Here is a 72089-nt window from a genome sequence, read left to right on the forward strand (position 1 = left end):
ATGCATTTAACTAATTGTAAGAGTTCGGGATGAATTTGGAGTGTTTAGACAACAATTATACCCATTTTGTCCCGAAACAGGTTAAACCCGAGAAAACATTGATTTAAAGCAGTAAACAGCTTTGTTACTGTTCCTAGGGTCAAAATATGTAGTAATCTAATGCATTTGACTAATTGTAAGAGCTCAGGATGAATTTGGAGTGTTTAGACAACACTTATACCCATTTTGTCCCAAAACAGGCTAAACCTTAGAAAACATTGATTTAAAGTAGTAAACAGCTATGTTACTGTTTCTAGGGTAAAAACATGCAACAATCTAATGCGTTTGATTAATTATAAGAGTTCGAGTTTAATTGGAGTGTTTAGACAACACTTATACCTATTTTGTTCCAAAACAGGCTTAAAACGAGAAAACAGGCTAAAACCGCGAAAATATTGATTAAAAGCAGGAAACAGCTTTGTTTGTGTTTCTGGGGTCAACATGTGTGACAATCGAATGCATTTGACTAATTGTAAGAGTTTGGGATGAATTTGGAGTGTTTAGACAACAATTATAACTATTTTGTCCCGAAACAGGCTAAACCCGAGAAAACATTGATTTAAAGCATTAAACAGCTATGTTATTCTTTCTAGGGTGAAAATATGGAAAAATCTAATGCGTTTGATTAATTATAAGAGTTCGGGTTTAATTTGGAGTGTTTAGACAACACTTATACCTATTTTGTTCCAAAACAGACTTAAAACGAGAAAACAGGCTAAAACCGCGAAAACATTGATTTAAAGCAGTAAACAGCTTTGTTACTGTTCCTAGGGTCAAAATATGTAGTAATCTAATGCATTTGACTAATTGTAAGAGCTCAGGATGAATTTGGAGTGTTTAGACAACACTTATACCCATTTTGTCCCAAAACAGGCTAAACCTTAGAAAACATTGATTTAAAGTAGTAAACAGCTATGTTACTGTTTCTAGGGTAAAAACATGCAACAATCTAATGCGTTTGATTAATTATAAGAGTTCGAGTTTAATTGGAGTGTTTAGACAACACTTATACCTATTTTGTTCCAAAACAGGCTTAAAACGAGAAAACAGGCTAAAACCGCGAAAATATTGATTAAAAGCAGGAAACAGCTTTGTTTGTGTTTCTGGGGTCAACATGTGTGACAATCGAATGCATTTGAGTAATTGTAAGAGTTTGGGATGAATTTGGAGTGTTTAGACAACAATTATAACTATTTTGTCCCGAAACAGGCTAAACCCGAGAAAACATTGATTTAAAGCATTAAACAGCTATGTTATTCTTTCTAGGGTGAAAATATGGAAAAATCTAATGCGTTTGATTAATTATAAGAGTTCGGGTTTAATTTGGAGTGTTTAGACAACACTTATACCTATTTTGTTCCAAAACAGACTTAAAACGAGAAAACAGGCTAAAACCGCGAAAACATTGATTAAAAGCAGGAAACAGCTTTGTTTGTGTTTCTAGGGTCAACATGTGTGACAATCGAATGCATTTAACTAATTGTAAGAGTTTGGGATGAATTTGGAGTGTTTAGACGACAATTATAACTATTTTGTCCCAAAACAGGCTAAACCCGAGAAAACATTGATTTAAAGCAGTGAACAACTATGTTACTCTTTCTAGGGTGAAAATATGTAACAATCTAATGCGTTTGACTAATTATAAGAGTTTGGGTTTAATTTGTAGTGTTTAGACAACACTTATACCTATTTTGTTCCAAAACAGGCTTAAAACGAGAAAACAGGCTAAAACCGCGAAAACATTAATTCGAAGCAGAAAACTATGAGAACTCACACACACACACCATCCGTACCACACCGTCCGTACAAGCACTGTCCGTACGACCAATGCGAGATGGGTCGTCCATACCACCAATGCAAGATGGGTTGAATTTGGAGTGTTTAGACAACACTTATACCTATTTTGTTCCAAAACAGGCATAAAACGAGAAAACAGGCTAACACTGAGAAAACATTAATTCGAAGCAGTAAACAGCTTTGTTTGTGTTTTTAGTGTCAAAATGTGTGACAATCCAGTGCAGTTAACTAATTGTAAGAGTTCGAGAGGAATTTGGAGTGTTTAGACAACAATTATACCCATTTTGTCCCAAAACAGGCTAAACCTGAGAAAACATTGATTTAAAGTAGTAAACAGCTATGCTACTGTTTCTAGGGTGAAAATATGCAACAATCTAATGCGTTTGATTAATTATAAGAGTTCGGGTTTAATTTGGAGTGTTTAGACAACACTTATACCTATTTTGTTCCAAAACAGTCTTAAAACGAGAAAACATGCTAAAACCGCGAAAACATTGATTAAAAGCAGGAAACAGCTTTGTTTGTATTTCTGGGGTCAACATGTGTGACAATCGAATGCATTTGACTAATTGTAAGAGTTCGGGATGAATTTGGAGTGTTTAGACAACAATTATAACCATTTTGTCCCGAAACAGGCTAAACCCGAGAAAACATTGATTTAAAGCAGTAAACAGCTATGTTAAACTTTCTAGGGTGAAAATATGTAACAATCTAATGCGTTTGACTAATTATAAGAGTTTGGGTTTAATTTGGAGTGTTTAGACAACACTTATACCTATTTTGTTCCAAAATAGGCTTAAAACGAGAAAACAAGTTAAAACCGCGAAAACATTGATTAAAAGCAGTAAACAGCTTTGTTTGTGTTTCTGGGGTAAACATGTGTGACAATCGAATGCATTTGACTATTGTAAGAGTTCGGGATGAATTTGGAGTGTTTAGACAACAATTATACCCATTTTGTCCCGAAACAGGTTAAACCCGAGAAAACAATGATTTAAAGCTGTAAACAGCTTTGTTACTGTTCCTAGGGTCAAAATATGTAATAATCTAATGCATTTGACTAATGGTAAGAGCTCAGGATGAATTTGGAGTGTTTAGACAACACTTATACCCATTTTGTCCCAAAACAGGCTAAACCTTAGAAAACATTGATTTAAAGTAGTAAACAGCTATGTTACTGTTTCTAGGGTAAAAACATGCAACAATCTAATGCGTTTGATTAATTATAAGAGTTCGAGTTTAATTGGAGTGTTTAGACAACACTTATACCTATTTTGTTCCAAAACAGGCTTAAAACGAGAAAACAGGCTAAAACCGCGAAAATATTGATTAAAAGCAGGAAACAGCTTTGTTTGTGTTTCTGGGGTCAACATGTGTGACAATCGAATGCATTTGACTAATTGTAAGAGTTTGGGATGAATTTGGAGTGTTTAGACAACAATTATAACTATTTTGTCCCGAAACAGGCTAAACTCGAGAAAACATTGATTTAAAGCAGTAAACAGCTATGTTATTCTTTCTAGGGTGAAAATATGGAACAATCTAATGCGTTTGATTAATTATAAGAGTTCGGGTTTAATTTGGAGTGTTTAGACAACACTTATACCTATTTTGTTCCAAAACAGACTTAAAACGAGAAAACAGGCTAAAACCGCGAAAACATTGATTAAAAGCAGGAAACAGCTTTGTTTGTGTTTCTGGGGTCAACATGTGTGACAATCGAATGCATTTGACTAATTGTAAGAGTTTGGGATGAATTTGGAGTGTTTAGACGACAATTATAACTATTTTGTCCCGAAACAGGCTAAACCCGAGAAAACATTGATTTAAAGCAGTGAACAACTATGTTACTCTTTCTAGGGTGAAAATATGTAACAATCTAATGCGTTTGACTAATTATAAGAGTTTGGGTTTAATTTGGAGTGTTTAGACAACACTTATACCTATTTTGTTCCAAAATAGGCTTAAAACGAGAAAACAGGCTAAAACCGCGAAAACATTAATTCGAAGCAGAAAACTATGAGAACTCACACACACACACCATCCGTACCACACCGTCCATACAAGCACTGTCCGTACGACCAATGCGAGATGGGTCGTCCGTACAACCAATGCAAGATGGGTTGAATTTGGAGTGTTTAGACAACACTTATACCTATTTTGTTCCAAAACAGGCATAAAACGAGAAAACAGGCTAACACTGAGAAAACATTAATTCGAAGCAGTAAACAGCTTTGTTTGTGTTTTTAGTGTCAAAATGTGTGACAATCCAGTGCAGTTAACTAATTGTAAGAGTTCGAGAGGAATTTGGAGTGTTTAGACAACAATTATACCCATTTTGTCCCAAAACAGGCTAAACCTGAGAAAACATTGATTTAAAGTAGTAAACAGCTATGCTACTGTTTCTAGGGTGAAAATATGCAACAATCTAATGCGTTTGATTAATTATAAGAGTTCGGGTTTAATTTGGAGTGTTTAGACAACACTTATACCTATTTTGTTCCAAAACAGTCTTAAAACGAGAAAACATGCTAAAACCGCGAAAACATTGATTAAAAGCAGGAAACAGCTTTGTTTGTATTTCTGGGGTCAACATGTGTGACAATCGAATGCATTTGACTAATTGTAAGAGTTCGGGATGAATTTGGAGTGTTTAGACAACAATTATAACCATTTTGTCCCGAAACAGGCTAAACCCGAGAAAACATTGATTTAAAGCAGTAAACAGCTATGTTAAACTTTCTAGGGTGAAAATATGTAACACTCTAATGCGTTTGACTAATTATAAGAGTTTGGGTTTAATTTGGAGTGTTTAGACAACACTTATACCTATTTTGTTCCAAAATAGGCTTAAAACGAGAAAACAAGTTAAAACCGCGAAAACATTGATTAAAAGCAGTAAACAGCTTTGTTTGTGTTTCTGGGGTAAACATGTGTGACAATCGAATGCATTTGACTAATTGTAAGAGTTCGGGATGAATTTGGAGTGTTTAGACAACAATTATACCCATTTTGTCCCGAAACAGGTTAAACCCGAGAAAACATTGATTTAAAGCAGTAAACAGCTTTGTTACTGTTCCTAGGGTCAAAATATGTAATAATCTAATGCATTTGACTAATTGTAAGAGCTCAGGATGAATTTGGAGTGTTTAGACAACACTTATACCCATTTTGTCCCAAAACAGGCTAAACCTTAGAAAACATTGATTTAAAGTAGTAAACAGCTATGTTACTGTTTCTAGGGTAAAAACATGCAACAATCTAATGCGTTTGATTAATTATAAGAGTTCGAGTTTAATTGGAGTGTTTAGACAACACTTATACCTATTTTGTTCCAAAACAGGCTTAAAACGAGAAAACAGGCTAAAACCGCGAAAATATTGATTAAAAGCAGGAAACAGCTTTGTTTGTGTTTCTGGGGTCAACATGTGTGACAATCGAATGCATTTGACTAATTGTAAGAGTTTGGGATGAATTTGGAGTGTTTAGACAACAATTATAACTATTTTGTCCCGAAACAGGCTAAACTCGAGAAAACATTGATTTAAAGCAGTAAACAGCTATGTTATTCTTTCTAGGGTGAAAATATGGAACAATCTAATGCGTTTGATTAATTATAAGAGTTCGGGTTTAATTTGGAGTGTTTAGACAACACTTATACCTATTTTGTTCCAAAACAGACTTAAAACGAGAAAACAGGCTAAAACCGCGAAAACATTGATTAAAAGCAGGAAACAGCTTTGTTTGTGTTTCTGGGGTCAACATGTGTGACAATCGAATGCATTTGACTAATTGTAAGAGTTTGGGATGAATTTGGAGTGTTTAGACGACAATTATAACTATTTTGTCCCGAAACAGGCTAAACCCGAGAAAACATTGATTTAAAGCAGTGAACAACTATGTTACTCTTTCTAGGGTGAAAATATGTAACAATCTAATGCGTTTGACTAATTATAAGAGTTTGGGTTTAATTTGGAGTGTTTAGACAACACTTATACCTATTTTGTTCCAAAATAGGCTTAAAACGAGAAAACAGGCTAAAACCGCGAAAACATTAATTCGAAGCAGAAAACTATGAGAACTCACACACACACACCATCCGTACCACACCGTCCATACAAGCACTGTCCGTACGACCAATGCGAGATGGGTCGTCCGTACAACCAATGCAAGATGGGTTGAATTTGGAGTGTTTAGACAACACTTATACCTATTTTGTTCCAAAACAGGCATAAAACGAGAAAACAGGCTAACACTGAGAAAACCTTAATTCGAAGCAGTAAACAGCTTTGTTTGTGTTTTTAGTGTCAAAATGTGTGACAATCCAGTGCAGTTAACTAATTGTAAGAGTTCGAGAGGAATTTGGAGTGTTTAGACAACAATTATACCCATTTTGTCCCAAAACAGGCTAAACCTGAGAAAACATTGATTTAAAGTAGTAAACAGCTATGCTACTGTTTCTAGGGTGAAAATATGCAACAATCTAATGCGTTTGATTAATTATAAGAGTTCGGGTTTAATTTGGAGTGTTTAGACAACACTTATACCTATTTTGTTCCAAAACAGTCTTAAAATGAGAAAACATGCTAAAACCGCGAAAACATTGATTAAAAGCAGGAAACAGCTTTGTTTGTATTTCTGGGGTCAACATGTGTGACAATCGAATGCATTTGACTAATTGTAAGAGTTCGGGATGAATTTGGAGTGTTTAGACAACAATTATAACCATTTTGTCCCGAAACAGGCTAAACCCGAGAAAACATTGATTTAAAGCAGTAAACAGCTATGTTAAACTTTCTAGGGTGAAAATATGTAACAATCTAATGCGTTTGACTAATTATAAGAGTTTGGGTTTAATTTGGAGTGTTTAGACAACACTTATACCTATTTTGTTCCAAAATAGGCTTAAAACGAGAAAACAAGTTAAAACCGCGAAAACATTGATTAAAAGCAGTAAACAGCTTTGTTTGTGTTTCTGGGGTAAACATGTGTGACAATCGAATGCATTTGACTAATTGTAAGAGTTCGGGATGAATTTGGAGTGTTTAGACAACAATTATACCCATTTTGTCCCGAAACAGGTTAAACCCGAGAAAACATTGATTTAAAGCAGTAAACAGCTTTGTTACTGTTCCTAGGGTCAAAATATGTAATAATCTAATGCATTTGACTAATTGTAAGAGCTCAGGATGAATTTGGAGTGTTTAGACAACACTTATACCCATTTTGTCCCAAAACAGGCTAAACCTTAGAAAACATTGATTTAAAGTAGTAAACAGCTATGTTACTGTTTCTAGGGTAAAAACATGCAACAATCTAATGCGTTTGATTAATTATAAGAGTTCGAGTTTAATTGGAGTGTTTAGACAACACTTATACCTATTTTGTTCCAAAACAGGCTTAAAACGAGAAAACAGGCTAAAACCGCGAAAATATTGATTAAAAGCAGGAAACAGCTTTGTTTGTGTTTCTGGGGTCAACATGTGTGACAATCGAATGCATTTGACTAATTGTAAGAGTTTGGGATGAATTTGGAGTGTTTAGACAACAATTATAACTATTTTGTCCCGAAACAGGCTAAACTCGAGAAAACATTGATTTAAAGCAGTAAACAGCTATGTTATTCTTTCTAGGGTGAAAATATGGAACAATCTAATGCGTTTGATTAATTATAAGAGTTCGGGTTTAATTTGGAGTGTTTAGACAACACTTATACCTATTTTGTTCCAAAACAGACTTAAAACGAGAAAAGAGGCTAAAACCGCGAAAACATTGATTAAAAGCAGGAAACAGCTTTGTTTGTGTTTCTGGGGTCAACATGTGTGACAATCAAATGCATTTGACTAATTGTAAGAGTTTGGGATGAATTTGGAGTGTTTAGACAACAATTATAACCATTTTGTCCCGAAACAGGCTAAACCCGAGAAAACATTGATTTAAAGCAGTAAACAGCTATGTTAAACTTTCTAGGGTGAAAATATGTAACAATCTAATGCGTTTGACTAATTATAAGAGTTTGGGTTTAATTTGGAGTGTTTAGACAACACTTATACCTATTTTGTTCCAAAATAGGCTTAAAACGAGAAAACAAGTTAAAACCGCGAAAACATTGATTAAAAGCAGTAAACAGCTTTGTTTGTGTTTCTGGGGTAAACATGTGTGACAATCGAATGCATTTGACTAATTGTAAGAGTTCGGGATGAATTTGGAGTGTTTAGACAACAATTATACCCATTTTGTCCCGAAACAGGTTAAACCCGAGAAAACATTGATTTAAAGCAGTAAACAGCTTTGTTACTGTTCCTAGGGTCAAAATATGTAATAATCTAATGCATTTGACTAATTGTAAGAGCTCAGGATGAATTTGGAGTGTTTAGACAACACTTATACCCATTTTGTCCCAAAACAGGCTAAACCTTAGAAAACATTGATTTAAAGTAGTAAACAGCTATGTTACTGTTTCTAGGGTAAAAACATGCAACAATCTAATGCGTTTGATTAATTATAAGAGTTCGAGTTTAATTGGAGTGTTTAGACAACACTTATACCTATTTTGTTCCAAAACAGGCTTAAAACGAGAAAACAGGCTAAAACCGCGAAAATATTGATTAAAAGCAGGAAACAGCTTTGTTTGTGTTTCTGGGGTCAACATGTGTGACAATCGAATGCATTTGACTAATTGTAAGAGTTTGGGATGAATTTGGAGTGTTTAGACAACAATTATAACTATTTTGTCCCGAAACAGGCTAAACTCGAGAAAACATTGATTTAAAGCAGTAAACAGCTATGTTATTCTTTCTAGGGTGAAAATATGGAACAATCTAATGCGTTTGATTAATTATAAGAGTTCGGGTTTAATTTGGAGTGTTTAGACAACACTTATACCTATTTTGTTCCAAAACAGACTTAAAACGAGAAAACAGGCTAAAACCGCGAAAACATTGATTAAAAGCAGGAAACAGCTTTGTTTGTGTTTCTGGGGTCAACATGTGTGACAATCGAATGCATTTGACTAATTGTAAGAGTTTGGGATGAATTTGGAGTGTTTAGACAACAATTATAACTATTTTGTCCCGAAACAGGCTAAACCCAAGAAAACATTGATTTAAAGCAGTGAACAACTATGTTACTCTTTCTAGGGTGAAAATATGTAACAATCTAATGCGTTTGACTAATTATAAGAGTTTGGGTTTAATTTGTAGTGTTTAGACAACACTTATACCTATTTTGTTCCAAAACAGGCTTAAAACGAGAAAACAGGCTAAAACCGCGAAAACATTAATTCGAAGCAGAAAACTATGAGAACTCACACACACACACCATCCGTACCACACCGTCCGTACAAGCACTGTCCATACAACCAATGCGAGATGGGTCGTCCATACAACCAATGCAAGATGGGTTGAATTTGGAGTGTTTAGACAACACTTATACCTATTTTGTTCCAAAACAGGCATAAAACGAGAAAACAGGCTAACACTGAGAAAACATTAATTCGAAGCAGTAAACAGCTTTGTTTGTGTTTTTAGTGTCAAAATGTGTGACAATCCAGTGCAGTTAACTAATTGTAAGAGTTCGAGAGGAATTTGGAGTGTTTAGACAACAATTATACCCATTTTGTCCCAAAACAGGCTAAACCTGAGAAAACATTGATTTAAAGTAGTAAACAGCTATGTTACTGTTTCTAGGGTAAAAATATGCAACAATCTAATGCGTTTGATTAATTATAAGAGTTCGGGTTTAATTGGAGTGTTTAGACAACACTTATACCTATTTTGTTCCAAAATAGGCTTAAAACGAGAAAACAGGCTAAAACCGCGAAAATATTGATTAAAAGCAGGAAACAGCTTTGTTTGTGTTTCTGGGGTCAACATGTGTGACAATCGAATGCATTTGACTAATTGTAAGAGTTTGGGATGAATTTGGAGTGTTTAGACAACAATTATAACTATTTTGTCCCGAAACAGGCTAAACTCGAGAAAACATTGATTTAAAGCAGTAAACAGCTATGTTATTCTTTCTAGGGTGAAAATATGGAACAATCTAATGCGTTTGGTTAATTATAAGAGTTCGGGTTTAATTTGGAGTGTTTAGACAACACTTATACCTATTTTGTTCCAAAACAGACTTAAAACGAGAAAACAGGCTAAAACCGCGAAAACATTGATTAAAAGCAGGAAACAGCTTTGTTTGTGTTTCTGGGGTCAACATGTGTGACAATCGAATGCATTTGACTAATTGTAAGAGTTTGGGATGAATTTGGAGTGTTTAGACGACAATTATAACTATTTTGTCCCGAAACAGGCTAAACTCGAGAAAACATTGATTTAAAGCAGTAAACAGCTATGTTATTCTTTCTAGGGTGAAAATATGGAACAATCTAATGCGTTTGATTAATTATAAGAGTTCGGGTTTAATTTGGAGTGTTTAGACAACACTTATACCTATTTTGTTCCAAAACAGACTTAAAACGAGAAAACAGGCTAAAACCGCGAAAACATTGATTAAAAGCAGGAAACAGCTTTGTTTGTGTTTCTGGGGTCAACATGTGTGACAATCGAATGCATTTGACTAATTGTAAGAGTTTGGGATGAATTTGGAGTGTTTAGACGACAATTATAACTATTTTGTCCCGAAACAGGCTAAACCCGAGAAAACATTGATTTAAAGCAGTGAACAACTATGTTACTCTTTCTAGGGTGAAAATATGTAACAATCTAATGCGTTTGACTAATTATAAGAGTTTGGGTTTAATTTGTAGTGTTTAGACAACACTTATACCTATTTTGTTCCAAAACAGGCTTAAAACGAGAAAACAGGCTAAAACCGCGAAAACATTAATTCGAAGCAGAAAACTATGAGAACTCACACACACACACCATCCGTACCACACCGTCCGTACAAGCACTGTCCGTACGACCAATGCGAGATGGGTCGTCCATACCACCAATGCAAGATGGGTTGAATTTGGAGTGTTTAGACAACACTTATACCTATTTTGTTCCAAAACAGGCATAAAACGAGAAAACAGGCTAACACTGAGAAAACATTGATTTAAAGCAGTAAACAGCTTTGTTACTGTTCCTAGGGTCAAAATATGTAATAATCTAATGCATTTGACTAATTGTAAGAGCTCAGGATGAATTTGGAGTGTTTAGACAACACTTATACCCATTTTGTCCCAAAACAGGCTAAACCTTAGAAAACATTGATTTAAAGTAGTAAACAGCTATGTTACTGTTTCTAGGGTAAAAACATGCAACAATCTAATGCGTTTGATTAATTATAAGAGTTCGAGTTTAATTGGAGTGTTTAGACAACACTTATACCTATTTTGTTCCAAAACAGGCTTAAAACGAGAAAACAGGCTAAAACCGCGAAAATATTGATTAAAAGCAGGAAACAGCTTTGTTTGTGTTTCTGGGGTCAACATGTGTGACAATCGAATGCATTTGACTAATTGTAAGAGTTTGGGATGAATTTGGAGTGTTTAGACAACAATTATAACTATTTTGTCCCGAAACAGGCTAAACTCGAGAAAACATTGATTTAAAGCAGTAAACAGCTATGTTATTCTTTCTAGGGTGAAAATATGGAACAATCTAATGCGTTTGATTAATTATAAGAGTTCGGGTTTAATTTGGAGTGTTTAGACAACACTTATACCTATTTTGTTCCAAAACAGACTTAAAACGAGAAAACAGGCTAAAACCGCGAAAACATTGATTAAAAGCAGGAAACAGCTTTGTTTGTGTTTCTGGGGTCAACATGTGTGACAATCGAATGCATTTGACTAATTGTAAGAGTTTGGGATGAATTTGGAGTGTTTAGACAACAATTATAACTATTTTGTCCCGAAACAGGCTAAACCCAAGAAAACATTGATTTAAAGCAGTGAACAACTATGTTACTCTTTCTAGGGTGAAAATATGTAACAATCTAATGCGTTTGACTAATTATAAGAGTTTGGGTTTAATTTGTAGTGTTTAGACAACACTTATACCTATTTTGTTCCAAAACAGGCTTAAAACGAGAAAACAGGCTAAAACCGCGAAAACATTAATTCGAAGCAGAAAACTATGAGAACTCACACACACACACCATCCGTACCACACCGTCCGTACAAGCACTGTCCATACAACCAATGCGAGATGGGTCGTCCATACAACCAATGCAAGATGGGTTGAATTTGGAGTGTTTAGACAACACTTATACCTATTTTGTTCCAAAACAGGCATAAAACGAGAAAACAGGCTAACACTGAGAAAACATTAATTCGAAGCAGTAAACAGCTTTGTTTGTGTTTTTAGTGTCAAAATGTGTGACAATCCAGTGCAGTTAACTAATTGTAAGAGTTCGAGAGGAATTTGGAGTGTTTAGACAACAATTATACCCATTTTGTCCCAAAACAGGCTAAACCTGAGAAAACATTGATTTAAAGTAGTAAACAGCTATGTTACTGTTTCTAGGGTAAAAATATGCAACAATCTAATGCGTTTGATTAATTATAAGAGTTCGGGTTTAATTGGAGTGTTTAGACAACACTTATACCTATTTTGTTCCAAAATAGGCTTAAAACGAGAAAACAGGCTAAAACCGCGAAAATATTGATTAAAAGCAGGAAACAGCTTTGTTTGTGTTTCTGGGGTCAACATGTGTGACAATCGAATGCATTTGACTAATTGTAAGAGTTTGGGATGAATTTGGAGTGTTTAGACAACAATTATAACTATTTTGTCCCGAAACAGGCTAAACTCGAGAAAACATTGATTTAAAGCAGTAAACAGCTATGTTATTCTTTCTAGGGTGAAAATATGGAACAATCTAATGCGTTTGGTTAATTATAAGAGTTCGGGTTTAATTTGGAGTGTTTAGACAACACTTATACCTATTTTGTTCCAAAACAGACTTAAAACGAGAAAACAGGCTAAAACCGCGAAAACATTGATTAAAAGCAGGAAACAGCTTTGTTTGTGTTTCTGGGGTCAACATGTGTGACAATCGAATGCATTTGACTAATTGTAAGAGTTTGGGATGAATTTGGAGTGTTTAGACGACAATTATAACTATTTTGTCCCGAAACAGGCTAAACTCGAGAAAACATTGATTTAAAGCAGTAAACAGCTATGTTATTCTTTCTAGGGTGAAAATATGGAACAATCTAATGCGTTTGATTAATTATAAGAGTTCGGGTTTAATTTGGAGTGTTTAGACAACACTTATACCTATTTTGTTCCAAAACAGACTTAAAACGAGAAAACAGGCTAAAACCGCGAAAACATTGATTAAAAGCAGGAAACAGCTTTGTTTGTGTTTCTGGGGTCAACATGTGTGACAATCGAATGCATTTGACTAATTGTAAGAGTTTGGGATGAATTTGGAGTGTTTAGACGACAATTATAACTATTTTGTCCCGAAACAGGCTAAACCCGAGAAAACATTGATTTAAAGCAGTGAACAACTATGTTACTCTTTCTAGGGTGAAAATATGTAACAATCTAATGCGTTTGACTAATTATAAGAGTTTGGGTTTAATTTGTAGTGTTTAGACAACACTTATACCTATTTTGTTCCAAAACAGGCTTAAAACGAGAAAACAGGCTAAAACCGCGAAAACATTAATTCGAAGCAGAAAACTATGAGAACTCACACACACACACCATCCGTACCACACCGTCCGTACAAGCACTGTCCGTACGACCAATGCGAGATGGGTCGTCCATACCACCAATGCAAGATGGGTTGAATTTGGAGTGTTTAGACAACACTTATACCTATTTTGTTCCAAAACAGGCATAAAACGAGAAAACAGGCTAACACTGAGAAAACATTAATTCGAAGCAGTAAACAGCTTTGTTTGTGTTTTTAGTGTCAAAATGTGTGACAATCCAGTGCAGTTAACTAATTGTAAGAGTTCGAGAGGAATTTGGAGTGTTTAGACAACAATTATACCCATTTTGTCCCAAAACAGGCTAAACCTGAGAAAACATTGATTTAAAGTAGTAAACAGCTATGTTACTGTTTCTAGGGTAAAAATATGCAACAATCTAATGCGTTTGATTAATTATAAGAGTTCGGGTTTAATTGGAGTGTTTAGACAACACTTATACCTATTTTGTTCCAAAATAGGCTTAAAACGAGAAAACAGGCTAAAACCGCGAAAATATTGATTAAAAGCAGGAAACAGCTTTGTTTGTGTTTCTGGGGTCAACATGTGTGACAATCGAATGCATTTGACTAATTGTAAGAGTTCGGGATGAATTTGGAGTGTTTAGACAACAATTATAACTATTTTGTCCCGAAACAGGCTAAACTCGAGAAAACATTGATTTAAAGCAGTAAACAGCTATGTTATTCTTTCTAGGGTGAAAATATGGAACAATCTAATGCGTTTGATTAATTATAAGAGTTCGGGTTTAATTTGGAGTGTTTAGACAACACTTATACCTATTTTGTTCCAAAATAGACTTAAAACGAGAAAACAGGCTAAAACCGCGAAAACATTGATTAAAAGCAGGAAACAGCTTTGTTTGTGTTTCTGGGGTCAACATGTGTGACAATCGAATGCATTTGACTAATTGTAAGAGTTTGGGATGAATTTGGAGTGTTTAGACAACAATTATAACTATTTTGTCCCGAAACAGGCTAAACTCGAGAAAACATTGATTTAAAGCAGTAAACAGCTATGTTATTCTTTCTAGGGTGAAAATATGGAACAATCTAATGCGTTTGATTAATTATAAGAGTTCGGGTTTAATTTGGAGTGTTTAGACAACACTTATACCTATTTTGTTCCAAAACAGACTTAAAACGAGAAAACAGGCTAAAACCGCGAAAACATTGATTAAAAGCAGGAAACAGCTTTGTTTGTGTTTCTGGGGTCAACATGTGTGACAATCGAATGCATTTGACTAATTGTAAGAGTTCGGGATGAATTTGGAGTGTTTAGACGACAATTATAACTATTTTGTCCCGAAACAGGCTAAACCCGAGAAAACATTGATTTAAAGCAGTGAACAACTATGTTACTCTTTCTAGGGTGAAAATATGTAACAATCTAATGCGTTTGACTAATTATAAGAGTTTGGGTTTAATTTGGTGTGTTTAGACAACACTTATACCTATTTTGTTCCAAAATAGGCTTAAAACGAGAAAACAGGCTAAAACCGCGAAAACATTAATTCGAAGCAGAAAACTATGAGAACTCACACACACACACCATCCGTACCACACCGTCCATACAAGCACTGTCCGTACGACCAATGCGAGATGGGTCGTCCGTACAACCAATGCAAGATGGGTTGAATTTGGAGTGTTTAGACAACACTTATACCTATTTTGTTCCAAAACAGGCACAAAACGAGAAAACAGGCTAACACTGAGAAAACATTAATTCGAAGCAGTAAACAGCTTTGTTTGTGTTTTTAGTGTCAAAATGTGTGACAATCCAGTGCAGTTAACTAATTGTAAGAGTTCGAGAGGAATTTGGAGTGTTTAGACAACAATTATACCCATTTTGTCCCAAAACAGGCTAAACCTGAGAAAACATTGATTTAAAGTAGTAAACAGCTATGCTACTGTTTCTAGGGTGAAAATATGCAACAATCTAATGCGTTTGATTAATTATAAGAGTTCGGGTTTAATTGGAGTGTTTAGACAACACTTATACCTATTTTGTTCCAAAACAGGCTTAAAACGAGAAAACAGGCTAAAACCGCGAAAATATTGATTAAAAGCAGGAAACAGCTTTGTTTGTGTTTCTGGGGTCAACATGTGTGACAATCGAATGCATTTGACTAATTGTAAGAGTTCGGGATGAATTTGGAGTGTTTAGACAACAATTATAACTATTTTGTCCCGAAACAGGCTAAACCCGAGAAAACATTGATTTAAAGCAGTAAACAGCTATGTTACTCTTTCTAGGGTGAAAATATGCAACAATCTAATGCGTTTGATTAATTATAAGAGTTTGGGTTTAATTTGGAGTGTTTAGACAACACTTATACCTATTTTGTTCCAAAATAGGCTTAAAACGAAAAAACAAGTTAAAACCGCGAAAACATTGATTAAAAGCAGTAAACAGCCATGTTTGTGTTTCTGGGGTAAACATGTGTGACAATCGAATGCATTTGACTAATTGTAAGAGTTCGGGATGAATTTGGAGTGTTTAGACAACAATTATACCCATTTTGTCCCGAAACAGGTTAAACCCGAGAAAACATTGATTTAAAGCAGTAAACAGCTTTGTTACTGTTCCTAGGGTCAAAATATGTAATAATCTAATGCATTTGACAAATTGTAAGAGCTCAGGATGAATTTGGAGTGTTTAGACAACACTTATACCCATTTTGTCCCAAAACAGGCTAAACCTTAGAAAACATTGATTTAAAGTAGTAAACAGCTATGTTACTGTTTCTAGGGTAAAAATATGCAACAATCTAATGCGTTTGACTAATTATAAGAGTTCGGGTTTAATTTGGAGTGTTTAGACAACACTTATACCTATTTTGTTACAAAATAGGCTTAAAACTAGAAAACAGGCTAAAACCGAGAAAACATTAATTCGAAGTAGAAAACTATGAGAACTCACACACACACACCATCCGTACCACACCGTCCGTACAAGCACTGTCCGTACGACCAATGCGAGATGGGTCGTCAGTACAACCAATGCAAGATGGGTTGAATTTGGAGTGTTTAGACAACACTTATACCTATTTTGTTCCAAAACAGGCATAAAACGAGAAAACAGGCTAACACTGAGAAAACATTAATTCGAAGCAGTAAACAGCTTTGTTTGTGTTTTTAGTGTTAAAATGTGTGACAATCCAGTGCAGTTAACTAATTGTAAGAGTTCGAGAGGAATTTGGAGTGTTTAGACAACAATTATACCCATTTTGTCCCAAAACAGGCTAAACCTGAGAAAACATTGATTTAAAGTAGTAAACAACTATGCTACTGTTTCTAGGGTGAAAATATGCAATAATCTAATGCGTTTTATTAATTATAAGAGTTCGGGTTTAATTTGGAGTGTTTAGACAACACTTATACCTATTTTGTTCCAAAACAGGCTTAAAACGAGAAAACAGGCTAAAACCGCGAAAACATTAATTCGAAGCAGAAAACTATGAGAACTCACACACACACACCATCCGTACCACACCGTCCATACAAGCACTGTCCGTACGACCAATGCGAGATGGGTCGTCCGTACAACCAATGCAAGATGGGTTGAATTTGGAGTGTTTAGACAACACTTATACCTATTTTGTTCCAAAACAGGCACAAAACGAGAAAACAGGCTAACACTGAGAAAACATTAATTCGAAGCAGTAAACAGCTTTGTTTGTGTTTTTAGTGTCAAAATGTGTGACAATCCAGTGCAGTTAACTAATTGTAAGAGTTCGAGAGGAATTTGGAGTGTTTAGACAACAATTATACCCATTTTGTCCCAAAACAGGCTAAACCTGAGAAAACATTGATTTAAAGTAGTAAACAGCTATGCTACTGTTTCTAGGGTGAAAATATGCAACAATCTAATGCGTTTGATTAATTATAAGAGTTCGGGTTTAATTGGAGTGTTTAGACAACACTTATACCTATTTTGTTCCAAAACAGGCTTAAAACGAGAAAACAGGCTAAAACCGCGAAAATATTGATTAAAAGCAGGAAACAGCTTTGTTTGTGTTTCTGGGGTCAACATGTGTGACAATCGAATGCATTTGACTAATTGTAAGAGTTCGGGATGAATTTGGAGTGTTTAGACAACAATTATAACTATTTTGTCCCGAAACAGGCTAAACCCGAGAAAACATTGATTTAAAGCAGTAAACAGCTATGTTACTCTTTCTAGGGTGAAAATATGCAACAATCTAATGCGTTTGATTAATTATAAGAGTTTGGGTTTAATTTGGAGTGTTTAGACAACACTTATACCTATTTTGTTCCAAAATAGGCTTAAAACGAAAAAACAAGTTAAAACCGCGAAAACATTGATTAAAAGCAGTAAACAGCCATGTTTGTGTTTCTGGGGTAAACATGTGTGACAATCGAATGCATTTGACTAATTGTAAGAGTTCGGGATGAATTTGGAGTGTTTAGACAACAATTATACCCATTTTGTCCCGAAACAGGTTAAACCCGAGAAAACATTGATTTAAAGCAGTAAACAGCTTTGTTACTGTTCCTAGGGTCAAAATATGTAATAATCTAATGCATTTGACTAATTGTAAGAGCTCAGGATGAATTTGGAGTGTTTAGACAACACTTATACCCATTTTGTCCCAAAACAGGCTAAACCTTAGAAAACATTGATTTAAAGTAGTAAACAGCTATGTTACTGTTTCTAGGGTAAAAACATGCAAGAATCTAATGCGTTTGATTAATTATAAGAGTTCGAGTTTAATTTGGAGTGTTTAGACAACACTTATACCTATTTTGTTACAAAATAGGCTTAAAACTAGAAAACAGGCTAAAACCGAGAAAACATTAATTCGAAGTAGAAAACTATGAGAACTCACACACACACACCATCCGTACCACACCGTCCGTACAAGCACTGTCCGTACGACCAATGCGAGATGGGTCGTCAGTACAACCAATGCAAGATGGGTTGAATTTGGAGTGTTTAGACAACACTTATACCTATTTTGTTCCAAAACAGGCATAAAACGAGAAAACAGGCTAACACTGAGAAAACATTAATTCGAAGCAGTAAACAGCTTTGTTTGTGTTTTTAGTGTTAAAATGTGTGACAATCCAGTGCAGTTAACTAATTGTAAGAGTTCGAGAGGAATTTGGAGTGTTTAGACAACAATTATACCCATTTTGTCCCAAAACAGGCTAAACCTGAGAAAACATTGATTTAAAGTAGTAAACAGCTACGCTACTGTTTCTAGGGTGAAAATATGCAATAATCTAATGCGTTTTATTAATTATAAGAGTTCGGGTTTAATTTGGAGTGTTTAGACAACACTTATACCTATTTTGTTCCAAAACAGGCTTAAAACGAGAAAACAGGCTAAAACCGCGAAAACATTAATTCGAAGCAGAAAACTATGAGAACTCACACACACACACCATCCGTACCACACCGTCCATACAAGCACTGTCCGTACGACCAATGCGAGATGGGTCGTCCGTACAACCAATGCAAGATGGGTTGAATTTGGAGTGTTTAGACAACACTTATACCTATTTTGTTCCAAAACAGGCATAAAACGAGAAAACAGGCTAACACTGAGAAAACATTAATTCGAAGCAGTAAACAGCTTTGTTTGTGTTTTTAGTGTCAAAATGTGTGACAATCCAGTGCAGTTAACTAATTGTAAGAGTTCGAGAGGAATTTGGAGTGTTTAGACAACAATTATACCCATTTTGTCCCAAAACAGGCTAAACCTGAGAAAACATTGATTTAAAGTAGTAAACAGCTATGCTACTGTTTCTAGGGTGAAAATATGCAACAATCTAATGCGTTTGATTAATTATAAGAGTTCGGGTTTAATTTGGAGTGTTTAGACAACACTTATACTTATTTTGTTCCAAAACAGTCTTAAAACGAGAAAACATGCTAAAACCGCGAAAACATTGATTAAAAGCAGGAAACAGCTTTGTTTGTATTTCTGGGGTCAACATGTGTGACAATCGAATGCATTTGACTAATTGTAAGAGTTCGGGATGAATTTGGAGTGTTTAGACAACAATTATAACCATTTTGTCCCGAAACAGGCTAAACCCGAGAAAACATTGATTTAAAGCAGTAAACAGCTATGTTAAACTTTCTAGGGTGAAAATATGTAACAATCTAATGCGTTTGACTAATTATAAGAGTTTGGGTTTAATTTGGAGTGTTTAGACAACACTTATACCTATTTTGTTCCAAAATAGGCTTAAAACGAGAAAACAAGTTAAAACCGCGAAAACATTGATTAAAAGCAGTAAACAGCTTTGTTTGTGTTTCTGGGGTAAACATGTGTGACAATCGAATGCATTTGACTAATTGTAAGAGTTCGGGATGAATTTGGAGTGTTTAGACAACAATTATACCCATTTTGTCCCGAAACAGGTTAAACCCGAGAAAACATTGATTTAAAGCAGTAAACAGCTTTGTTACTGTTCCTAGGGTCAAAATATGTAATAATCTAATGCATTTGACTAATTGTAAGAGCTCAGGATGAATTTGGAGTGTTTAGACAACACTTATACCCATTTTGTCCCAAAACAGGCTAAACCTTAGAAAACATTGATTTAAAGTAGTAAACAGCTATGTTACTGTTTCTAGGGTAAAAACATGCAACAATCTAATGCGTTTGATTAATTATAAGAGTTCGAGTTTAATTGGAGTGTTTAGACAACACTTATACCTATTTTGTTCCAAAACAGGCTTAAAACGAGAAAACAGGCTAAAACCGCGAAAATATTGATTAAAAGCAGGAAACAGCTTTGTTTGTGTTTCTGGGGTCAACATGTGTGACAATCGAATGCATTTGACTAATTGTAAGAGTTTGGGATGAATTTGGAGTGTTTAGACAACAATTATAACTATTTTGTCCCGAAACAGGCTAAACTCGAGAAAACATTGATTTAAAGCAGTAAACAGCTATGTTATTCTTTCTAGGGTGAAAATATGGAACAATCTAATGCGTTTGATTAATTATAAGAGTTCGGGTTTAATTTGGAGTGTTTAGACAACACTTATACCTATTTTGTTCCAAAACAGACTTAAAACGAGAAAACAGGCTAAAACCGCGAAAACATTGATTAAAAGCAGGAAACAGCTTTGTTTGTGTTTCTGGGGTCAACATGTGTGACAATCGAATGCATTTGACTAATTGTAAGAGTTTGGGATGAATTTGGAGTGTTTAGACGACAATTATAACTATTTTGTCCCGAAACAGGCTAAACCCGAGAAAACATTGATTTAAAGCAGTGAACAACTATGTTACTCTTTCTAGGGTGAAAATATGTAACAATCTAATGCGTTTGACTAATTATAAGAGTTTGGGTTTAATTTGGAGTGTTTAGACAACACTTATACCTATTTTGTTCCAAAACAGGCTTAAAACGAGAAAACAGGCTAAAACCGCGAAAACATTAATTCGAAGCAGAAAACTATGAGAACTCACACACACACACCATCCGTACCACACCGTCCATACAAGCACTGTCCGTACGACCAATGCGAGATGGGTCGTCCGTACAACCAATGCAAGATGGGTTGAATTTGGAGTGTTTAGACAACACTTATACCTATTTTGTTCCAAAACAGGCATAAAACGAGAAAACAGGCTAACACTGAGAAAACATTAATTCGAAGCAGTAAACAGCTTTGTTTGTGTTTTTAGTGTCAAAATGTGTGACAATCCAGTGCAGTTAACTAATTGTAAGAGTTTGAGAGGAATTTGGAGTGTTTAGACAACAATTATACCCATTTTGTCCCAAAACAGGCTAAACCTGAGAAAACATTGATTTAAAGTAGTAAACAGCTATGCTACTGTTTCTAGGGTGAAAATATGCAACAATCTAATGCGTTTGATTAATTATAAGAGTTCGGGTTTAATTTGGAGTGTTTAGACAACACTTATACCTATTTTGTTCCAAAACAGTCTTAAAACGAGAAAACATGCTAAAACCGCGAAAACATTGATTAAAAGCAGGAAACAGCTTTGTTTGTATTTCTGGGGTCAACATGTGTGACAATCGAATGCATTTGACTAATTGTAAGAGTTCGGGATGAATTTGGAGTGTTTAGACAACAATTATAACCATTTTGTCCCGAAACAGGCTAAACCCGAGAAAACATTGATTTAAAGCAGTAAACAGCTATGTTAAACTTTCTAGGGTGAAAATATGTAACAATCTAATGCGTTTGACTAATTATAAGAGTTTGGGTTTAATTTGGAGTGTTCAGACAACATTTATACCTATTTTGTTCCAAAATAGGCTTAAAACGAGAAAACAAGTTAAAACCGCGAAAACATTGATTAAAAGCAGTAAACAGCTTTGTTTGTGTTTCTGGGGTAAACATGTGTGACAATCGAATGCATTTGACTAATTGTAAGAGTTCGGGATGAATTTGGAGTGTTTAGACAACAATTATACCCATTTTGTCCCGAAACAGGTTAAACCCGAGAAAATATTGATTTAAAGCAGTAAACAGCTTTGTTACTGTTCCTAGGGTCATAATATGTAATAATCTAATGCATTTGACTAATTGTAAGAGCTCAGGATGAATTTGGAGTGTTTAGACAACACTTATACCCATTTTGTCCCAAAACAGGCTAAACCTTAGAAAACATTGATTTAAAGTAGTAAACAGCTATGTTACTGTTTCTAGGGTAAAAACATGCAACAATCTAATGCGTTTGATTAATTATAAGAGTTCGAGTTTAATTGGAGTGTTTAGACAACACTTATACCTATTTTGTTCCAAAACATGCTTAAAACGAGAAAACAGGCTAAAACCGCGAAAATATTGATTAAAAGCAGGAAACAGCTTTGTTTGTGTTTCTGGGGTCAACATGTGTGACAATCGAATGCATTTGACTAATTGTAAGAGTTTGGGATGAATTTGGAGTGTTTAGACAACAATTATAACTATTTTGTCCCGAAACAGGCTAAACTCGAGAAAACATTGATTTAAAGCAGTAAACAGCTATGTTATTCTTTCTAGGGTGAAAATATGGACCAATCTAATGCGTTTGATTAATTATAAGAGTTCGGGTTTAATTTGGAGTGTTTAGACAACACTTATACCTATTTTGTTCCAAAACAGACTTAAAACGAGAAAACAGGCTAAAACCGCGAAAACATTGATTAAAAGCAGGAAACAGCTTTGTTTGTGTTTCTGGGGTCAACATGTGTGACAATCGAATGCATTTGACTAATTGTAAGAGTTTGGGATGAATTTGGAGTGTTTAGACGACAATTATAACTATTTTGTCCCGAAACAGGCTAAACCCGAGAAAACATTGATTTAAAGCAGTGAACAACTATGTTACTGTTCCTAGGGTCAAAATATGTAACAATCTAATGCATTTGACTAATGGTAAGAGCTCAGGATGAATTTGGAGTGTTTAGACAACACTTATACCCATTTTGTCCCAAAACAGGCTTAAAACGAGAAAACAGGCTAAAACCGCGAAAACATTAATTCGAAGCAGAAAACTATGAGAACTCACACACACACACCATCCGTACCACACCGTCCGTACAAGCACTGTCCGTACGACCAATGCGAGATGGGTCGTCCATACAACCAATGCAAGATGGGTTGAATTTGGAGTGTTTAGACAACACTTATACCTATTTTGTTCCAAAACAGGCATAAAACGAGAAAACAGGCTAACACTGAGAAAACATTAATTCGAAGCAGTAAACAGCTTTGTTTGTGTTTTTAGTGTCAAAATGTGTGACAATCCAGTGCAGTTAACTAATTGTAAGAGTTCGAGAGGAATTTGGAGTGTTTAGACAACAATTATACCCATTTTGTCCCAAAACAGGCTAAACCTGAGAAAACATTGATTTAAAGTAGTAAACAGCTATGCTACTGTTTCTAGGGTGAAAATATGCAACAATCTAATGCGTTTGATTAATTATAAGAGTTCGGGTTTAATTTGGAGTGTTTAGACAACACTTATACCTATTTTGTTCCAAAACAGTCTTAAAACGAGAAAACATGCTAAAACCGCGAAAACATTGATTAAAAGCAGGAAACAGCTTTGTTTGTATTTCTGGGGTCAACATGTGTGACAATCGAATGCATTTGACTAATTGTAAGAGTTCGGGATGAATTTGGAGTGTTTAGACAACAATTATAACCATTTTGTCCCGAAACAGGCTAAACCCGAGAAAACATTGATTTAAAGCAGTAAACAGCTATGTTAAACTTTCTAGGGTGAAAATATGTAACAACCTAATGCGTTTGACTAATTACAAGAGTTTGGGTTTAATTTGGAGTGTTTAGACAACACTTATACCTATTTTGTTCCAAAATAGTCTTAAAACGAGAAAACAAGTTAAAACCGCGAAAACATTGATTAAAAGCAGTAAACAGCTTTGTTTGTGTTTCTGGGGTAAACATGTGTGACAATCGAATGCATTTGACTAATTGTAAGAGTTCGGGATGAATTTGGAGTGTTTAGACAACAATTATACCCATTTTGTCCCGAAACAGGTTAAACCCGAGAAAATATTGATTTAAAGCAGTAAACAGCTTTGTTACTGTTCCTAGGGTCAAAATATGTAATAATCTAATGCATTTGACTAATTGTAAGAGCTCAGGATGAATTTGGAGTGTTTAGACAACACTTATACCCATTTTGTCCCAAAACAGGCTAAACCTTAGAAAACATTGATTTAAAGTAGTAAACAGCTATGTTACTGTTTCTAGGGTAAAAACATGCAACAATCTAACGCGTTTGATTAATTATAAGAGTTCGAGTTTAATTGGAGTGTTTAGACAACACTTATACCTATTTTGTTCCAAAACAGGCTTAAAACGAGAAAACAGGCTAAAACCGCGAAAATATTGATTAAAAGCAGGAAACAGCTTTGTTTGTGTTTCTGGGGTCAACATGTGTGACAATCGAATGCATTTGACTAATTGTAAGAGTTTGGGATGAATTTGGAGTGTTTAGACAACAATTATAACTATTTTGTCCCGAAACAGGCTAAACTCGAGAAAACATTGATTTAAAGCAGTAAACAGCTATGTTATTCTTTCTAGGGTGAAAATATGGAACAATCTAATGCGTTTGATTAATTATAAGAGTTCGGGTTTAATTTGGAGTGTTTAGACAACACTTATACCTATTTTGTTCCAAAACAGACTTAAAACGAGAAAACAGGCTAAAACCGCGAAAACATTGATTAAAAGCAGGAAACAGCTTTGTTTGTGTTTCTGGGGTCAACATGTGTGACAATCGAATGCATTTGACTAATTGTAAGAGTTTGGGATGAATTTGGAGTGTTTAGACGACAATTATAACTATTTTGTCCCGAAACAGGCTAAACCCGAGAAAACATTGATTTAAAGCAGTGAACAACTATGTTACTGTTCCTAGGGTCAAAATATGTAACAATCTAATGCATTTGACTAATGGTAAGAGCTCAGGATGAATTTGGAGTGTTTAGACAACACTTATACCCATTTTGTCCCAAAACAGGCTTAAAACGAGAAAACAGGCTAAAACCGCGAAAACATTAATTCGAAGCAGAAAACTATGAGAACTCACACACACACACCATCCGTACCACACCGTCCGTACAAGCACTGTCCGTACGACCAATGCGAGATGGGTCGTCCATACAACCAATGCAAGATGGGTTGAATTTGGAGTGTTTAGACAACACTTATACCTATTTTGTTCCAAAACAGGCATAAAACGAGAAAACAGGCTAACACTGAGAAAACATTAATTCGAAGCAGTAAACAGCTTTGTTTGTGTTTTTAGTGTCAAAATGTGTGACAATCCAGTGCAGTTAACTAATTGTAAGAGTTCGAGAGGAATTTGGAGTGTTTAGACAACAATTATACCCATTTTGTCCCAAAACAGGCTAAACCTGAGAAAACATTGATTTAAAGTAGTAAACAGCTATGCTACTGTTTCTAGGGTGAAAATATGCAACAATCTAATGCGTTTGATTAATTATAAGAGTTCGGGTTTAATTTGGAGTGTTTAGACAACACTTATACCTATTTTGTTCCAAAACAGTCTTAAAACGAGAAAACATGCTAAAACCGCGAAAACATTGATTAAAAGCAGGAAACAGCTTTGTTTGTATTTCTGGGGTCAACATGTGTGACAATCGAATGCATTTGACTAATTGTAAGAGTTCGGGATGAATTTGGAGTGTTTAGACAACAATTATAACCATTTTGTCCCGAAACAGGCTAAACCCGAGAAAACATTGATTTAAAGCAGTAAACAGCTATGTTAAACTTTCTAGGGTGAAAATATGTAACAATCTAATGCGTTTGACTAATTATAAGAGTTTGGGTTTAATTTGGAGTGTTTAGACAACACTTATACCTATTTTGTTCCAAAATAGGCTTAAAACGAGAAAACAAGTTAAAACCGCGAAAACATTGATTAAAAGCAGTAAACAGCTTTGTTTGTGTTTCTGGGGTAAACATGTGTGACAATCGAATGCATTTGACTAATTGTAAGAGTTCAGGATGAATTTGGAGTGTTTAGACAACAATTATACCCATTTTGTCCCGAAACAGGTTAAACCCGAGAAAACATTGATTTAAAGCAGTAAACAGATTTGTTACTGTTCCTAGGGTCAAAATATGTAATAATCTAATGCATTTGACTAATTGTAAGAGCTCAGGATGAATTTGGAGTGTTTAGACAACACTTATACCCATTTTGTCCCAAAACAGGCTAAACCTTAGAAAACATTGATTTAAAGTAGTAAACAGCTATGTTACTGTTTCTAGGGTAAAAACATGCAACAATCTAATGCGTTTGATTAATTATAAGAGTTCGAGTTTAATTGGAGTGTTTAGACAACACTTATACCTATTTTGTTCCAAAACAGGCTTAAAACGAGAAAACAGGCTTAAAACGAGAAAACAGGCTAAAACCGCGAAAATATTGATTAAAAGCAGGAAACAGCTTTGTTTGTGTTTCTGGGGTCAACATGTGTGACAATCGAATGCATTTGACTAATTGTAAGAGTTCGGGATGAATTTGGAGTGTTTAGACAACAATTATAACTATTTTGTCCCGAAACAGGCTAAACCCGAGAAAACATTGATTTAAAGCAGTAAACAGCTATGTTACTCTTTCTAGGGTGAAAATATGCAACAATCTAATGCGTTTGATTAATTATAAGAGTTTGGGTTTAATTTGGAGTGTTTAGACAACACTTATACCTATTTTGTTCCAAAACAGACTTAAAACGAGAAAACAGGCTAAAACCGCGAAAACATTGATTAAAAGCAGGAAACAGCTTTGTTTGTGTTTCTGGGGTCAACATGTGTGACAATCGAATGCATTTGACTAATTGTAAGAGTTTGGGATGAATTTGGAGTGTTTAGACAACAATTATAACTATTTTGTCCCGAAACAGGCTAAACTCGAGAAAACATTGATTTAAAGCAGTAAACAGCTATGTTATTCTTTCTAGGGTGAAAATATGGAACAATCTAATGCGTTTGATTAATTATAAGAGTTCGGGTTTAATTTGGAGTGTTTAGACAACACTTATACCTATTTTGTTCCAAAACAGACTTAAAACGAGAAAACAGGCTAAAACCGCGAAAACATTGATTAAAAGCAGGAAACAGCTTTGTTTGTGTTTCTGGGGTCAACATGTGTGACAATCGAATGCATTTGACTAATTGTAAGAGTTTGGGATGAATTTGGAGTGTTTAGACGACAATTATAACTATTTTGTCCCGAAACAGGCTAAACCCGAGAAAACATTGATTTAAAGCAGTGAACAACTATGTTACTCTTTCTAGGGTGAAAATATGTAACAATCTAATGCGTTTGACTAATTATAAGAGTTTGGGTTTAATTTGTAGTGTTTAGACAACACTTATACCTATTTTGTTCCAAAACAGGCTTAAAACGAGAAAACAGGCTAAAACCGCGAAAACATTAATTCGAAGCAGAAAACTATGAGAACTCACACACAAACACCATCCGTACAAGCACTGTCCGTACGACCAATGCGAGATGGGTCGTCCATACAACCAATGCAAGATGGGTTGAATTTGGAGTGTTTAGACAACACTTATACCTATTTTGTTCCAAAACAGGCATAAAACGAGAAAACAGGCTAACACTGAGAAAACATTAATTCGAAGCAGTAAACAGCTTTGTTTGTGTTTTTAGTGTCAAAATGTGTGACAATCCAGTGCAGTTAACTAATTGTAAGAGTTCGAGAGGAATTTGGAGTGTTTAGACAACAATTATACCCATTTTGTCCCAAAACAGGCTAAACCTGAGAAAACATTGATTTAAAGTAGTAAACAGCTATGTTACTGTTTCTAGGGTAAAAATATGCAACAATCTAATGCGTTTGATTAATTATAAGAGTTCGGGTTTAATTGGAGTGTTTAGACAACACTTATACCTATTTTGTTCCAAAACAGGCTTAAAACGAGAAAACAGGCTAAAACCGCGAAAATATTGATTAAAAGCAGGAAACAGCTTTGTTTGTGTTTCTGGGGTCAACATGTGTGACAATCGAATGCATTTGACTAATTGTAAGAGTTCAGGATGAATTTGGAGTGTTTAGACAACAATTATAACTATTTTGTCCCGAAACAGGCTACACCCGAGAAAACATTGATTTAAAGCAGTAAACAGCTATGTTACTCTTTCTAGGGTGAAAATATGCAACAATCTAATGCGTTTGATTAATTATAAGAGTTTGGGTTTAATTTGGAGTGTTTAGACAACACTTATACCTATTTTGTTCCAAAATAGGCTTAAAACGAGAAAACAAGTTAAAACCGCGAAAACATTGATTAAAAGCAGTAAACAGCTTTGTTTGTGTTTCTGGGGTAAACATGTGTGACAATCGAATGCATTTGACTAATTGTAAGAGTTCGGGATGAATTTGGAGTGTTTAGACAACAATTATACCCATTTTGTCCCGAAACAGGTTAAACCCGAGAAAACATTGATTTAAAGCAGTAAACAGCTTTGTTACTGTTCCTAGGGTCAAAATATGTAATAATCTAATGCATTTGACTAATTGTAAGAGCTCAGGATGAATTTGGAGTGTTTAGACAACACTTATACCCATTTTGTCCCAAAACAGGCTAAACCTTAGAAAACATTGATTTAAAGTAGTAAACAGCTATGTTACTGTTTCTAGGGTAAAAATATGCAACAATCTAATGCGTTTGACTAATTATAAGAGTTCGGGTTTAATTTGGAGTGTTTAGACAACACTTATACCTATTTTGTTACAAAATAGGCTTAAAACTAGAAAACAGGCTAAAACCGAGAAAACATTAATTCGAAGTAGAAAACTATGAGAACTCACACACACACACCATCCGTACCACACCATCCGTACAAGCACTGTCCGTACGACCAATGCGAGATGGGTCGTCAGTACAACCAATGCAAGATGGGTTGAATTTGGAGTGTTTAGACAACACTTATACCTATTTTGTTCCAAAACAGGCATAAAACGAGAAAACAGGCTAACACTGAGAAAACATTAATTCGAAGCAGTAAACAGCTTTGTTTGTGTTTTTAGTGTCAAAATGTGTGACAATCCAGTGCAGTTAACTAATTGTAAGAGTTCGAGAGGAATTTGGAGTGTTTAGACAACAATTATACCCATTTTGTCCCAAAACAGGCTAAACCTGAGAAAACATTGATTTAAAGTAGTAAACAGCTATGTTACTGTTTCTAGGGTAAAAATATGCAACAATCTAATGCGTTTGATTAATTATAAGAGTTCGGGTTTAATTGGAGTGTTTAGACAACACTTATACCTATTTTGTTCCAAAACAGGCTTAAAACGAGAAAACAGGCTAAAACCGCGAAAATATTGATTAAAAGCAGGAAACAGCTTTGTTTGTGTTTCTGGGGTCAACATGTGTGACAATCGAATGCATTTGACTAATTGTAAGAGTTCAGGAAGAATTTGGAGTGTTTAGACAACAATTATAACTATTTTGTCCCGAAACAGGCTAAACCCGAGAAAACATTGATTTAAAGCAGTAAACAGCTATGTTACTCTTTCTAGGGTGAAAGTATGCAACAATCTAATGCGTTTGATTAATTATAAGAGTTTGGGTTTAATTTGGAGTGTTTAGACAATACTTATACCTATTTTGTTCCAAAATAGGCTTAAAACGAGAAAACAAGTTAAAACCGCGAAAACATTGATTAAAAGCAGTAAACAGCTTTGTTTGTGTTTCTGGGGTAAACATGTGTGACAATCGAATGCATTTGACTAATTGTAAGAGTTCGGGATGAATTTGGAGTGTTTAGACAACAATTATACCCATTTTGTCCCGAAACACGTTAAACCCGAGAAAACATTGATTTAAAGCAGTAAACAGCTTTGTTACTGTTCCTAGGGTCAAAATATGTAATAATCTAATGCATTTGACTAATTGTAAGAGCTCAGGATGAATTTGGAGTGTTTAGACAACACTTATACCCATTTTGTCCCAAAACAGGCTAAACCTTAGAAAACATTGATTTAAAGTAGTAAACAGCTATGTTACTGTTTCTAGGGTAAAAATATGCAACAGTCTAATGCGTTTGACTAATTATAAGAGTTCGGGTTTAATTTGGAGTGTTTAGACAACACTTATACCTATTTTGTTACAAAATAGGCTTAAAACTAGAAAACAGGCTAAAACCGAGAAAACATTAATTCGAAGTAGAAAACTATGAGAATCCACACACACACACCATCCGTACCACACCATCCGTACAAGCACTGTCCGTACGACCAATGCGAGATGGGTCGTCAGTACAACCAATGCAAGATGGGTTGAATTTGGAGTGTTTAGACAACACTTATACCTATTTTGTTCCAAAACAGGCATAAAACGAGAAAACAGGCTAACACTGAGAAAACATTAATTCGAAGCAGTAAACAGCTTTGTTTGTGTTTTTAGTGTCAAAATGTGTGACAATCCAGTGCAGTTAACTAATTGTAAGAGTTTGGGATGAATTTGGAGTGTTTAGACAACAATTATAACTATTTTGTCCCGAAACAGGCTAAACTCGAGAAAACATTGATTTAAAGTAGTAAACAGCTATGTTACTGTTTCTAGGGTAAAAATATGCAACAATCTAATGCGTTTGATTAATTATAAGAGTTCGGGTTTAATTGGAGTGTTTAGACAAAACTTATACCTATTTTGTTCCAAAACAGGCTTAAAACGAGAAAACAGGCTAAAACCGCGAAAATATTGATTAAAAGCAGGAAACAGCTTTGTTTGTGTTTCTGGGGTCAACATGTGTGACAATCGAATGCATTTGACTAATTGTAAGAGTTCGGGATGAATTTGGAGTGTTTAGACAACAATTATAACTATTTTGTCCCGAAACAGGCTAAACCCGAGAAAACATTGATTTAAAGCAGTAAACAGCTATGTTACTCTTTCTAGGGTGAAAATATGCAACAATCTAATGCGTTTGATTAATTATAAGAGTTTGGGTTTAATTTGGAGTGTTTAGACAACACTTATACCTATTTTGTTCCAAAATAGGCTTAAAACGAGAAAACAAGTTAAAACCGCGAAAACATTGATTAAAAGCAGTAAACAGCTTTGTTTGTGTTTCTGGGGTAAACATGTGTGACAATCGAATGCATTTGACTAATTGTAAGAGTTCGGGATGAATTTGGAGTGTTTAGACAACAATTATACCCATTTTGTCCCGAAACAGGTTAAACCCGAGAAAACAATGATTTAAAGCAGTAAACAGCTTTGTTACTGTTCCTAGGGTCAAAATATGTAATAATCTAATGCATTTGACTAATTGTAAGAGCTCAGGATGAATTTGGAGTGTTTAGACAACACTTATACCCATTTTGTCCCAAAACAGGCTAAACCTTAGAAAACATTGATTTAAAGTAGTAAACAGCTATGTTACTGTTTCTAGGGTAAAAACATGCAAGAATCTAATGCGTTTGATTAATTATAAGAGTTCGAGTTTAATTGGAGTGTTTAGACAACACTTATACCTATTTTGTTCCAAAACAGGCTTAAAACGAGAAAACAGGCTAAAACCGCGAAAATATTGATTAAAAGCAGGAAACAGCTTTGTTTGTGTTTCTGGGGTCAACATGTGTGACAATCGAATGCATTTGACTAATTGTAAGAGTTTGGGATGAATTTGGAGTGTTTAGACAACAATTATAACTATTTTGTCCCGAAACAGGCTAAACCCGAGAAAACATTGATTTAAAGCAGTAAACAGCTATGTTATTCTTTCTAGGGTGAAAATATGGAACAATCTAATGCGTTTGATTAATTATAAGAGTTCGGGTTTAATTTGGAGTGTTTAGACAACACTTATACCTATTTTGTTCCAAAACAGGCTTAAAACGAGAAAACAGGCTAAAACCGCGAAAATATTGATTAAAAGCAGGAAACAGCTTTGTTTGTGTTTCTGGGGTCAACATGTGTGACAATCGAATGCATTTGACTAATTGTAAGAGTTCGGGATGAATTTGGAGTGTTTAGACAACAATTATAACTATTTTGTCCCGAAACAGGCTAAACCCGAGAAAACATTGATTTAAAGCAGTAAACAGCTATGTTACTCTTTCTAGGGTGAAAATATGCAACAATCTAATGCGTTTGATTAATTATAAGAGTTTGGGTTTAATTTGGAGTGTTTAGACAACACTTATACCTATTTTGTTCCAAAACAGGCCTAAAACGAGAAAACAGGCTAAAACCGCGAAAACATTGATTAAAAGCAGAAAACTATGAGAACTCACACACACACACCATCCGTACCACACCGTCCGTACAAGCACTGTCCGTACGACCAATGCGAGATGGGTCGTCCATACAACCAATGCAAGATGGGTTGAATTTGGAGTGTTTAGACAACACTTATACCTATTTTGTTCCAAAACAGGCATAAAACGAGAAAACAGGCTAACACTGAGAAAACATTAATTCGAAGCAGTAAACAGCTTTGTTTGTGTTTTTAGTGTCAAAATGTGTGACAATCCAGTGCAGTTAACTAATTGTAAGAGTTCGAGAGGAATTTGGAGTGTTTAGACAACAATTATACCCATTTTGTCCCAAAACAGGCTAAACCTGAGAAAACATTGATTTAAAGTAGTAAACAGCTATGTTACTGTTTCTAGGGTAAAAATATGCAACAATCTAATGCGTTTGATTAATTATAAGAGTTCGGGTTTAATTGGAGTGTTTAGACAACACTTATACCTATTTTGTTCCAAAACAGGCTTAAAACGAGAAAACAGGCTAAAACCGCGAAAATATTGATTAAAAGCAGGAAACAGCTTTGTTTGTGTTTCTGGGGTCAACATGTGTGACAATCGAATGCATTTGACTAATTGTAAGAGTTCGGGATGAATTTGGAGTGTTTAGACAACAATTATAACTATTTTGTCCCGAAACAGGCTAAACCCGAGAAAACATTGATTTAAAGCAGTAAACAGCTATGTTACTCTTTCTAGGGTGAAAATATGCAACAATCTAATGCGTTTGATTAATTATAAGAGTTTGGGTTTAATTTGGAGTGTTTAGACAACACTTATACCTATTTTGTTCCAAAACAGACTTAAAACGAGAAAACATGTTAAAACCGCGAAAACATTGATTAAAAGCAGTAAACAGCTTTGTTTGTGTTTCTGGGGTCAACATGTGTGACAATCGAATGCATTTGACTAATTGTAAGAGTTCGGGATGAATTTGGAGTGTTTAGACGACAATTATAACTATTTTGTCCCGAAACAGGCTAAACCCGAGAAAACATTGATTTAAAGCAGTGAACAACTATGTTACTCTTTCTAGGGTGAAAATATGTAACAATCTAATGCGTTTGACTAATTATAAGAGTTTGGGTTTAATTTGGAGTGTTTAGACAACACTTATACCTATTTTGTTCCAAAATAGGCTTAAAACGAGAAAACAGGCTAAAACCGCGAAAACATTAATTCGAAGCAGAAAACTATGAGAACTCACACACACACACCATCCGTACCACACCGTCCGTACAAGCACTGTCCGTACGACCAATGCGAGATGGGTCGTCCGTACAACCAATGCAAGATGGGTTGAATTTGGAGTGTTTAGACAACACTTATACCTATTTTGTTCCAAAACAGGCATAAAACGAGAAAACAGGCTAACACTGAGAAAACATTAATTCGAAGCAGTAAACAGCTTTGTTTGTGTTTTTAGTGTCAAAATGTGTGACAATCCAGTGCAGTTAACTAATTGTAAGAGTTCGAGAGGAATTTGGAGTGTTTAGACAACAATTATACCCATTTTGTCCCAAAACAGGCTAAACCTGAGAAAACATTGATTTAAAGTAGTAAACAGCTATGCTACTGTTTCTAGGGTGAAAATATGCAACAATCTAATGCGTTTGATTAATTATAAGAGTTCGGGTTTAATTTGAAGTGTTTAGACAACACTTATACCTATTTTGTTCCAAAACAGGCTTAAAACGAGAAAACAGGCTAAAACCGCGAAAATATTGATTAAAAGCAGGAAACAGCTTTGTTTGTGTTTCTGGGGTCAACATGTGTGACAATCGAATGCATTTGACTAATTGTAAGAGTTCGGGATGAATTTGGAGTGTTTAGACAACAATTATAACTATTTTGTCCCGAAACAGGCTAAACCCGAGAAAACATTGATTTAAAGCAGTAAACAGCTATGTTACTCTTTCTAGGGTGAAAATATGCAACAATCTAATGCGTTTGATTAATTATAAGAGTTTGGGTTTAATTTGGAGTGTTTAGACAACACTTATACCTATTTTGTTCCAAAACAGGCCTAAAACGAGAAAACAGGCTAAAACCGCGAAAACATTGATTAAAAGCAGAAAACTATGAGAACTCACACACACACACCATCCGTACCACACCGTCCGTACAAGCACTGTCCGTACGACCAATGCGAGATGGGTCGTCCATACAACCAATGCAAGATGGGTTGAATTTGGAGTGTTTAGACAACACTTATACCTATTTTGTTCCAAAACAGGCATAAAACGAGAAAACAGGCTAACACTGAGAAAACATTAATTCGAAGCAGTAAACAGCTTTGTTTGTGTTTTTAGTGTCAAAATGTGTGACAATCCAGTGCAGTTAACTAATTGTAAGAGTTCGAGAGGAATTTGGAGTGTTTAGACAACAATTATACCCATTTTGTCCCAAAACAGGCTAAACCTGAGAAAACATTGATTTAAAGTAGTAAACAGCTATGTTACTGTTTCTAGGGTAAAAATATGCAACAATCTAATGCGTTTGATTAATTATAAGAGTTCGGGTTTAATTGGAGTGTTTAGACAACACTTATACCTATTTTGTTCCAAAACAGGCTTAAAACGAGAAAACAGGCTAAAACCGCGAAAATATTGATTAAAAGCAGGAAACAGCTTTGTTTGTGTTTCTGGGGTCAACATGTGTGACAATCGAATGCATTTGACTAATTGTAAGAGTTCGGGATGAATTTGGAGTGTTTAGACAACAATTATAACTATTTTGTCCCGAAACAGGCTAAACCCGAGAAAACATTGATTTAAAGCAGTAAACAGCTATGTTACTCTTTCTAGGGTGAAAATATGCAACAATCTAATGCGTTTGATTAATTATAAGAGTTTGGGTTTAATTTGGAGTGTTTAGACAACACTTATACCTATTTTGTTCCAAAACAGACTTAAAACGAGAAAACAAGTTAAAACCGCGAAAACATTGATTAAAAGCAGTAAACAGCTTTGTTTGTGTTTCTGGGGTCAACATGTGTGACAATCGAATGCATTTGACTAATTGTAAGAGTTCGGGATGAATTTGGAGTGTTTAGACGACAATTATAACTATTTTGTCCCGAAACAGGCTAAACCCGAGAAAACATTGATTTAAAGCAGTGAACAACTATGTTACTCTTTCTAGGGTGAAAATATGTAACAATCTAATGCGTTTGACTAATTATAAGAGTTTGGGTTTAATTTGGAGTGTTTAGACAACACTTATACCTATTTTGTTCCAAAATAGGCTTAAAACGAGAAAACAGGCTAAAACCGCGAAAACATTAATTCGAAGCAGAAAACTATGAGAACTCACACACACACACCATCCGTACCACACCGTCCGTACAAGCACTGTCCGTACGACCAATGCGAGATGGGTCGTCCGTACAACCAATGCAAGATGGGTTGAATTTGGAGTGTTTAGACAACACTTATACCTATTTTGTTCCAAAACAGGCATAAAACGAGAAAACAGGCTAACACTGAGAAAACATTAATTCGAAGCAGTAAACAGCTTTGTTTGTGTTTTTAGTGTCAAAATGTGTGACAATCCAGTGCAGTTAACTAATTGTAAGAGTTCGAGAGGAATTTGGAGTGTTTAGACAACAATTATACCCATTTTGTCCCAAAACAGGCTAAACCTGAGAAAACATTGATTTAAAGTAGTAAACAGCTATGCTACTGTTTCTAGGGTGAAAATATGCAACAATCTAATGCGTTTGATTAATTATAAGAGTTCGGGTTTAATTTGAAGTGTTTAGACAACACTTATACCTATTTTGTTCCAAAACAGGCTTAAAACGAGAAAACAGGCTAAAACCGCGAAAATATTGATTAAAAGCAGGAAACAGCTTTGTTTGTGTTTCTGGGGTCAACATGTGTGACAATCGAATGCATTTGACTAATTGTAAGAGTTCGGGATGAATTTGGAGTGTTTAGACAACAATTATAACTATTTTGTCCCGAAACAGGCTAAACCCGAGAAAACATTGATTTAAAGCAGTAAACAGCTATGTTACTCTTTCTAGGGTGAAAATATGCAACAATCTAATGCGTTTGATTAATTATAAGAGTTTGGGTTTAATTTGGAGTGTTTAGACAACACTTATACCTATTTTGTTCCAAAACAGACTTAAAACGAGAAAACAAGTTAAAACCGCGAAAACATTGATTAAAAGCAGTAAACAGCTTTGTTTGTGTTTCTGGGGTCAACATGTGTGACAATCGAATGCATTTGACTAATTGTAAGAGTTCGGGATGAATTTGGAGTGTTTAGACGACAATTATAACTATTTTGTCCCGAAACAGGCTAAACCCGAGAAAACATTGATTTAAAGCAGTGAACAACTATGTTACTCTTTCTAGGGTGAAAATATGTAACAATCTAATGCGTTTGACTAATTATAAGAGTTTGGGTTTAATTTGGAGTGTTTAGACAACACTTATACCTATTTTGTTCCAAAATAGGCTTAAAACGAGAAAACAGGCTAAAACCGCGAAAACATTAATTCGAAGCAGAAAACTATGAGAACTCACACACACACACCATCCGTACCACACCGTCCGTACAAGCACTGTCCGTACGACCAATGCGAGATGGGTCGTCCGTACAACCAATGCAAGATGGGTTGAATTTGGAGTGTTTAGACAACACTTATACCTATTTTGTTCCAAAACAGGCATAAAACGAGAAAACAGGCTAACACTGAGAAAACATTAATTCGAAGCAGTAAACAGCTTTGTTTGTGTTTTTAGTGTCAAAATGTGTGACAATCCAGTGCAGTTAACTAATTGTAAGAGTTCGAGAGGAATTTGGAGTGTTTAGACAACAATTATACCCATTTTGTCCCAAAACAGGCTAAACCTGAGAAAACATTGATTTAAAGTAGTAAACAGCTATGCTACTGTTTCTAGGGTGAAAATATGCAACAATCTAATGCGTTTGATTAATTATAAGAGTTCGGGTTTAATTTGAAGTGTTTAGACAACACTTATACCTATTTTGTTCCAAAACAGGCTTAAAACGAGAAAACAGGCTAAAACCGCGAAAATATTGATTAAAAGCAGGAAACAGCTTTGTTTGTGTTTCTGGGGTCAACATGTGTGACAATCGAATGCATTTGACTAATTGTAAGAGTTCGGGATGAATTTGGAGTGTTTAGACAACAATTATAACTATTTTGTCCCGAAACAGGCTAAACCCAAGAAAACATTGATTTAAAGCAGTAAACAGCTATGTTACTCTTTCTAGGGTGAAAATATGCAACAATCTAATGCGTTTGATTAATTATAAGAGTTTGGGTTTAATTTGGAGTGTTTAGACAACACTTATACCTATTTTGTTCCAAAATAGGCTTAAAACGAGAAAACAAGTTAAAACCGCGAAAACATTGATTAAAAGCAGTAAACAGCTTTGTTTGTGTTTCTGGGGTAAACATGTGTGACAATCGAATGCATTTGACTAATTGTAAGAGTTCGGGATGAATTTGGAGTGTTTAGACAACAATTATACCCATTTTGTCCCGAAACAGGTTAAACCCGAGAAAACAATGATTTAAAGCAGTAAACAGCTTTGTTACTGTTCCTAGGGTCAAAATATGTAATAATCTAATGCATTTGACTAATTGTAAGAGCTCAGGATGAATTTGGAGTGTTTAGACAACACTTATACCCATTTTGTCCCAAAACAGGCTAAACCTTAGAAAACATTGATTTAAAGTAGTAAACAGCTATGTTACTGTTTCTAGGGTAAAAACATGCAACAATCTAATGCGTTTGATTAATTATAAGAGTTCGAGTTTAATTGGAGTGTTTAGACAACACTTATACCTATTTTGTTCCAAAACAGGCTTAAAACGAGAAAACAGGCTAAAACCGCGAAAATATTGATTAAAAGCAGGAAACAGCTTTGTTTGTGTTTCTGGGGTCAACATGTGTGACAATCGAATGCATTTGACTAATTGTAAGAGTTTGGGATGAATTTGGAGTGTTTAGACAACAATTATAACTATTTTGTCCCGAAACAGGCTAAACCCGAGAAAACATTGATTTAAAGCAGTAAACAGCTATGTTATTCTTTCTAGGGTGAAAATATGGAACAATCTAATGCGTTTGATTAATTATAAGAGTTCGGGTTTAATTTGGAGTGTTTAGACAACACTTATACCTATTTTGTTCCAAAACAGACTTAAAACGAGAAAACAGGCTAAAACCGCGAAAACATTGATTAAAAGCAGGAAACAACTTTGTTTGTGTTTCTGGGGTCAACATGTGTGACAATCGAATGCATTTGACTAATTGTAAGAGTTCGAGATGAATTTAGAGTGTTTAGACGACAATTATAACTTTTTTGTCCCGAAACAGGCTAAACCCGAGAAAACATTGATTTAAAGCAGTGAACAACTATGTTACTCTTTCTAGGGTGAAAATATGTAACAATCTAATGCGTTTGACTAATTATAAGAGTTTGGGTTTAATTTGTAGTGTTTAGACAACACTTATACCTATTTTGTTCCAAAACAGGCTTAAAACGAGAAAACAGGCTAAAACCGCGAAAACATTAATTCGAAGCAGAAAACTATGAGAACTCACACACACACACCATCCGTACCACACCGTCCGTACAAGCACTGTCCGTACGACCAATGCGAGATGGGTCGTCCATACAACCAATGCAAGATGGGTTAAATTTGGAGTGTTTAGACAACACTTATACCTATTTTGTTCCAAAACAGGCATAAAACGAGAAAACAGGCTAACACTGAGAAAACATTAATTCGAAGCAGTAAACAGCTTTGTTTGTGTTTTTAGTGTCAAAATGTGTGACAATCCAGTGCAGTTAACTAATTGTAAGAGTTCGAGAGGAATTTGGAGTGTTTAGACAACAATTATACCCAATTTGTCCCAAAACAGGCTAAACCTGAGAAAACATTGATTTAAAGTAGTAAACAGCTATGTTACTGTTTCTAGGGTAAAAATATGCAACAATCTAATGCGTTTGATTAATTATAAGAGTTCGGGTTTAATTGGAGTGTTTAGACAACACTTATACCTATTTTGTTCCAAAACAGGCTTAAAACGAGAAAACAGGCTAAAACTGCGAAAATATTGATTAAAAGTAGGAAACAGCTTTGTTTGTGTTTCTGGGGTCAACATGTGTGACAATCGAATGCATTTGACTAATTGTAAGAGTTCGGGATGAATTTGGAGTGTTTAGACAACAATTATAACTATTTTGTCCCGAAACAGGCTAAACCCGAGAAAACATTGATTTAAAGCAGTAAACAGCTATGTTACTCTTTCTAGGGTGAAAATATGCAACAATCTAATGCGTTTGATTAATTATAAGAGTTTGGGTTTAATTTGGAGTGTTTAGACAACACTTATACCTATTTTGTTCCAAAATAGGCTTAAAACGAGAAAACAAGTTAAAACCGCGAAAGCATTGATTAAAAGCAGTAAACAGCTTTGTTTGTGTTTCTGGGGTAAACATGTGTGACAATCGAATGCATTTGACTAATTGTAAGAGTTCGGGATGAATTTGGAGTGTTTAGACAACAATTATACCCATTTTGTCCCGAAACAGGTTAAACCCGAGAAAACAATGATTTAAAGCAGTAAACAGCTTTGTTACTGTTCCTAGGGTCAAAATATGTAATAATCTAATGCATTTGACTAATTGTAAGAGCTCAGGATGAATTTGGAGTGTTTAGACAACACTTATACCCATTTTGTCCCAAAACAGGCTAAACCTTAGAAAACATTGATTTAAAGTAGTAAACAGCTATGTTACTGTTTCTAGGGTAAAAACATGCAACAATCTAATGCGTTTGATTAATTATAAGAGTTCGAGTTTAATTGGAGTGTTTAGACAACACTTATACCTATTTTGTTCCAAAACAGGCTTAAAACGAGAAAACAGGCTAAAACCGCGAAAATATTGATTAAAAGCAGGAAACAGCTTTGTTTGTGTTTCTGGGGTCAACATGTGTGACAATCGAATGCATTTGACTAATTGTAAGAGTTTGGGATGAATTTGGAGTGTTTAGACAACAATTATAACTATTTTGTCCCGAAACAGGCTAAACCCGAGAAAACATTGATTTAAAGCAGTAAACAGCTATGTTATTCTTTCTAGGGTGAAAATATGGAACAATCTAATGCGTTTGATTAATTATAAGAGTTCGGGTTTAATTTGGAGTGTTTAGACAACACTTATACCTATTTTGTTCCAAAACAGACTTAAAACGAGAAAACAGGCTAAAACCGCGAAAACATTGATTAAAAGCAGGAAACAACTTTGTTTGTGTTTCTGGGGTCAACATGTGTGACAATCGAATGCATTTGACTAATTGTAAGAGTTCGAGATGAATTTGGAGTGTTTAGACGACAATTATAACTTTTTTGTCCCGAAACAGGCTAAACCCGAGAAAACATTGATTTAAAGCAGTGAACAACTATGTTACTCTTTCTAGGGTGAAAATATGTAACAATCTAATGCGTTTGACTAATTATAAGAGTTTGGGTTTAATTTGTAGTGTTTAGACAACACTTATACCTATTTTGTTCCAAAACAGGCTTAAAACGAGAAAACAGGCTAAAACCGCGAAAACATTAATTCGAAGCAGAAAACTATGAGAACTCACACACACACACCATCCGTACCACACCGTCCGTACAAGCACTGTCCGTACGACCAATGCGAGATGGGTCGTCCATACAACCAATGCAAGATGGGTTGAATTTGGAGTGTTTAGACAACACTTATACCTATTTTGTTCCAAAACAGGCATAAAACGAGAAAACAGGCTAACACTGAGAAAACATTAATTCGAAGCAGTAAACAGCTTTGTTTGTGTTTTTAGTGTCAAAATGTGTGACAATCCAGTGCAGTTAACTAATTGTAAGAGTTCGAGAGGAATTTGGAGTGTTTAGACAACAATTATACCCAATTTGTCCCAAAACAGGCTAAACCTGAGAAAACATTGATTTAAAGTAGTAAACAGCTATGTTACTGTTTCTAGGGTAAAAATATGCAACAATCTAATGCGTTTGATTAATTATAAGAGTTCGGGTTTAATTGGAGTGTTTAGACAACACTTATACCTATTTTGTTCCAAAACAGGCTTAAAACGAGAAAACAGGCTAAAACTGCGAAAATATTGATTAAAAGCAGGAAACAGCTTTGTTTGTGTTTCTGGGGTCCACATGTGTGACAATCGAATGCATTTGACTAATTGTAAGAGTTCGGGATGAATTTGGAGTGTTTAGACAACAATTATAACTATTTTGTCCCGAAACAGGCTAAACCCGAGAAAACATTGATTTAAAGCAGTAAACAGCTATGTTACTCTTTCTAGGGTGAAAATATGCAACAATCTAATGCGTTTGATTAATTATAAGAGTTTGGGTTTAATTTGGAGTGTTTAGACAACACTTATACCTATTTTGTTCCAAAACAGACTTAAAACGAGAAAACAGGCTAAAACCGCGAAAACATTGATTAAAAGCAGGAAACAGCTTTGTTTGTGTTTCTGGGGTCAACATGTGTGACAATCGAATGCATTTGACTAATTGTAAGAGTTCGGGATGAATTTGGAGTGTTTAGACGACAATTATAACTATTTTGTCCCGAAACAGGCTAAACCCGAGAAAACATTGATTTAAAGCAGTGAACAACTATGTTACTCTTTCTAGGGTGAAAATATGTAACAATCTAATGCGTTTGACTAATTATAAGAGTTTGGGTTTAATTTGGAGTGTTTAGACAACACTTATACCTATTTTGTTCCAAAATAGGCTTAAAACGAGAAAACAGGCTAAAACCGCGAAAACATTGATTAAAAGCAGAAAACTATGAGAACTCACACACACACACCATCCGTACCACACCGTCCGTACAAGCACTGTCCGTACGACCAATGCGAGATGGGTCGTCCGTACAACCAATGCAAGATGGGTTGAATTTGGAGTGTTTAGACAACACTTATACCTATTTTGTTCCAAAACAGGCATAAAACGAGAAAACAGGCTAACACTGAGAAAACATTAATTCGAAGCAGTAAACAGCTTTGTTTGTGTTTTTAGTGTCAAAATGTGTGACAATCCAGTGCAGTTAACTAATTGTAAGAGTTCGAGAGGAATTTGGAGTGTTTAGACAACAATTATACCCATTTTGTCCCATAACAGGCTAAACCTGAGAAAACATTGATTTAAAGTAGTAAACAGCTATGTTACTGTTTCTAGGGTAAAAATATGCAACAATCTAATGCGTTTGATTAATTATAAGAGTTCGGGTTTAATTGGAGTGTTTAGACAACACTTATACCTATTTTGTTCCAAAACAGGCTTAGAACGAGAAAACAGGCTAAAACCGCGAAAACATTGATTAAAAGCAGGAAACAGCTTTGTTTGTGTTTCTGGGGTCAACATGTGTGACAATCGAATGCATTTGACTAATTGTAAGAGTTCGGGATGAATTTGGAGTGTTTAGACAACAATTATAACTATTTTGTCCCGAAACAGGCTAAACCCGAGAAAACATTGATTTAAAGCAGTAAACAGCTGTGTTACTGTTTCTAGGGTGAAAATATGCAACAATCTAATGCGTTTGATTAATTATAAGAGTTTGGGTTTAATTTGGAGTGTTTAGACAACACTTATACCTATTTTGTTCCAAAACAGACTTAAAACGAGAAAACAGGCTAAAACCGCAAAAACATTGATTAAAAGCAGGAAACAGCTTTGTTTGTGTTTCTGGGGTCAACATGTGTGACAATCGGATGCATTTAACTAATTGTAAGAGTTCGGGATGAATTTGGAGTGTTTAGACAACAATTATAACTATTTTGTCCCGAAACAGGCTAAACCCGAGAAAACAATGATTTAAAGCAGTAAACAGCTTTGTTACTGTTCCTAGGGTCAAAATATGTAATAATCTAATGCATTTGACTAATTGTAAGAGCTCAGGATGAATTTGGAGTGTTTAGACAACACTTATACCCATTTTGTCCCAAAACAGGCTAAACCTTAGAAAACATTGATTTAAAGTAGTAAACAGCTATGTTACTGTTTCTAGGGTAAAAATATGCAACAATCTAATGCGTTTGATTAATTATAAGAGTTCGGGTTTAATTGGAGTGTTTAGACAACACTTATACCTATTTTGTTCCAAAACAGGCTTAAAACGAGAAAACAGGCTAAAACTGCGAAAATATTGATTAAAAGCAGGAAACAGCTTTGTTTGTGTTTCTGGGGTCCACATGTGTGACAATCGAATGCATTTGACTAATTGTAAGAGTTCGGGATGAATTTGGAGTGTTTAGACAACAATTATAACTATTTTGTCCCGAAACAGGCTAAACCCGAGAAAACATTGATTTAAAGCAGTAAACAGCTATGTTACTCTTTCTAGGGTGAAAATATGCAACAATCTAATGCGTTTGATTAATTATAAGAGTTTGGGTTTAATTTGGAGTGTTTAGACAACACTTATACCTATTTTGTTCCAAAACAGACTTAAAACGAGAAAACAGGCTAAAACCGCGAAAACATTGATTAAAAGCAGGAAACAGCTTTGTTTGTGTTTCTGGGGTCAACATGTGTGACAATCGAATGCATTTGACTAATTGTAAGAGTTCGGGATGAATTTGGAGTGTTTAGACGACAATTATAACTATTTTGTCCCGAAACAGGCTAAACCCGAGAAAACATTGATTTAAAGCAGTGAACAACTATGTTACTCTTTCTAGGGTGAAAATATGTAACAATCTAATGCGTTTGACTAATTATAAGAGTTTGGGTTTAATTTGGAGTGTTTAGACAACACTTATACCTATTTTGTTCCAAAATAGGCTTAAAACGAGAAAACAGGCTAAAACCGCGAAAACATTGATTAAAAGCAGAAAACTATGAGAACTCACACACACACACCATCCGTACCACACCGTCCGTACAAGCACTGTCCGTACGACCAATGCGAGATGGGTCGTCCGTACAACCAATGCAAGATGGGTTGAATTTGGAGTGTTTAGACAACACTTATACCTATTTTGTTCCAAAACAGGCATAAAACGAGAAAACAGGCTAACACTGAGAAAACATTAATTCGAAGCAGTAAACAGCTTTGTTTGTGTTTTTAGTGTCAAAATGTGTGACAATCCAGTGCAGTTAACTAATTGTAAGAGTTCGAGAGGAATTTGGAGTGTTTAGACAACAATTATACCCATTTTGTCCCATAACAGGCTAAACCTGAGAAAACATTGATTTAAAGTAGTAAACAGCTATGTTACTGTTTCTAGGGTAAAAATATGCAACAATCTAATGCGTTTGATTAATTATAAGAGTTCGGGTTTAATTGGAGTGTTTAGACAACACTTATACCTATTTTGTTCCAAAACAGGCTTAGAACGAGAAAACAGGCTAAAACCGCGAAAACATTGATTAAAAGCAGGAAACAGCTTTGTTTGTGTTTCTGGGGTCAACATGTGTGACAATCGAATGCATTTGACTAATTGTAAGAGTTCGGGATGAATTTGGAGTGTTTAGACAACAATTATAACTATTTTGTCCCGAAACAGGCTAAACCCGAGAAAACATTGATTTAAAGCAGTAAACAGCTGTGTTACTGTTTCTAGGGTGAAAATATGCAACAATCTAATGCGTTTGATTAATTATAAGAGTTTGGGTTTAATTTGGAGTGTTTAGACAACACTTATACCTATTTTGTTCCAAAACAGACTTAAAACGAGAAAACAGGCTAAAACCGCAAAAACATTGATTAAAAGCAGGAAACAGCTTTGTTTGTGTTTCTGGGGTCAACATGTGTGACAATCGGATGCATTTAACTAATTGTAAGAGTTCGGGATGAATTTGGAGTGTTTAGACAACAATTATAACTATTTTGTCCCGAAACAGGCTAAACCCGAGAAAACAATGATTTAAAGCAGTAAACAGCTTTGTTACTGTTCCTAGGGTCAAAATATGTAATAATCTAATGCATTTGACTAATTGTAAGAGCTCAGGATGAATTTGGAGTGTTTAGACAACACTTATACCCATTTTGTCCCAAAACAGGCTAAACCTTAGAAAACATTGATTTAAAGTAGTAAACAGCTATGTTACTGTTTCTAGGGTAAAAACATGCAACAATCTAATGCGTTTGATTAATTATAAGAGTTCGAGTTTAATTGGAGTGTTTAGACAACACTTATACCTATTTTGTTCCAAAACAGGCTTAAAACGAGAAAACAGGCTAAAACTGCGAAAATATTGATTAAAAGCAGGAAACAGCTTTGTTTGTGTTTCTGGGGTCAACATGTGTGACAATCGAATGCATTTGACTAATTGTAAGAGTTCGGGATGAATTTGGAGTGTTTAGACAACAATTATAACTATTTTGTCCCGAAACAGGCTAAACCCGAGAAAACATTGATTTAAAGCAGTAAACAGCTATGTTACTCTTTCTAGGGTGAAAATATGCAACAATCTAATGCGTTTGATTAATTATAAGAGTTTGGGTTTAATTTGGAGTGTTTAGACAACACTTATACCTATTTTGTTCCAAAACAGACTTAAAACGAGAAAACAGGCTAAAACCGCGAAAACATTGATTAAAAGCAGGAAACAGCTTTGTTTGTGTTTCTGGGGTCAACATGTGTGACAATCGAATGCATTTGACTAATTGTAAGAGTTCGGGATGAATTTGGAGTGTTTAGACGACAATTATAACTATTTTGTCCCGAAACAGGCTAAACCCGAGAAAACATTGATTTAAAGCAGTGAACAACTATGTTACTCTTTCTAGGGTGAAAATATGTAACAATCTAATGCGTTTGACTAATTATAAGAGTTTGGGTTTAATTTGGAGTGTTTAGACAACACTTATACCTATTTTGTTCCAAAATAGGCTTAAAACGAGAAAACAGGCTAAAACCGCGAAAACATTGATTAAAAGCAGAAAACTATGAGAACTCACACACACACACCATCCGTACCACACCGTCCGTACAAGCACTGTCCGTACGACCAATGCGAGATGGGTCGTCCGTACAACCAATGCAAGATGGGTTGAATTTGGAGTGTTTAGACAACACTTATACCTATTTTGTTCCAAAACAGGCATAAAACGAGAAAACAGGCTAACACTGAGAAAACATTAATTCGAAGCAGTAAACAGCTTTGTTTGTGTTTTTAGTGTCAAAATGTGTGACAATCCAGTGCAGTTAACTAATTGTAAGAGTTCGAGAGGAATTTGGAGTGTTTAGACAACAATTATACCCATTTTGTCCCATAACAGGCTAAACCTGAGAAAACATTGATTTAAAGTAGTAAACAGCTATGTTACTGTTTCTAGGGTAAAAATATGCAACAATCTAATGCGTTTGATTAATTATAAGAGTTCGGGTTTAATTGGAGTGTTTAGACAACACTTATACCTATTTTGTTCCAAAACAGGCTTAGAACGAGAAAACAGGCTAAAACCGCGAAAACATTGATTAAAAGCAGGAAACAGCTTTGTTTGTGTTTCTGGGGTCAACATGTGTGACAATCGAATGCATTTGACTAATTGTAAGAGTTCGGGATGAATTTGGAGTGTTTAGACAACAATTATAACTATTTTGTCCCGAAACAGGCTAAACCCGAGAAAACATTGATTTAAAGCAGTAAACAGCTATGTTACTGTTTCTAGGGTGAAAATATGCAACAATCTAATGCGTTTGATTAATTATAAGAGTTTGGGTTTAATTTGGAGTGTTTAGACAACACTTATACCTATTTTGTTCCAAAACAGACTTAAAACGAGAAAACAGGCTAAAACCGCAAAAACATTGATTAAAAGCAGGAAACAGCTTTGTTTGTGTTTCTGGGGTCAACATGTGTGACAATCGGATGCATTTAACTAATTGTAAGAGTTCGGGATGAATTTGGAGTGTTTAGACAACAATTATAACTATTTTGTCCCGAAACAGGCTAAACCCGAGAAAACAATGATTTAAAGCAGTAAACAGCTTTGTTACTGTTCCTAGGGTCAAAATATGTAATAATCTAATGCATTTGACTAATTGTAAGAGCTCAGGATGAATTTGGAGTGTTTAGACAACACTTATACCCATTTTGTCCCAAAACAGGCTAAACCTTAGAAAACATTGATTTAAAGTAGTAAACAGCTATGTTACTGTTTCTAGGGTAAAAACATGCAACAATCTAATGCGTTTGATTAATTATAAGAGTTCGAGTTTAATTGGAGTGTTTAGACAACACTTATACCTATTTTGTTCCAAAACAGGCTTAAAACGAGAAAACAGGCTAAAACCGCGAAAATATTGATTAAAAGCAGGAAACAGCTTTGTTTGTGTTTCTGGGGTCAACATGTGTGACAATCGAATGCATTTGACTAATTGTAAGAGTTTGGGATGAATTTGGAGTGTTTAGACAACAATTATAACTATTTTGTCCCGAAACAGGCTAAACCCGAGAAAACATTGATTTAAAGCAGTAAACAGCTATGTTATTCTTTCTAGGGTGAAAATATGGAACAATCTAATGCGTTTGATTAATTATAAGAGTTCGGGTTTAATTTGGAGTGTTTAGACAACACTTATACCTATTTTGTTCCAAAACAGACTTAAAACGAGAAAACAGGCTAAAACCGCGAAAACATTGATTAAAAGCAGGAAACAACTTTGTTTGTGTTTCTGGGGTCAACATGTGTGACAATCGAATGCATTTGACTAATTGTAAGAGTTCGAGATGAATTTGGAGTGTTTAGACGACAATTATAACTTTTTTGTCCCGAAACAGGCTAAACCCGAGAAAACATTGATTTAAAGCAGTGAACAACTATGTTACTCTTTCTAGGGTGAAAATATGTAACAATCTAATGCGTTTGACTAATTATAAGAGTTTGGGTTTAATTTGTAGTGTTTAGACAACACTTATACCTATTTTGTTCCAAAACAGGCTTAAAACGAGAAAACAGGCTAAAACCGCGAAAACATTAATTCGAAGCATAAAACTATGAGAACTCACACACACACACCATCCGTACCACACCGTCCGTACAAGCACTGTCCGTACGACCAATGCGAGATGGGTCGTCCATACAACCAATGCAAGATGGGTTGAATTTGGAGTGTTTAGACAACACTTATACCTATTTTGTTCCAAAACAGGCATAAAACGAGAAAACAGGCTAACACTGAGAAAACATTAATTCGAAGCAGTAAACAGCTTTGTTTGTGTTTTTAGTGTCAAAATGTGTGACAATCCAGTGCAGTTAACTAATTGTAAGAGTTCGAGAGGAATTTGGAGTGTTTAGACAACAATTATACCCAATTTGTCCCAAAACAGGCTAAACCTGAGAAAACATTGATTTAAAGTAGTAAACAGCTATGTTACTGTTTCTAGGGTAAAAATATGCAACAATCTAATGCGTTTGATTAATTATAAGAGTTCGGGTTTAATTGGAGTGTTTAGACAACACTTATACCTATTTTGTTCCATAACAGGCTTAAAACGAGAAAACAGGCTAAAACTGCGAAAATATTGATTAAAAGCAGGAAACAGCTTTGTTTGTGTTTCTGGGGTCAACATGTGTGACAATCGAATGCATTTGACTAATTGTAAGAGTTCGGGATGAATTTGGAGTGTTTAGACAACAATTATAACTATTTTGTCCCGAAACAGGCTAAACCCGAGAAAACATTGATTTAAAGCAGTAAACAGCTATGTTACTCTTTCTAGGGTGAAAATATGCAACAATCTAATGCGTTTGATTAATTATAAGAGTTTGGGTTTAATTTGGAGTGTTTAGACAACACTTATACCTATTTTGTTCCAAAATAGGCTTAAAACGAGAAAACAAGTTAAAACCGCGAAAACATTGATTAAAAGCAGTAAACAGCTTTGTTTGTGTTTCTGGGGTAAACATGTGTGACAATCGAATGCATTTGACTAATTGTAAGAGTTCGGGATGAATTTGGAGTGTTTAGACAACAATTATACCCATTTTGTCCCGAAACAGGTTAAACCCGAGAAAACAATGATTTAAAGCAGTAAACAGCTTTGTTACTGTTCCTAGGGTCAAAATATGTAATAATCTAATGCATTTGACTAATTGTAAGAGCTCAGGATGAATTTGGAGTGTTTAGACAACACTTATACCCATTTTGTCCCAAAACAGGCTAAACCTTAGAAAACATTGATTTAAAGTAGTAAACAGCTATGTTACTGTTTCTAGGGTAAAAACATGCAACAATCTAATGCGTTTGATTAATTATAAGAGTTCGAGTTTAATTGGAGTGTTTAGACAACACTTATACCTATTTTGTTCCAAAACAGGCTTAAAACGAGAAAACAGGCTAAAACCGCGAAAATATTGATTAAAAGCAGGAAACAGCTTTGTTTGTGTTTCTGGGGTCAACATGTGTGACAATCGAATGCATTTGACTAATTGTAAGAGTTTGGGATGAATTTGGAGTGTTTAGACAACAATTATAACTATTTTGTCCCGAAACAGGCTAAACCCGAGAAAACATTGATTTAAAGCAGTAAACAGCTATGTTATTCTTTCTAGGGTGAAAATATGGAACAATCTAATGCGTTTGATTAATTATAAGAGTTCGGGTTTAATTTGGAGTGTTTAGACAACACTTATACCTATTTTGTTCCAAAACAGACTTAAAACGAGAAAACAGGCTAAAACCGCGAAAACATTGATTAAAAGCAGGAAACAACTTTGTTTGTGTTTCTGGGGTCAACATGTGTGACAATCGAATGCATTTGACTAATTGTAAGAGTTCGAGATGAATTTGGAGTGTTTAGACGACAATTATAACTTTTTTGTCCCGAAACAGGCTAAACCCGAGAAAACATTGATTTAAAGCAGTGAACAACTATGTTACTCTTTCTAGGGTGAAAATATGTAACAATCTAATGCGTTTGACTAATTATAAGAGTTTGGGTTTAATTTGGAGTGTTTAGACAACACTTATACCTATTTTGTTCCAAAACAGGCTTAAAACGAGAAAACAGGCTAAAACCGCGAAAACATTAATTCGAAGCAGAAAACTATGAGAACTCACACACACACACCATCCGTACCACACCGTCCGTACAAGCACTGTCCGTACGACCAATGCGAGATGGGTCGTCCGTACAACCAATGCAAGATGGGTTGAATTTGGAGTGTTTAGACAACACTTATACCTATTTTGTTCCAAAACAGGCATAAAACGAGAAAACAGGCTAACACTGAGAAAACATTAATTCGAAGCAGTAAACAGCTTTGTTTGTGTTTTTAGTGTCAAAATGTGTGACAATCCAGTGCAGTTAACTAATTGTAAGAGTTCGAGAGGAATTTGGAGTGTTTAGACAACAATTATACCCATTTTGTCCCAAAACAGGCTAAACCTGAGAAAACATTGATTTAAAGTAGTAAACAGCTATGTTACTGTTTCTAGGGTAAAAATATGCAACAATCTAATGCGTTTGATTAATTATAAGAGTTCGGGTTTAATTGGAGTGTTTAGACAACACTTATACCTATTTTGTTCCAAAACAGGCTTAAAACGAGAAAACAGGCTAAAACCGCGAAAATATTGATTAAAAGCAGGAAACAGCTTTGTTTGTGTTTCTGGGGTCAACATGTGTGACAATCGAATGCATTTGACTAATTGTAAGAGTTCGGGATGAATTTGGAGTGTTTAGACAACAATTATAACTATTTTATCCCGAAACAGGCTAAACCCGAGAAAACATTGATTTAAAGCAGTAAACAGCTATGTTACTCTTTCTAGGGTGAAAATATGCAACAATCTAATGCGTTTGATTAATTATAAGAGTTTGGGTTTAATTTGGAGTGTTTAGACAACACTTATACCTATTTTGTTCCAAAACAGACTTAAAACGAGAAAACAGGCTAAAACCGCGAAAACATTGATTAAAAGCAGGAAACAGCTTTGTTTGTGTTTCTGGGGTCAACATGTGTGACAATCGAATGCATTTGACTAATTGTAAGAGTTCGGGATGAATTTGGAGTGTTTAGACGACAATTATAACTATTTTGTCCCGAAACAGGCTAAACCCGAGAAAACATTGATTTAAAGCAGTGAACAACTATGTTACTCTTTCTAGGGTGAAAATATGTAACAATCTAATGCGTTTGACTAATTATAAGAGTTTGGGTTTAATTTGGAGTGTTTAGACAACACTTATACCTATTTTTTTCCAAAATAGGCTTAAAACGAGAAAACAGGCTAAAACCGCGAAAACATTAATTCGAAGCAGAAAACTATGAGAACTCACACACACACACCATCCGTACCACACCGTCCGTACAAGCACTGTCCGTACGACCAATGCGAGATGGGTCGTCCGTACAACCAATGCAAGATGGGTTGAATTTGGAGTGTTTAGACAACACTTATACCTATTTTGTTCCAAAACAGGCATAAAACGAGAAAACAGGCTAACACTGAGAAAACATTAATTCGAAGCAGTAAACAGCTTTGTTTGTGTTTTTAGTGTCAAAATGTGTGACAATCCAGTGCAGTTAACTAATTGTAAGAGTTCGAGAGGAATTTGGAGTGTTTAGACAACAATTATACCCATTTTGTCCCAAAACAGGCTAAACCTGAGAAAACATTGATTTAAAGTAGTAAACAGCTATGCTACTGTTTCTAGGGTGAAAATATGCAACAATCTAATGCGTTTGATTAATTATAAGAGTTCGGGTTTAATTTGGAGTGTTTAGACAACACTTATACCTATTTTGTTCCAAAACAGGCTTAAAACGAGAAAACATGCTAAAACCGCGAAAACATTGATTAAAAGCAGGAAACAGCTTTGTTTGTATTTCTGGGGTCAACATGTGTGACAATCGAATGCATTTGACTAATTGTAAGAGTTCGGGATGAATTTGGAGTGTTTAGACAACAATTATAACCATTTTGTCCCGAAACAGGCTAAACCCGAGGAAACATTGATTTAAAGCAGTAAACAGCTATGTTAAACTTTCTAGGGTGAAAATATGTAACAATCTAATGCGTTTGACTAATTATAAGAGTTTGGGTTTAATTTGGAGTGTTTAGACAACACTTATACCTATTTTGTTCCAAAATAGGCTTAAAACGAGAAAACAAGTTAAAACTGCGAAAACATTGATTAAAAGCAGTAAACAGCTTTGTTTGTGTTTCTGGGGTAAACATGTGTGACAATCGAATGCATTTGACTAATTGTAAGAGTTCGGGATGAACTTGGAGTGTTTAGACGACAATTATAACTATTTTGTCCCGAAACAGGCTAAACCCGAGAAAACATTGATTTAAAGCAGTGAACAACTATGTTACTCTTTCTAGGGTGAAAATATGTAACAATCTAATGCATTTGACTAATTATAAGAGTTTGGGTTTAATTTGGAGTGTTTAGACAACACTTATACCTATTTTGTTCCAAAATAGGCTTAAAACGAGAAAACAGGCTAAAACCGCGAAAACATTGATTAAAAGCAGGAAACAGCTTTGTTTGTGTTTCTGGTGTCAACATGTGTGACAATCGAATGCATTTGACTAATTGTAAGAGTTCGGGATGAATTTGGAGTGTTTAGACGACAATTATAACTATTTTGTCCCGAAACAGGCTAAACCCGAGAAAACATTGATTTAAAGCAGTGAACAACTATGTTACTCTTTCTAGGGTGAAAATATGTAACAATCTAATGCGTTTGACTAATTATAAGAGTTTGGGTTTAATTTGGAGTGTTTAGACAACACTTATACCTATTTTGTTCCAAAATAGGCTTAAAACGAGAAAACAGGCTAAAACCGCGAAAACATTAATTCGAAGCAGAAAACTATGAGAACTCACACTCACACACCATCCGTACCACACCGTCCATACAAGCACTGTCCGTACGACCAATGCGAGATGGGTCGTCCGTACAACCAATGCAAGATGGGTTGAATTTGGAGTGTTTAGACAACACTTATACCTATTTTGTTCCAAAACAGGCATAAAACGAGAAAACAGGCTAACACAAAGAAAACATTAATTCGAAGCAGTAAACAGCTTTGTTTGTGTTTTTAGTGTCAAAATGTGTGACAATCCAGTGCAGTTAACTAATTGTAAGAGTTCGAGAGGAATTTGGAGTGTTTAGACAACAATTATACCCATTTTGTCGCAAAACAGGCTAAACCTGAGAAAACATTGATTTAAAGTAGTAAACAGCTATGCTACTGTTTCTAGGGTGAAAATATGCAACACTCTAATGCGTTTGATTAATTATAAGAGTTCGGGTTTAATTTGGAGTGTTTAGACAACACTTATACCTATTTTGTTCCAAAACAGTCTTAAAACGAGAAAACATGCTAAAACCACGAAAACATTGATTAAAAGCAGGAAACAGCTTTGTTTGTATTTCTTGGGTCAACATGTGTGACAATCGAATGCATTTGACTAATTGTAAGAGTTCGGGATGAATTTGGAGTGTTTAGACAACAATTATAACCATTTTGTCCCGAAACAGGCTAAACCCGAGAAAACATTGATTTAAAGCAGTAAACAGCTATGTTAAACTTTCTAGGGTGAAAATATGTAACAATCTAATGCGTTTGACTAATTATAAGAGTTTGGGTTTAATTTGGAGTGTTTAGACAACACTTATACCTATTTTGTTCCAAAATAGGCTTAAAACGAGAAAACAAGTTAAAACCGCGAAAACATTGATTAAAAGCAGTAAACAGCTTTGTTTGTGTTTCTGGGGTAAACATGTGTGACAATCGAATGCATTTGACTAATTGTAAGAGTTCGGGATGAATTTGGAGTGTTTAGACAACAATTATACCCATTTTGTCCCGAAACAGGTTAAACCCGAGAAAACATTGATTTAAAGCAGTAAACAGCTTTGTTACTGTTCCTAGGGTGAAAATATGTAACAATCTAATGCGTTTGATTAATTATAAGAGTTCGGGTTTAATTGGAGTGTTTAGACAACACTTATACCTATTTTGTTCCAAAACAGGCTTAAAACGAGAAAACAGACTAAAACCGCGAAAACATTGATTAAAAGCAGGAAACAGCTTTGTTTGTGTTTCTGGGGTGAACATGTGTGACAATCGAATGCATTTGACTAATTGTAAGAGTTCGGGATGAATTTGGAGTGTTTAGACAACAATTATAACTATTTTGTCCCGAAACAGGCTAAACCCGAGAAAACATTGATTTAAAGCAGTAAACAGCTATGTTACTCTTTCTAGGGTGAAAATATGCAACAATCTAATGCGTTTGATTAATTATAAGAGTTTGGGTTTAATTTGGAGTGTTTAGACAACACTTATACCTATTTTGTTCCAAAACAGACTTAAAACGAGAAAACAGGCTAAAACCGCGAAAACATTGATTAAAAGCAGGAAACAGCTTTGTTTGTGTTTCTGGGGTCAACATGTGTGACAATCGAATGCATTTGACTAATTGTAAGAGTGTGGGATGAATTTGGAGTGTTTAGACGACAATTATAACTATTTTGTCCCGAAACAGGCTAAACCCGAGAAAACATTGATTTAAAGCAGTGAACAACTATGTTACTCTTTCTAGGGTGAAAATATGTAACAATCTAATGCGTTTGACTAATTATAAGAGTTTGGGTTTAATTTGGAGTGTTTAGACAACACTTATACCTATTTTGTTCCAAAATAGGCTTAAAACGAGAAAACAGGCTAAAACCGCGAAAACATTAATTCGAAGCAGAAAACTATGAGAACTCACACACACACACCATCCGTACCACACCGTCCGTACAAGCACTGTCCGTACGACCAATGCGAGATGGGTCGTCCGTACAACCAATGCAAGATGGGTTGAATTTGGAGTGTTTAGACAACACTTATACCTATTTTGTTCCAAAACAGGCATAAAACGAGAAAACAGGCTAACACTGAGAAAACATTAATTCGAAGCAGTAAACAGCTTTGTTTGTGTTTTTAGTGTCAAAATGTGTGACAATCCAGTGCAGTTAACTAATTGTAAGAGTTCGAGAGGAATTTGGAGTGTTTAGACAACAATTATACCCATTTTGTCCCATAACAGGCTAAACCTGAGAAAACATTGATTTAAAGTAGTAAACAGCTATGTTACTGTTTCTAGGGTAAAAATATGCAACAATCTAATGCGTTTGATTAATTATAAGAGTTCGGGTTTAATTGGAGTGTTTAGACAACACTTATACCTATTTTGTTCCAAAACAGGCTTAGAACGAGAAAACAGGCTAAAACCGCGAAAACATTGATTAAAAGCAGGAAACAGCTTTGTTTGTGTTTCTGGGGTCAACATGTGTGACAATCGAATGCATTTGACTAATTGTAAGAGTTCGGGATGAATTTGGAGTGTTTAGACAACAATTATAACTATTTTGTCCCGAAACAGGCTAAACCCGAGAAAACATTGATTTAAAGCAGTAAACAGCTATGTTACTGTTTCTAGGGTGAAAATATGCAACAATCTAATGCGGTTGATTAATTATAAGAGTTTGGGTTTAATTTGGAGTGTTTAGACAACACTTATACCTATTTTGTTCCAAAACAGACTTAAAACGAGAAAACAGGCTAAAACCGCAAAAACATTGATTAAAAGCAGGAAACAGCTTTGTTTGTGTTTCTGGGGTCAACATGTGTGACAATCGGATGCATTTAACTAATTGTAAGAGTTCGGGATGAATTTGAAGTGTTTAGACAACAATTATAACTATTTTGTCCCGAAACAGGCTAAACCCGAGAAAACATTGATTTAAAGCAGTAAACAGCTATGTTACTCTTTCTAGGGTGAAAATATGCAACAATCTAATGCGTTTGATTAATTATAAGAGTTTGGGTTTAATTTGGAGTGTTTAGACAACACTTATACCTATTTTGTTCCGAAACAGACTTAAAACGAGAAAACAGGCTAAAACCGCGAAAACATTGATTAAAAGCAGGAAACAGCTTTGTTTGTGTTTCTGGGGTCAACATGTGTGACAATCGAATGCATTTGACTAATTGTAAGAGTTCGGGATGAATTTGGAGTGTTTAGACGACAATTATAACTATTTTGTCCCGAAACAGGCTAAACCCGAGAAAACATTGATTTAAAGCAGTGAACAACTATGTTACTCTTTCTAGGGTGAAAATATGTAACAATCTAATGCGTTTGACTAATTATAAGAGTTTGGGTTTAATTTGGAGTGTTTAGACAACACTTATACCTATTTTGTTCCAAAATAGGCTTAAAACGAGAAAACAGGCTAAAACCGCGAAAACATTAATTCGAAGCAGAAAACTATGAGAACTCACACACACACACCATCCGTACCACACCGTCCGTACAAGCACTGTCCGTACGACCAATGTGAGATGGGTCGTCCGTACAACCAATGCAAGATGGGTTGAATTTGGAGTGTTTAGACAACAATTATACCTATTTTGTTCCAAAACAGGCATAAAACGAGAAAACAGGCTAACACTGAGAAAACATTAATTCGAAGCAGTAAACAGCTTTGTTTGTGTTTTTAGTGTCAAAATCTGTGACAATCCAGTGCAGTTAACTAATTGTAAGAGTTCGAGAGGAATTTGGAGTGTTTAGACAACAAATATTCCCATTTTGTCCCAAAACAGGCTAAACCTGAGAAAACATTGATTTAAAGTAGTAAACAGCTATGCTACTGTTTCTAGGGTGAAAATATGCAACAATCTAATGCGTTTGATTAATTATAAGAGTTCGGGTTTAATTTGGAGTGTTTAGACAACACTTATACCTATTTTGTTCCAAAAGAGGCTTAAAACGAGAAAACATGCTAAAACCGCGAAAACATTGATTAAAAGCAGGAAACAGCTTTGTTTGTATTTCTGGGGTCAACATGTGTGACAATCGAATGCATTTGACTAATTGTAAGAGTTCGGGATGAATTTGGAGTGTTTAGACAACAATTATAACCATTTTGTCCCGAAACAGGCTAAACCCGAGAAAACATTGATTTAAAGCAGTAAACAGCTATGTTAAACTTTCTAGGGTGAAAATATGTAACAATCTAATGCGTTTGACTAATTATAAGAGTTTGGGTTTAATTTGGAGTGTTTAGACAACACTTATACCTATTTTGTTCCAAAATAGGCTTAAAACGAGAAAACAAGTTAAAACCGCGAAAACATTGATTAAAAGCAGTAAACAGGTTTGTTTGTGTTTCTGGGGTAAACATGTGTGACAATCGAATGCATTTGACTAATTGTAAGAGTTCGGGATGAATTTGGAGTGTTTAGACAACAATTATACCCATTTTGTCCCGAAACAGGCTAAACCCGAGAAAACATTGATTTAAAGCAGTAAACAGCTTTGTTACTGTTCCTAGGGTCAAAATATGTAATAATCCAATGCATTTGACTAATTGTAAGAGCTCAGGATGAATTTGGAGTGTTTAGACAACACTTATACCTATATTGTTCCAAAATAGGCTTAAAACGAGAAAACAGGCTAAAACCGAGAAAACATTAATTCGAAGCAGTAAACAGTTTTGTTTGTGTTTCTAGTGTCAAAATGTGTGACAATCCAATGCATTTAACTAATTGTAAGAGTTCGGGTTGAATTTGGAGTGTTTAGACAACAATTATACCCATTTTGTCCCGAAACAGGCTAAACCCGAGAAAACATTGATTTAAAGCAGTAAACAGGTTTGTTACTGTTCCTAGGGTCAAAATATGTAATAATCCAATGCATTTGACTAATTGTAAGAGCTCAGGATGAATTTGGAGTGTTTAGACAACACTTATACCTATATTGTTCCAAAATAGGCTTAAAACGAGAAAACAGGCTAAAACGAGAAAACATTAATTCGAAGCAGTAAACAGTTTTGTTTGTGTTTCTAGTGTCAAAATGTGTGACAATCCAATGCATTTAACTAATTGTAAGAGTTCGGGTTGAATTTGGAGTGTTTAGACAACACTTATACCTATTTTGTTCCAAAACAGGCATAAAACGAGAAAACAGGCTAACACCGAGAAAATATTATTTTGAAGCAGTAAACAGCTTTGTTTGTGTTTTGAGTGTCAATATGTTTGACAATCCAGTGCAGTTAACTAATTGTAAGAGTTCGGGAGGAATTTGGAGTGTTTAGACAACAATTATACCCATTTTGTCCCAAAACAAGCTAAAACCGAGAAAACATTGATTTAAAGCAGTAAACAGTTATGTTACTCTTTCTAGGGTGAAAATATGTAACAATCTAATGTGTTTGACTAATTATAAGAGTTTGAGTTTAATTTGGAGTGTTTAGACAACACTTATACCTATTTTGTTCCAAAATAGGCTTAAAACTAGAAAACAGGCTAAAACCGAGAAAACATTAATTCGAAGCAGAAAACTATGAGAACTCACACACACACACCATCCGTACCACACCGTCCGTACAAGCACTGTCCGTACGACCAATGCGAGATGGGTCGTCCGTACAACCAATGCAAGATGGGTTGAATTTGGAGTGTTTAGACAACACTTATACCTATTTTGTTCCAAAACAGGCATAAAACGAGAAAACAGGCTAACACTGAGAAAACATTAATTCGAAGCAGTAAACAGCTTTGTTTGTGTTTTTAGTGTCAAAATGTGTGACAATCCAGTGCAGTTAACTAATTGTAAGAGTTCGAGAGGAATTTGGAGTGTTTAGACAACAATTATACCCATTTTGTCCCAAAACAGGCTAAACCTGAGAAAACATTGATTTAAAGTAGTAAACAGCTATGCTACTGTTTCTAGGGTGAAAATATGCAACAATCTAATGCGTTTGATTAATTATAAGAGTTCGGGTTTAATTTGGAGTGTTTAGACAACACTTATACCTATTTTGTTCCAAAACAGGCTTAAAACGAGAAAACATGCTAAAACCGCGAAAACATTGATTAAAAGCAGGAAACAGCTTTGTTTGTGTTTCTGGGGTCAACATGTGTGACAATTGAATGCATTTGACTAATTGTAAGAGTTCGGGATGAATTTGGAGTGTTTAGACAACAATTATAACCATTTTGTCCCGAAACAGGCTAAACCCGAGAAAACATTGATTTAAAGCAGTAAACAGCTATGTTAAACTTTCTAGGGTGAAAATATGTAACAGTCTAATGCGTTTGACTAATTATAAGAGTTTGGGTTTAATTTGGAGTGTTTAGACAACACTTATACTTACTTTGTTCCAAAATAGGCTTAAAACGAGAAAACAGGTTAAAACCGCGAAAACATTGATTAAAAGCAGTAAACAGCTTAGTTTGTGTTTCTGGGGTAAACATGTGTGACAATCGAATGCATTTGACTAATTGTAAGAGTTCGGGATGAATTTGGAGTGTTTAGACAACAATTATACCCATTTTGTCCCGAAACAGGCTAAACCCGAGAAAACATTGATTTAAAGCAGTAAACAGCTTTGTTACTGTTCCTAGGGTCAAAATATGTGATAATCTAATGCATTTGACTAATTGTAAGAGCTCAGGATGAATTTGGAGTGTTTAGACAACACTTATGTTAGAATTAGTGGAAGTAAAGATAGACTTAAGGAAGTTTAGAGAGTGAAGAGAGATTCGGTAGACAAAGAGAATAAGAAGGGGATAAGATTAGTTTTTCATTCCATAAGTCTATGTCTTACAATGTAGGTTAAAGCCTATATATAACAAGGAAACTTAGGGCTACACCCTTTACAAACCGATCGTCTAAGTGATAGGGACATGGAGAGAGAGAAGACTAATCCCAAGGCTGATAGCGACCTGTCCTAGCCTCCTTAAACCCAACATTACCCGTGACTCCACTTGCTCTTCCTCTCTAACGGCTACAAAGGAGATTCTAGAGCCTTCTCATGGGCCTAAGACATGTAGGCCTCCTCACTATCCACACACACATAGATAACTCGGCCTTATTGCCTAGGCGTACGGACGGTCCCGGTTGCCTTAGGCTGTACGGACGGTCACGGTTGCCTTAGGCTTATTCTTGGTCAATACTCCCCCTCAAGCTTAGCCGAATGCAATGGCTAAGCTTGGAACCCGTGAAGCAGCACCTCATTAAAAACCTTGACTTAGAAAACCTCATGGGACAAAACTAAGCCAAGGGAAAAAGAGTGTGCTGTCCACGGATTAGAGAAGTGTGATCAAGGTCTTGTAAGGTCTACAAGTCCAAGTTTGTTATGAATGTAATCACAAACCTTAGAACTTGCAGACTTGGTGAATATGTCAGCCAACTGATCTTGACTTCGAGTGTGACAAGGTAGTATCACTCCCTCTTCAATCTTTTCCCTAACTTTATGGCAATCACTTTCAATGTGCTTGGTTCGCTCATGGAAGACAGAGTTGGTGGCTATGTGAATTGCAGCCTCATTGTCACAATGCATAGTGATAGGTTGTTGTGAGTCGATACCAAGATCCTTGAGCAGCCCCTTTAACCAAGTTAATTCGTTTGTCAATTTCCTCATTGCTCGATACTCGGCCTCCGCACTTGAACACGATACCACTTTTTGCTTCTTTGACTTCCAAGTCACTAGGTTTCCTCCTACGAAGGTGCAATATCCAGTGGTTGACCTCCTATCTAAGGTGTCTCCATTGTAGTCCGCATCACAATAGCCCACAATCTCGGTGTTATCGTTCTTGCCCATCCAAATGCCTTGGCCCGGGCTGCCTTTGAGGTAGCTTAGAATCTGCTCGACCTGACTCTATTGATATTTGCTTGGGGCCTTCATGTGTTGACTAACCTGATTCACAGCATAACATATGTCAGGTCTGGTAATGGTAAGGTAGATTAACTTATCTACAAGCCGGCGGTATCGCGTGACGTCCGGGAACGGCTCATCCATCGGTTCGTTCGGTCGGCCCTCTTGTGCCCGAATACTCTCCCCCTTTCGCTTGAGCTGGTACCAAGGAAGTATTTGAGTTCACCAAGGTCCTTGAGGTCAAACACAGACTTAAGAAATGCTTTGGTGTCATGAATGCCAGCCGAATCATCACCGGTCACGATGATGTCGTCAACGTAGATAAGGACCACCACCCGGCCAAGGGAGGTTTGACGCATGAGAAGAGTGTGATCAGCCTCCGACCGCCGAAAACCATGAGTCTTGAGGGTGGAGCTCAGTTTATGATACCAGGCGCGCGGAGACTGCTTGAGACCATAGATAGCTTTACGCAGCCGCAAGACTTTGCCGGGAGCAACTAAGTCTTCAAGGCCAGGAGGAGGCGTCATATATACTTCGTCATTGAGTTCACCTTGAAGGAAGGCATTTTTAACGTCCATCTGCCATAAGTCCCATGAGAGGTTGACGGCAAGGGACAGCACAACCCGAACCGTATGGAGTTTGGCTACCGGTGCAAAAGTGTCCGTGTAGTCCGCGCCATATGTTTGGGTGAAGCCACGAGCCACTAACCGGGCTTTATGACGTTCAATGGCACCAGTGCTCAAATACTTGATGGTGAACACCCATTTAGAGCTTACTGCCTTCTTGCCTTTAGGAAGGTCAGATTCATCCCATGTATGGTTCCGGATCATGGCACCTGTTTCGTCTTTGATCGCGTCTAACCATACTTGATGACCCTTGGCATCTTCATAGGTTTGTGGGACCAAACTGGCGTCAACTTGGCCGAAGAACGCTTGGTGGTCGGCCGGTAACAGCTCAAGGGAACAAACGGACTGAATGGGATGAGCGACGGCTTGACTGTTGTAGTAGACACGCTTGTTTGTCCAAGTGGAGGGATCAGATCGAGGTCAGGTACTCCGGCGTAAGACTGGTGGAGGAGGTGGCTCCACGGTGGGCAACTCGATGGAAGTACCAGCCGTAGTGACCGCCTCCTCTTGTTGCTTGGTAGGAGCCGCAGCCGGGGCAGACGCGGCTGTTGTAGGGCCAGGGATAGGGACATTGGCCACGGGCAGGCCAGCCTCGGTTAAAACATTCTCTTGGGTTAAGACATTGTCTAGTGTGTCCCCTTGGTCAGGCCCACCCTCGGTAGGTGTTGGACTGAGCGCTGGCCGTACAGTACCCGTCGGTGGAGGCGGGTTACCAAGATGATCAAGAAGGAACCTTAGACTGGAGGCTCGGTCGCTAGGTGAGGTGGGGAGGTCTTTGAGACTGTTCCAATCCTTTTTGTCGTAGTAGCCAACATTTTCCAGGAACCGAACATCTCTAGAGACATATAGCCGACTCGTGGCCGGGTCGTAACACTTGTACCCCTTTTGCGTTGTAGAGTAGCCAATGAACATGCATTTCGTACTCTTGGCGTCCAGCTTACTCCGTTGTTCTCCAGGTACTAACACAAAACAAACACACCCAAAGACACGTAAGTGATCAAGAGATGGTTTAAATTTGTTTAATACCTCAAATGGGGATAAGTCATGAAGAACTTTGGTTGGTGTCCGGTTGATCAAATAACATGCTGTCATCACAGCATCACCCCAAAATCTCTTGGTAACATTCGAATGGAACATCATTGACCGTGCAACCTCCATGAGGTGCCGGTTCTTTCTCTCGGCCACACCATTTTGTTGGGGCGTGTAGGGACAACTAGTTTGATGGAGAATGCCATGCTTAGAGAGATGTTCTTTGAACTTGCAACTCGTGTATTCTCCACCATTATCCGACCTTAGTACCTTAAGTTTAGCATTGAAATGATTAGTCACATAATTCTGAAAATTGACAAAGGCATCAAATACTCTATCTTTAGAAGGTAACAAAGTGACCCAAGTATATTTTGATTTTTCATCAATAAAGGTCACAAAATACTTGTTATTGTCCCTAGATAGACATGGTGATGTCCAAACATCTGAATGAACTAGATCAAAGCAATTTTCATAAATAGTAGTTGATTTAGGAAAGATAGACTTGCAATGTTTTCCAAGGATACAGGGCTCACAAGTAGAGTTATCAAAAGAAATATTAGGAAACATTAGCCCAAGAGCACGAGAATGTGGGTGGCCTAGCCTAGCATGCCACACCATATCCGAATTAACAACAAAACAAGAGTTAATAGAAGAAGATAAGTTGGGATCGGTTTTCTCTAGGACATAGAGATCTCCACTCCCTTGCCCTTCTCCAAGAAGTTTTCCAGTTTCAATATCCTGAAAATGAACACTGTTAGGACCAAAGATTGCATAACAATTCAAATCATTTGTGGCCCTTTTAACCGATAGAAGATTAGAGGTGAAAGTAGGCATAAAGAAAGCTTTTGAGGTTTTATCAAATAGTTTCAAGTCTCCTATTCCTTTTACTGGTATTTGTTCTCCATTAGCAATAATAACATTTCCTAAAGCCGGTTTTATATTGTTAATTAGACTAGGGTTACTAATCATGTGGTGAGAGGCACCCGAGTCAATAACAAGTGATTTACTAGGCTTAGAGGTAAAGAAGGAGATACCAGACTCCTTGAGTGAAGCAATGGAGCGAATGAGGGCCTCTATGTCAGACTTCCTTACCACCTCTCCATAGGATGCAGTCATGGCCACCTCCTCTCCTTGTCTCGCCGAACCGGCCCCTTTTTCACCTACCACTTCCTTAGAGAGATTCGCTTTGAACTTTGCTGGCTTAAGATGAGGGTGGAGGATCCAGCATTTGTCCTTCATATGGCCTCTCTTCTTGCAATGATCACACACCCAGACTTTCCTATCTTCCTGCTTGTACACACCTTTGTTGGCCGTGACTAGCTCCCCCTTACCGCTAAAGAGATCGAGTGAGCCTTGTTCCTTTTGAACTTGAGAACACACTTCTTCAAAGCTGGGTAGCTTGTCTCCTCTTAGGATGTGTTTCATTAGGTCGTTAAAGGCTGGGTTGAGCGTGAGTAGGAGGCCAAAGACCTTGTCCTGCTCTTTTCTCTCATTAAGGACCGTCGGATCTAGTGAGCTTGGTCGTAAGGCCTCGAGCTCCGACCAAAGGGCTCTATACTTACCAAGATGCTTAGTAAACTCTAAGTCATCTTGGCTCAGGCTATTGAGGGCTCTCTTGACTTCAAAGACTCGGGTCAAGTTAGAGACATTCCCATAGACGCTCTTAAGCGTTTCCCAAAGTTCCTTGGCCGTTTCACAATATGAGTAGGCCTCAAGGATTGGCGTGTCAAGAGAGTTTTGGAGAACAGATAGGACAACTTGGTCTTCTTGGAACCACTTGGCCTTCCTCTCGCTCTCTTCATCTTCTTCCACCTCGGAAGCTTCTTCTCCTTTGAGGTTTTGCTTTGGTACATAGTCGGTTTCGACATGACTCCAAAGGCCGCGACCTCCAAGGGCGGTTCTTGTGGTTCTTGTCCACAGCAAGTAGTTGGTTCCCTTTAGAACAATTGGTGTAACAATGGGCTTGGTGTTTTCCATGGTTTGATTTCTATGGACCGATGGATAAAGTGTTTACCCGGAGAATAACAGAGAGATGCTAGTGGGAGGAATGGAAGAGAAGGAGGCTAGAGTATAGAAACAAGTAGAATGATGAGATTAAACTGCAAAGAATCGAAGAACATGCTCTGATACCATGTTAGAATTAGTGGAAGTAAAGATAGACTTAAGGAAGTTTAGAGAGTGAAGAGAGATTCGGTAGACAAAGAGAATAAGAAGGAGATAAGATTAGTTTTTCATTCCATAAGTCTATGTCTTACAATGTAGGTTAAAGCCTATATATAACAAGGAAACTTAGGGCTACACCCTTTACAAACCGATCGTCTAAGTGATAGGGACATGGAGAGAGAGAAGACTAATCCGAAGGCTGATAGCGACCTGTCCTAGCCTCCTTAAACCCAACATTACCCGTGACTCCACTTGCTCTTCCTCTCTAACGGCTACAAAGGAGATTCTAGAGCCTTCTCATGGGCCTAAGACATGTAGGCCTCCTCACTATCCACACACACATAGATAACTCGGCCTTATTGCCTAGGCGTATGGACGGTCCCGGTTGCCTTAGGCTGTACGGACGGTCACGGTTGCCTTAGGCTTATTCTTGGTCAATAACTTATACCCATTTTGTCCCAAAACAGGCTAAACCTGAGAAAACATTGATTTAAAGTAGTAAACAGCTATGTTACTGTTTCTAGGGTAAAAATATGCAACAATCTAATGCGTTTGATTAATTATAAGAGTTCGGGTTTAATTGGAGTGTTTAGACAACACTTATACCTATTTTGTTCCAAAACACGCTTAAAACGAGAAAACAGGCTAAAACCGCGAAAACATTGATTAAAAGCAGGAAACAGCTTTGTTTGTGTTTCTGGTGTCAAAATGTTTGACAATCGAATGCATTTGACTAATTGTAAGAGTTCGGGATGAATTTGGAGTGTTTAGACAACAATTATAACTATTTTGTCCCGAAACTGGCTAAACCCGAGAAAACATTGATTTAAAGCAGTAAACAGCTATGTTACTCTTTCTAGGGTGAAAATATGCAACAATCTAATGCGTTTGACTAATTATAAGAGTTCGGGTTTAATTTGGAGTGTTTAGACAACACTTATACCTATTTTGTTCCAAAATAGGCTTAAAACTAGAAAACAGGCTAAAACCGAGAAAACATTAATTCGAAGCAGAAAACTATGAGAACTCACACACACACACCATCCGTACCACACCGTCCGTACAAGCACTGTCCGTACGACCAATGCGAGATGGGTCGTCAGTACAACCAATGCAAGATGGGTTGAATTTGGAGTGTTTAGACAACACTTATACCTATTTTGTTCCAAAACAGGCATAAAACGAGAAAACAGGCTAACACTGAGAAAACATTAATTCGAAGCAGTAAACAGCTTTGTTTGTGTTTTTAGTGTCAAAATGTGTGACAATCCAGTGCAGTTAACTAATTGTAAGAGTTCGTGAGGAATTTGGAGTGTTTAGACAACAATTATACCCATTTTGTCCCAAAACAGGCTAAACCTGAGAAAACATTGATTTAAAGTAGTAAACAGCTATGCTACTGTTTCTAGGGTGAAAATATGCAACAATCTAATGCGTTTTATTAATTATAAGAGTTCGGGTTTAATTTGGAGTGTTTAGACAACACTTATACCTATTTTGTTCCAAAACAGGCTTAAAACGAGAAAACATGCTAAAACCGCGAAAACATTGATTAAAAGCAGGAAACAGCTTTGTTTGTGTTTCTGGGGTCAACATGTGTGACAATTGAATGCATTTGACTAATTGTAACAGTTCGGGATGAATTTGGAGTGTTTAGACAACAATTATAACCATTTTGTCCCGAAACAGGCTAAACACGAGAAAACATTGATTTAAAGCAGTAAACAGCTATGTTAAACTTTCTAGGGTGAAAATATGTAACAATCTTATGCGTTTGACTAATTATAAGAGTTTGGGTTTAATTTGGAGTGTTTAGACAACACTTATACTTATTTTGTTCCAAAATAGGCTTAAAACGAGAAAACAGGTTAAAACCGCGAAAACATTGATTAAAAGCAGTAAACAGCTTTGTTTGTGTTTCTGGGGTAAACATGTGTGATAATCGAATGCATTTGACTAATTGTAAGAGTTCGGGATGAATTTGGAGTGTTTAGACAACAATTATACACATTTTGTCCCGAAACAGGCTAAACCCGAGAAAACATTGATTTAAAGCAGTAAACAGCTTTGTTACTGTTCCTAGGGTCAAAATATGTGATAATCTAATGCATTTGACTAATTGTAAGAGCTCAGGATGAATTTGGAGTGTTTACACAACACTTATACCCATTTTGTCCCAAAACAGGCTAAACCTGAGAAAAAATTGATTTAAAGTAGTAAACAGCTATGTTACTGTTTCTAGGGTAAAAATATGCAACAATCTAATGCGTTTGATTAATTATAAGAGTTCGGGTTTAATTGGAGTGTTTAGACAACACTTATACCTATTTTGTTCCAAAACAGGCTTAAAACGAGAAAACAGGCTAAAACCGCGAAAACATTGATTAAAAGCAGGAAACAGCTTTGTTTGTGTTTCTGGGGTCAACATGTGTGACAATCGAATGCATTTGACTAATTGTAAGAGTTCGGGATGAATTTGGAGTGTTTAGACAACAATTATAACTATTTTGCCCCAAAACAGGCTAAACCCGAGAAAACATTGATTTAAAGCAGTAAACAGCTATGTTAAACTTTCTAGGGTGAAAATATGTAACAATCTAATGCGTTTGACTAATTATAAGAGTTTGGGTTTAATTTGGAGTGTTTAGACAACACTTATACCTATTTTGTTCCAAAATAGGCTTAAAACGAGAAAACAGGTTAAAACCGCGAAAACATTGATTAAAAGCAGTAAACAGCTTTGTATGTGTTTCTGGGGTAAACATGTGTGACAATCAAATGCATTTGACTAATTGTAAGAGTTCGGGATGAATTTGGAGTGTTTAGACAACAATTATACCCATTTTGTCCCGAAACAGGCTAAACCCGAGAAAACATTGATTTAAAGCAGTAAACAGCTTTGTTACTGTTCCTAGGGTCAAAATATGTAATAATCCAATGCATTTGACTAATTGTAAGAGCTCAGGATGAATTTGGAGTGTTTAGACAACACTTATACCTATTTTGTTCCAAAACAGGCATAAAACGAGAAAACAGGCTAACATCGAGAAAATATTATTTCGAAGCAGTAAACAGCTTTGTTTGTGTTTTGAGTGTCAAAATGTTTGACAATCCAGCGCAGTTAACTAATTGTAAGAGTTCGGGAGGAATTTGGAGTGTTTAGACAACAATTATACCCATTTTGTCCCAAAACAAGCTAAAACCGAGAAAACATTGATTTAAAGCAGTAAACAGCTATGTTACTCTTTCTAGGGTGAAAATATGCAACAATCTAATGCGTTTGACTAATTATAAGAGTTCGGGTTTAATTTGGAGTGTTTAGACAACACTTATACCTATCTTGTTCCAAAATAGGCTTAAAACTAGAAAACAGGCTAAAACCGAGAAAACATTAATTCGAAGCAGAAAACTATGAGAACTCACACACACACACCATCCGTACCACACCGTCCGTACAAGCACTGTCCGTACGACCAATGCGAGATGGGTCGTCAGTACAACCAATGCAAGATGGGTTGAATTTGGAGTGTTTAGACAACACTTATACCTATTTTGTTCCAAAACAGGCATAAAACGAGAAAACAGGCTAACACTGAGAAAACATTAATTCGAAGCACTAAACAGCTTTGTTTGTGTTTTTAGTGTCAAAATGTGTGACAATCCAGTGCAGTTAACTAATTGTAAGAGTTCGAGAGGAATTTGGAGTGTTTAGACAACAATTATACCCATTTTGTCCCAAAACAGGCTAAACCTGAGAAAACATTGATTTAAAGTAGTAAACAGCTATGCTACTGTTTCTAGGGTGAAAATATGCAATAATCTAATGCGTTTTATTAATTATAAGAGTTCGGGTTTAATTTGGAGTGTTTAGACAACACTTATACCTATTTTGTTCCAAAACAGGCTTAAAACGAGAAAACAGGCTAAAACCGCGAAAACATTGATTAAAAGCAGGAAACAGCTTTGTTTGTGTTTCTGGGGCCAACATGTGTGACAATCGAATGCATTTGACTAATTGTAAGAGTTCGGGATGAATTTGGAGTGTTTAGACAACAATTATAACTATTTTGTCCCGAAACTGGCTAAACCCGAGAAAACATTGATTTAAAGCAGTAAACAGCTATGTTACTCTTTCTAGGGTGAAAATATGTAACAATCTAATGCGTTTGACTAATTATAAGAGTTTGGGTTTAATTTGGAGTGTTTAGACAACACTTATACCTATTTTGTTCCAAAATAGGCTTAAAACGAGAAAACAGGCTAAAACCGCGAAAACATTAATTCGAAGCAGAAAACTATGAGAACTCACACACACACACCATCCGTACCACACCGTCCGTACAAGCACTGTCCGTACGACCAATGCGAGATGGGTCGTCAGTACAACCAATGCAAGATGGGTTGAATTTGGAGTGTTTAGACAACACTTATACCTATTTTGTTCCAAAACAGGCATAAAACGAGAAAACAGGCTAACACTGAGAAAACATTAATTCGAAGCAGTAAACAGCTTTGTTTGTGTTTTTAGTGTCAAAATGTGTGACAATCCAGTGCAGTTAACTAATTGTAAGAGTTCGAGAGGAATTTGGAGTGTTTAGACAACAATTATACCCATTTTGTCCCAAAACAGGCTAAACCTGAGAAAACATTGATTTAAAGTAGTAAACAGCTATGCTACTGTTTCTAGGGTGAAAATATGCAATAATCTAATGCGTTTTATTAATTATAAGAGTTCGGGTTTAATTTGGAGTGTTTAGACAACACTTATACCTATTTTGTTCCAAAACAGGCTTAAAACGAGAAAACAGGCTAAAACCGCGAAAACATTGATTAAAAGCAGGAAACAGCTTTGTTTGTGTTTCTGGGGTCAACATGTGTGACAATCGAATGCATTTGACTAATTGTAAGAGTTCGGGATGAATTTGGAGTGTTTAGACAACAATTATAACTATTTTGTCCCGAAACTGGCTAAACCCGAGAAAACATTGATTTAAAGCAGTAAACAGCTATGTTACTCTTTCTAGGGTGAAAATATGTAACAATCTAATGCGTTTGACTAATTATAAGAGTTAGGGTTTAATTTGGAGTGTTTAGACAACACTTATACCTATTTTGTTCCAAAATAGGCTTAAAACGAGAAAACAGGCTAAAACCGCGAAAACATTAATTCGAAACAGAAAACTATGAGAACTCACACACACACACCATCCATACCACACCGTCCGTACAAGCACTGTCCGTACGACCAATGCGAGATGGGTCGTCCGTACAACCAATGCAAGATGGGTTGAATTTGGAGTGTTTAGACAACACTTATACCTATATTGTTCCAAAATAGGCTTAAAACGAGAAAACAGGCTAAAACCGAGAAAACATTAATTCGAAGCAGTAAACAATTTTGTTTGTGTTTCTAGTGTCAAAATGTGTGACAATCCAATGCATTTAACTAATTGTAAGAGTTCGGGTTGAATTTGGAGTGTTTAGACAACACTTATACCTATTTTGTTCCAAAACAGGCATAAAACGAGAAAACAGGCTAACACCGAGAAAATATTATTTCGAAGCAGTAAACAGCTTTGTTTGTGTTTTGAGTGTCAAAATGTTTGACAATCCAGCGCAGTTAACTAATTGTAAGAGTTCGGGAGGAATTTGGAGTGTTTAGACAACAATTATACCCATTTTGTCCCAAAACAAGCTAAAACCGAGAAAACATTGATTTAAAGCAGTAAACAGCTATGTTACTCTTTCTAGGGTGAAAATATGCAACAATCTAATGCGTTTGACTAATTATAAGAGTTCGGGTTTAATTTGGAGTGTTTAGACAACACTTATACCTATTTTGTTCCAAAATAGGCTTAAAACCTGAAAACAGGCTAAAACCGCGAAAACATTAATTCGAAGCAGAAAACTATGAGAACTCACACACACACACCATCCGTACCACACCGTCCGTACAAGCACTGTCCGTACGACCAATGCGAGATGGGTCGTCAGTACAACCAATGCAAGATGGGTTGAATTTGGAGTGTTTAGACAACACTTATACCTATTTTGTTCCAAAACAGGCATAAAACGAGAAAACAGGCTAACACTGAGAAAACATTAATTCGAAGCAGTAAACAGCTTTGTTTGTGTTTTTAGTGTCAAAATGTGTGACAATCCAGTGCAGTTAACTAATTGTAAGAGTTCGAGAGGAATTTGGAGTGTTTAGACAACAATTATACCCATTTTGTCCCAAAACAGGCTAAACCTGAGAAAACATTGATTTAAAGTAGTAAACAGCTATGCTACTGTTTCTAGGGTGAAAATATGCAATAATCTAATGCGTTTTATTAATTATAAGAGTTCGGGTTTAATTTGGAGTGTTTAGACAACACTTATACCTATTTTGTTCCAAAACAGGCTTAAAACGAGAAAACAGGCTAAAACCGCGAAAACATTGATTAAAAGCAGGAAACAGCTTTGTTTGTGTTTCTGGGGTCAACATGTGTGACAATCGAATGCATTTGACTAATTGTAAGAGTTCGGGATGAATTTGGAGTGTTTAGACAACAATTATAACTATTTTGTCCCGAAACTGGCTAAACCCGAGAAAACATTGATTTAAAGCAGTAAACAGCTATGTTACTCTTTCTAGGGTGAAAATATGTAACAATCTAATGCGTTTGACTAATTATAAGAGTTAGGGTTTAATTTGGAGTGTTTAGACAACACTTATACCTATTTTGTTCCAAAATAGGCTTAAAACGAGAAAACAGGCTAAAACCGCGAAAACATTAATTCGAAACAGAAAACTATGAGAACTCACACACACACACCATCCATACCACACCGTCCGTACAAGCACTGTCCGTACGACCAATGCGAGATGGGTCGTCCGTACAACCAATGCAAGATGGGTTGAATTTGGAGTGTTTAGACAACACTTATACCTATATTGTTCCAAAATAGGCTTAAAACGAGAAAACAGGCTAAAACCGAGAAAACATTAATTCGAAGCAGTAAACAGTTTTGTTTGTGTTTCTAGTGTCAAAATGTGTGACAATCCAATGCATTTAACTAATTGTAAGAGTTCGGGTTGAATTTGGAGTGTTTAGACAACACTTATACCTATTTTGTTCCAAAACAGGCATAAAACGAGAAAACAGGCTAACACCGAGAAAATATTATTTCGAAGCAGTAAACAGCTTTGTTTGTGTTTTGAGTGTCAAAATGTTTGACAATCCAGCGCAGTTAACTAATTGTAAGAGTTCGGGAGGAATTTGGAGTGTT

Source organism: Camelina sativa, chromosome 7 (assembly GCF_030686135.1).
Source record: "Camelina sativa cultivar CO46 ecotype springtype chromosome 7, ASM3068613v1".
NCBI classification, from domain to species: Eukaryota; Viridiplantae; Streptophyta; class Magnoliopsida; order Brassicales; family Brassicaceae; genus Camelina; species Camelina sativa.